The 56,267-nt window shown below is 41.6% G+C and overlaps 1 protein-coding gene across 4 annotated transcripts; it reads right to left on the bottom strand.

The window, feature by feature from the left end:
- Positions 1-8,660: 8,660 nt before the first annotated feature.
- Positions 8,661-49,481, bottom strand: LOC139370755 (phosphatidate phosphatase LPIN2-like). Of its 4 annotated transcripts, none has more exons than XM_071110446.1 (19): positions 49,400-49,481; positions 41,554-41,754; positions 39,183-39,278; positions 36,885-37,135; positions 36,542-36,652; positions 29,441-29,549; positions 28,313-29,318; positions 27,991-28,087; positions 22,719-22,906; positions 20,658-20,751; positions 20,467-20,536; positions 18,798-18,896; positions 18,413-18,504; positions 18,064-18,211; positions 17,803-17,951; positions 13,294-13,380; positions 12,683-12,950; positions 11,149-11,252; positions 8,661-10,855 (listed from the first exon to the last, which is right to left on the bottom strand). In XM_071110446.1, the coding sequence occupies exons 2-19, from the start codon at positions 41,743-41,745 to the stop codon at positions 10,708-10,710; spliced, it is 3,309 nt and encodes a 1,102-aa protein (XP_070966547.1). In that variant the 5' UTR covers positions 41,746-41,754; positions 49,400-49,481; the 3' UTR covers positions 8,661-10,707. The 4 variants fall into 4 exon arrangements, with proteins under 4 accessions (XP_070966547.1, XP_070966546.1, XP_070966545.1 ...); XM_071110445.1 differs by having other exon boundaries at positions 27,991-28,117; positions 49,400-49,469; XM_071110444.1 differs by lacking the exon at positions 49,400-49,481 and adding an exon at positions 44,881-45,251.
- Between the last annotated feature and the right edge of the window lie 6,786 nt (positions 49,482-56,267).

Below are 56,267 nucleotides of genomic sequence, written 5' to 3'. Positions count from 1 at the left end.
GTAGTTTGAAAGAAGAGTGAACGGGCGCAATGAAGGTAGGCTATAGCAGTTATTTATTCAGACCCATAACCGCTCAATCTTCGTAAGGGAAGCGAAAGCGTTCTGCATCTGATTCTAGTCCTACATTACTCAAGGACGTCAATAGAATGATGAAGATAATGACAACGAAACCGTTGAAAGCAAGGATGGAAGGAGGCAACAGGGGAAATATTATGAAAGGTATACAGTATATGCGTCAGCCTACTAATTATACAAATATGCCCTATAATATTTCAACATGTAAATCAAATTCACTAGCCTATACTTGTAACTTTCCAGGCCGCATGTGCTGCACCAGAATCGCATGTCTCTTCCGCTTTATCATGGTTTGAACGATGTGCGTAATTCTAGTACATATAATACAGTATAATACAGTACAGCAATACAGTTCACACTCAAAAAGATTAGCTTACTGGAGCTAGTTTTATTTATTTATCCAAGAGAGCATATAGTTAGCTACATCTATGGCCTTTTACGTTATGTTTTTCTGTCGTGCTTAATGTGCATTAGCCTATATCAAATACAGTATTGTATTGTATAACGGCACTATCATTTGGACTTAGACTCATTAAATGTTAATGTAGAGCTCATAAAATGTATTTATACTGAACAAAAGTGCAAACGCAACATGCAACAAAATATTTGACTGAGTTACAGTTCTTATAAGCAAATTAGTCAATTGATATAAATTCATTAGGCCCCAATCTATGATTTTCACATGTTGAGGCAGGGGCGCAGCCATGGGTGGGCTTGTGAGGGCATAGGACCATCCACTTGGGGACCCACCCATTGCAGAGCCAGGCCCAGCCAATCAACATATGCTTTTTTTCCACACAAAAGGGCTTTATTGCAGACCGAAATACTCCTCAGTTTCATCAGCTGCTGATCTCAGACTATCCCGCAGGTGAAGAAACTGGATGTGGAGGCCCTAGGCTGGCGTGGTTACACGTGGTCTGCGGTTGTGAGGCTGGTTGGATGTACTACCAAATTCTCTAAAATGACATTGGAGGAGACAATGGTAGATAAATAAACATTAAATTCTCTGGCAACAGCTCTGGTGGACATTCTTGCTGTCAGCATGCCAATTTCACTCTCCCTCAAAACATCTGTGGCATTGTGTTGTGTGACAAAACTGCACATTTTAGTGGCCTTTTATTGTTGCCAGCACAAGGTGCACCTGTTTAATGATCATGCCGTTTAAATCAGCTTCTTGATATGTCACACCTGTCAGGTGGATGAATTATCTTGGAAAAGGACAAATGCTCACTAACAGGAATGCAAACAAATTTGCGCACAATATTTGAGAGAAATAAGCTTTTTGTGCATATGGATCATTTCTTGGATCTTTTATATCAGCTCATGAAACATGTGACCAACGCTTTACATGTTGTGTTTGTACTTTTGTTCAGTATAATATATGGCTAATCAGGCTCAGGTAGCAACCGGTTTGAATATTCATGCTAAACAAAGCTTTAATCAAAGCCAGACATATTTACAGTGTATGCTTATGTAACGGATGTGAAACGGCTAGCTAGTTAGCGGTGGTGCTCGCTAAATAGCGTTTCAATCGGTGACGTCCTGCAAGAGGAAGGCATTGATGCTATGGACTGGCCCGCCCAGTTCCCCAGACCTGAATCCAATTGAGCACATCTGGGACATGTCTCGCTCCATCTACCAACGCACGTTGCACCACAGACTGTCCAGGAGTTGGCGGATGCTTTAGTCCAGGTCTGGGAGGAGATCCCTCAGGAGACCATCCGCCACCTCATCAGGAGCATGCCCAGGTGTTGTAGGGAGGTCATACAGGCACTTGGAGGCCACACACACTACTGAGCCTCATTTTGACTTGTTTTAAGGACATTACATCAAAGTTGGATCAGACTGTAGTGTGGTTTTCCACTTTAATTTTGAGTGCGACTCCAAATCCAGACCACCATGGGTTGATAAATTTGATTTCCATATTTCATTCGTTCAGATCTAGGATGTGTTATTTTAGTGTTCCCTTTATTTTTTGGAGCAGTGTATTTCTCTCAAGACATGCCTCCAGTGTTTTATAGTTGCATTCTTCCTTCCCATTCTTGTATCCATCCTGCAGCCCTCCTGCCAAAGATATGTCATGTAGTGTGACTAAGGCATTCAGATAGTAAAGTTATCCTTTTTCAGCTCTTTGTCAGTTGATATTCAAATATTGCAAAAAATATGAGCACATTCAAGTTCTTTCCAAAGTTTACTGAAGTGGCCAGCTTGCTGTAGACAATGACAGGCCTCCTGGGCCATATACAGCGTTCCTCACTGAGTTCCCTGAATTCCTATCGGACCTTGTAGTCATAGCAGATAATATTCTAATATTTGGTGACTTTAATATTCACATGGAAAAGTCCACAGACCCACTCCAAAAGGCTTTCGGAGCCATCATCGACTCAGTGGGTTTTGTCCAACATGTCTCTGGACCCACTCACTGTCAGTCATACGCTGGACCTAGTTTTGTCCCATGGAATAAATGTTGTGGATCTTAATGTTTTTCCTCATAATCCTGGACTATCAGACCACCATTTTATTACGTTTGCAATTGCAACAAATAATCTGCTCAGACCCCAACCAAGGATCATCAAAAGTCGTGCTATAAATTCACAGACAACACAAAGATTCCTTGATGTCCTTCCAGATTCCCTCTGTCTACCCAAGGACGCCAGAGGACAAAAATCAGTTAACCACCTAACTGAGGAACTCAATTTAACCTTGCGCAATACCCTAGATGCAGTTGCACCCCTAAAAACTAAAAACATTTCTCATAAGAAACTAGCTCCCTGGTACACAGAAAATACCCGAGCTCTGAAGCAAGCTTCCAGAAAATTGGAACGGAAATGGTGCCACACCAAACTGGAAATCTTCCAACTAGCTTGGAAAGATAGTACTGTGCAGTACCGAAGAGCCCTTACTGCTGCTCGATCATCTTATTCTTCTAACTTAATTGAGGAAAATAAGAACAATCCGAAATTCCTTTTTGATACTGTCGCAAAGCTAACTAAAACGCAGCATTCCCCAAGAGAGGATGCCTTTCACTTTAGCAGTGATAAATTCATGAACTTCTTTGAGGAAAAGATTATGATTATTAGAAAGCAAATTACAGACTCCTCCTTAAATCTGCGTATTCCTTCAAAGCTCAGTTGTCCTGAGTCTCCACAACTTTGCCAGGACCTAGGATCAAGAGAGACGCTCAAGTGTTTTAGTACTATATCTCTTGACACAATGATGAAAATAATCATGGCCTCTAAACCTTCAAGCTGCATATTGGACCCTATTCCAACTAAACTACTGAAAGAGCTGCTTCCTGTGCTTGGCCCTCCTATGTTGAACATAATAAACGGCTCTCTATCCACCGGATGTGTACCAAACTCACTAAAAGTGGCAGTAATAAAGCCTCTCTTGAAAAAGCCAAACCTTGACCCAGAAAATATAAAAAACTATCGGCCTATATCGAATCTTCCATTCCTCTCAAAATTTTTAGAAAAGGCTGTTGCGCAACAACTCACTGCCTTCCTGAAGACAAACAATGTATACGAAATGCTTCAGTCTGGTTTTAGACCCCATCATAGCACTGAGACGGCACTTGTGAAGGTGGTAAATTACATTTTAATGGCATCGGACCGAGGCTCTGCATCTGTCCTCGTGCTCCTAGACCTTAGTGCTGCTTTTGATACCATCGATCACCACATTCTTTTGGAGAGATTGGAAACCCAAATTGGTCTACACGGACAAGTTCTGGCCTGGTTTACATCTTATCTGTCGGAAAGATATCAGTTTGTCTCTGTGAATGGTTTGTCCTCTGACAAATCAACTGTAAATTTTGGTGTTCCTCAAGGTTCCGTTTTAGGACCACTATTGTTTTCACTATATATTTTACCTCTTGGGGATGTTATTCGAAAACATAATGTTAACTTTCACTGCTATGCGGATGACACACAGCTGTACATTTCAATGAAACATGGTGAAGCCCCAAAATTGCCCTTGCTAGAAGCATGTGTTTCAGACATAAGGAAGTGGATGACTGCAAACTTTCTACTTTTAAACTCGAACAAAACAGAGATGCTTGTTCTAGGTCCCAAGAAACAAAGAAATCTTCTGTTGAATCTGACAATTAATCTTAATGGCTGTACAGTCGTCTCAAATAAAACTGTGAAGGACCTCGGCGTTACTCTGGACCCTGATCTCTCTTTTGAAGAACATATCCAGACCATTTCAAGGACAGCTTTTTTCCATCTACGTAACATTGCAAAAATCAGAAACTTTCTGTCCAAAAATGATGCAGAAAAATTAACCCATGCTTTTGTCACTTCTAGGTTAGACTACTGCAATGCTCTACTTTCCGGCTCCCCGGATAAAGCACTAAATAAACTTCAGTTAGTGCTAAATACGGCTGCTAGAATCCTGACTAGAACCAAAAAATTTGATCATATTACTCCAGTGCTAGCCTCTCTACACTGGCTTCCTGTCAAAGCAAGGGCTGATTTCAAGGTTTTACTGCTAACCTACAAAGCATTACATGACCTCGCTCCTACCTATCTCTCTGATTTGGGCCTGCCGTACATACCTACACGTACGCTACGGTCACAAGACGCAGGCCTCCTAATTGTCCCTAGAATTTCTAAGCAAACAGCTGGAGGCAGGGCTTTCTCCTATAGAGCTCCATTTTTATGGAACGGTCTGCCTACCCATGTCAGAGACGCAAACTCGGTCTCAACCTTCAAGTCTCTACTGAAGACTCATCTCTTCAGTGGGTCATATGATTGAGTGTAGTCTGGCCCAGGAGTGGGAAGGTGAACGGAAAGGCTCTGGAGCAACGAACCGCCCTTGCTGTCTCTGCCTGGCCGGTTCCCCTCTTTCCACTGGGATTCTCTGCCTCTAACCCTATTACAGGGGCTGAGTCACTGGCTTACTGGGGCTCTCTCATGCCGTCCCTGGAGGGGGTGCGTCACCTGAGTGGGTTGATTCACTGGTGTGGTCATCCTGTCTGGGTTGGCTCCCCCCCTTGGGTTGTGCCGTGGCGGAGGTCTTTGTGGGCTATACTCAGCCTTGTCTCAGGATGGTAAGTTGGTGGTTGAAGATATCCCTCTAGTGGTGTGGGGGCTGTGCTTTGGCAAAGTGGGTGGGGTTATATCCTTCCTGTTTGGCCCTGTCCGGGGGTGTCCTCGGATGGGGCCACAGTGTCTCCTGACCCATCCTGTCTCAGCCTCCAGTATTTATGCTGCAGTAGTTTACGTGTCGGGGGGCTAGGGTCAGTTTGTTATATCTGGAGTACTTCTCCTGTCCTATTCGGTGTCCTGTGTGAATCTAAGTGTGCGTTCTCTAATTCTCTCCTTCTCTCTTTCTTTCTCTCTCTCGGAGGACCTGAGCCCTAGGACCATGCCCCAGGACTACCTGACATGATGACTCCTTGCTGTCCCCAGTCCACCTGGCCGTGCTGCTGCTCCAGTTTCAACTGTTCTGCCTTATTATTATTTGACCATGCTGGTCATTTATGAACATTTGAACATCTTGGCCATGTTCTGTTATAATCTCCACCCGGCACAGCCAGAAGAGGACTGGCCACCCCACATAGCCTGGTTCCTCTCTAGGTTTCTTCCTAGGTTTTGGCCTTTCTAGAGAGTTTTTCCTAGCCACCGTGCTTCTACACCTGCATTGCTTGCTGTTTGGGGTTTTAGGCTGGGTTTCTGTACAGCACTTTGAGATATCAGCTGATGTACGAAGGGCTATATAAATACATTTGATTTGATTTGATTTGACAATTGAGCGATTTTGACCCATTCACCTAAGATTAAGTATGCTGTCATTATAATATTGGTATAAGCTTAAAAGTGGTTAATTTTCCATTTTTGGGGAAGATTGGTGAGTCTAACATGAAATCTCAACTCTAGCACTAACCTGAGTTTTGTCTAAATGCTGTTTCAAGCCATTTGATTATGGGTTTTAGTACTGTAATATTTCACTAGTGTACCTTCCATCAGGGTGCAGGACAGTCTTTGCTAGTGAAAACTAAGAGGAGCCTAGCTTTGTTTCTGCCGCCGGAAGGCTACTGAGTGAGAACAGCTGCATTCTGGTCTACTAGGCCCTGTGCACCACCAACTCCCCTGAAATACTACCACCATACCCTACTCCCAATTCAGTAGTTGTCATCAGTGAGGTGTAGTGAATTTGTCCTCCATGACTAGGAAAAGCCCAGAAGATCCTACATGCACCAGGAGTGTTCATTACAGAAAACATTTAAGAACCAAAACAGAGAAAAACAATAGTTTATATTGGACAAATTCAGGTAGGTCCCTTCCCATTTCGTTCCGCTTGCTTCCGTTTAATAAACGTTTTGCAACAGACGCGGTATAATGAACACACTCCTGATTTGTATCTTAATATTGTGTTCATTGTTTTCACATCCCTTTAAATAAAGAAAGTTTAAGACCATACAATTAGGAGTAAAATTACTATGCATGTGTGGGCTACTATAAGGACAGACAGTTTTAAAAATATGGCTCAGTTGATACAAGAAAGACTTATATGACAAAGGACAACTTGCTTATTTTACCATTCATTTTGGCCCAGTCAACCCCTTGCCTTCCCACTGCATATTGTCAGTGTGCTGCTGTAACTCAAAATTAAGGTTTGTAGCTTTTCTCCCTCTACGGTGATTTCACCTTCAAACAAGTTGTTTGAGGGTAACCGCTAAGCGAAACGATCTTAATGCTTTCCCGTTGTAAACATTAGTGGTGTCCAGTCACAAGTGTTTCAGAAGTCTCCCATGCAACTATTCAGTAGTAGTTCCTTGTTGTTCTAGTTTTGTTATCATAAACACAGTTATACAAATTAAGGTATAAACCATAATCAAGGGGTATATAGCGTTTGGGAAGAAAAAAATAACTTTTTGCAAACAGTGGCTTGAACTACTTGCACAATAACACAATTTGGACTGATGCCCAGATATCACTGATGTTACATGACCTGATGGGCAGCAAAATTGCATCCCTCCTCTCCTGGGTCCTTCCAAAAGTTAGTCTGTATTGCCCTCTTTGTGACTCATGTATAGGGTCCCGTCTTTTGAAGAATTATGTCACATGACCTGGATTTTAAACAATTTTAAGCCTTTTCCAGAAATGAGAATTAGACCAAAAATGAAAGCAATTGTATGGTGCTGGACTGTCTGACGTAAAAAGAAACGTGACAGCTTAATGAAGAAGGTAGACTCAGCGGTATGATGTAGAAAGTAAACAGCTGAGTGGGTCAATTTCCGCAACTACTAAGAGCTTTTACACGAGGCTCAACTCTTTTGGTCTTTTATCTACCATTCACATGCGCATATACTGTGTGTGAGTGTAGTCTTGCATCTCGCTTGTCCAAACTTCTGTGCCGCTGTTCGTGCAACATCACTTTGCTGAGCCTAAACTACCGTTCAAAAGTTTGGGGTTCACTTAGAAATGTCCTTGTTTTTGAAAGAAAAGCAAACATTTTTGTCCATAAAAAATATCAAATTGATCAGAAACAGTGTAGACATGGTTAATGTTGTAAATTACTTTTGTAGCTGGAACGGCTAATTTGTAACGGAATATCTACATAGGCATACAGAGGCCCATTATCAACAACCATCATTCCTGTGTTCCAATGGCACGTTGTGTTAGCTAATTACAAGCAAACATATTGATAAAAGTTACCTTGTCCGAGAGAGATTTGCAAGGTTATCAAAACATCACACCAGGGTAATCCTACACGAAACACAGACTTTATATGAAGTAGTTAAAAAAACACCATACTGAACCGTGAAAAAACGATTGGAACCACATTCGGATTTTACGGCTAGGTTTTATGGAATTATAATTTATACGGTTGTACGAAGGTATTCCTAATGTTTTGTACACTCGGTGTATGACATTTTATTTTGAATTGAATATATCTTACGGAGTTGTTGACAAAGTACAGAGCAGTAAATAGACATGTATTTGTAGGATTTATCTGGACCCCAGGAAGAGTAGCTGCTGCATATGCAGTAGCTAATGGGGATCCTAATAAACTAATCAACTCGTCATTTACACGTTTGAGAATGTGCTTAGAACTACAGATTCATCTTTCATGTTCACAACTAATCAGTTACACACTTGCAAATGATGTTAACTACAAAACTATTCTGTACACTCAAATCATTGTCAATGATTTAACTTGATAAACAACACTCAAATATCCATTTCTTAGATTCTTCCCAGACCTCAAAAGAATAAACAAAAATCTAATTTCCAACTCTGTTGACTGCCTCATTTATGGTTCAATATTAGGTCTACTATTAGCCTACTTGCATAGTAGAATTTGGGTTAGCCTGACTGTGAAAGACCAAGATTGTGACAGACTAAGATTGATGATTTTAGGTCATTGAGAGTACATGGCACTGTTTGTCATAGAATTTTTCACACAGGGCGTGTTTCCTTCGCTTGGCGGGACGCTTAGGATAAAAAAATTAAAAAAATAAAATGTTGAGTGTACCCACTTCCAGGCACCACGACACCTCTGTTGCAGTAGGCTACTTTTTAAAAACGGCAAAGCACGTTCCAACCCAACTCAGACAAAATAAGACAAAAAGAAACATGGTGTTTTACAGTATTTCCTTTATATTAAGATAATTTGATAAAAACTTACAGCAACGACAGGGCTTTTCGGGTCCAATGCAATTTCTCTAGTCTCCACACAGAGCCCATGGTATTACTTTGGATGACATTAAACAATATATTTAGAAATATCAATACATATAAAAAGCTTATGAATCATATAAACAAGAAGGCACCGTGTCAAACCAGACCATGGCCATTTCAATTCTCCAACCGGTTCTATTTACTCAACCCTGGAATGTGTCCGATTCTGAACCACCCGATTCACGTATGGCCTAGTATAAAACCGCATCGAAACCATATATAAATATCTATATGGCTCAGCTCGAAAACATGAAGTGTAGTAACCTTAAAGAGAGTGGTGTGATCCGAGCCTACTGTTAACTAGTAGCAACACACATTCTGCTAAGATCTCGCCCATAACGCACCTCTGCGTGACAAAAGCTAATGAGGGGCAATAGCTTTAACCCAGACTTTAGAATCAACCCCTAACATACTATGCCATTGCACCTGTCCTGAAACAACCCCTAGCCCCTACTCCCTCGTCTCTTGTGTAAAGCTGAAACACTTTTTCCAGGGTGCAAGAAGCCTGATGCACCACCCTGACCACTGCGGGGGCAGGGGCTAGGCATTGCTTCTGGTTGGGTCCCGTTTCTGGTTGGGGCCTGTGTGTATCCAACTGCTACCAAATCCTTGATGCAAGAGCTCCAAAATACATAGCAAAGTCAACTATAAACTATATCAAAAAGCTTGCTTCCAGTCAAAAGCAGCAGTTCAAGTCATTTTGGTCTCAGACGGACGGGCTTACTCATCACGCTAGGCTACAACTCAGCACATTGTCTCCGCTACAATATACTCTTTGGGGTCAACATGCACACACACTTCTATTGCTTTTTTAGAGTTTTTACACTAATCTCATTTTAGCACTGTAAAAAGAAAATGGTTTTGTCCTTTACTCATCTAATGTAAAACTCAAAGTACGGTTACTTGGTCATGCTGACATTCAATGTTCCACCATCACATGGGAAGAGTGTCCTGCAGTCGATCATTATAGTCAATGGACTACTTTTAAAGTACAGAAAAAAAAGGGAGGAATTTGGGTGAACTATCCCTTTAAAGCAGACTACTGAGTCGTCACTGCAATGGACTACAGCGAGTACAGGCAAAGAGAAAGATGGACAATTCCAGATCAGTCCCACTAGAACACAAAGCATAAATACTCACGTTGTTTGGCATTGTTTTTTGGGGGGCTTTGTTTTCAAATCAAGCTGAAGGCTTACTTACCTTTTCTACGCTAAAAAGCGGTTTTGCGCTCAATGGTACAATGAGCTAATAAATATGTTTTTCAAAACAATATATAGGATGGAATTGTATGCATACACCAAATTAAGTAGAAAGTTCAGGCAAAAAAGTGATAAAACAAACTTAAAACTAAGGGTATTTTTGTCCAGTTGCGTCCAGTACGTGGATGTTATAAATTGTATTGTATACTAGTATGCAGTTTTGCTAACTGTGTTTTAAAATGGCAAAGCTCTTTTTGGAACTCTTGAGACGCACAAATGTACCTTGCTCCAGTATCGTTTGGATAATGGCAATATGGCACGGCCAATGCAGTGACTTTTTGCAATCAATATTCCACAATATGAAGCATACAGTGTTGCGTAAAATGAACAGTCATCAATGCATATTTGGTCTCAATTTGGCTCTGTGCATGTCTGTGTGTGTTTGTGTGTGTGTGTGTGTGTCTCCCAGTAATTTTTTGAAATCCATACACTTTAGCTTTATCTTCTCTATTGCATTAGATTAATGACACAGGAGAATATAGAGTATATTAAATGAGAACCTTTCACATCTAGAATATTCCAGGCAATGAACACTTAGTAAAGCCATTTATGAATTCAGAAACGGATCGACAGAGAGAGAGAGAGAGAGAAGGAAAAGGAGCAAAGGGGAGGAAAGAAGTGAGTGTGTGCATGCGCACTAGTGTCTAGTCCAGAGACGACTTGTCCAGTGGTGTGTGTGTGTGTCTCTAGTCCAGAGAGGACATGTCCAGTGGTGGTAGGGGCTCTCTCCAGTAGGAGAAGTGGCTGTACTCAGGGCAGTGGAAGGAGGATGAAGTCCCATCCTTGGAGATCTCAGGGAAGAAGTGCTCCACCAGCTCACCGAGGTGTGTGTACCTGTGACACACACACACAGAGCATAATGTGCTGGAGCTATCGCAGCTCTATGGATTCAGTTTTACTTATAATGAGTCAACTGATACTTTATATTCAGCGAATTGGAACCGACATGACACAGCATGCTCTAAACCAGAACATGCAGTTATTATGAGCAATCTTTTTTTAAAGAATGTAATTAAATTGGGACTGGGAAAATTGTACTGCATGTGTCGAGTGTGCACTTATCCAAAGTGCACTTATGAGGAGTTGACTGACCACGGTCACTCTTCTCGGTTGGGTGGTACACTTACGATGACTTGTTCCCTTTGGTCTTCTCTTGAATGAGCTCTCCTTTGGGGTTCACAGTGAAGATCCTGGTGTCAGGGACACCCACCTTCTTATAGGCATAGGCATCCTGAAATAACAACACTCAACTCAAACTTTATCTCAAATATATTAGAAACACCTCAATCCATCACCCAGGGAATGGATTTAGAAACATAGGTCAAACAAATAGAAAATGAGTCAGAGGTGTGTGTCCCCCCGAACTGACACACAGTAAGCAGCTAATATCAACCAGGGTTTGACATTAAAAAAAAAGAAAGTTTGAGTTTTTACTTGTCCGAAAGATCAAGTCACTTTACCAAAAATAGAAAAATGGTCTGTAACACCATGGGCCAAAAAAAGTGACTGACAATTGTGTTGTATGTTGAAAGGAACCCCTAAATAAAAAAATAAACAAATAATTTATTATTATTATTGCCATACAGAGAATCAGACAAAAATTGCATTCAAGTCTGTCTCAAAATACAACACTGCCACTTTAAGACAAACCTTTCACAGATGTCTCTCAATTCAGGTTTTAGGGGAGATCTATTGATAGCATGGGAGCCATTTGTCAATTAGGCTATTCTAAGAACATTCTATAACGTTGTCAAAATTACATGGCCAATATCGAATTGAGGGGAATCCATGTTTTCCAACGCTGTCAGATGTTTTTCTCAACTCCCGATATTGAGCACTTGAGAGACTGTTTTACAACCGAAGTAGGCTATGTTGCATTGGTTTTATGAACGCACCCGTTCAGCTGCGTGTGCCATTTGCGGTTATTCACAAGTGCTTTTTTTTAGGGCATAGGACATAATGACATTAACACAAGCAAATAGCTGAACAGCCAACTACCCAAATACATTTGCCAGACTACACGATATGTTTTGAATTGGCCATCTAGTTCGTCTGTTGTGTGTTATTATTTCATAGGCTAACTACTGCTGAAATGTCCCCAGCTCTCCTCCAGCAACAGCCCCCTTGCACTGGCACACGCGCGATACAATAATTATACTCCAATGCACTCTGCAGAGAATAAGAGAACGGTGTTCAATTGATCGGAGTGATTGTTTGATATTGTAATTTTTTAAAACTTGTTGGACAAGCAGAATATAGATTTAAGTTGTCCGAATTTTGTATATATATTTTTTTACTTGTCCCGGAAAAGCAGTAATGTCGAGCCCTGTCAACATACTAGGCTCACCAATACTGACAATGCATGGTCTAACGTGCACGTTGTTTCCCGCCATTGGTTCATTTTGGTACAGCCCATCCCCTTATTTGCCTATCAGCTGATTACCAGCTGTGGTCAAAGACACGTGGGTCTGGAAAGATGATTCTCTTCCTTAATAGTGAATTCGTACAAGATAAAAAAGCCAAAATGAGTATGACATCCTGGCATTTAAAGCACACAACATTTTCACAATTTGAAATACTATAAAACTCCCTAATTTCTCAGAGGACGCAAGTTGGGGAACGGGACAAGGCCTGTGTTAGTACTGTACGTGTGTGGCTTACATTGGTCCTGTTACCGAAGGCTGCGTAGAAGGGCTGCCTCTGGGGGTTGAACAGATCTCGGATGTCGGTAAGGCAGGCGACCTTAAACACCTCAGGCTTTTTCTCCACCACCTCTCTGTGCAGGGCAGAGAAGAAACTGCTGGGGGCCAGCAGCACAGGGCCCTTGGGGAGGACGGTGCCTTTGTCGTTCACCCACTGCAGGTAGCCCTTGGTGATATCGGCCATGCCGATGGCCCGCGCCGAACAGTACAGGAACTTGTAGCCGTTCCTAGGAGGGAGAGAGAAAGAGTGAGAAAGAGCAAGGGGAGAGAGAGTGCAGGAGAGAAATATAGAATAATCTTGTCAGTTATCAACAGCTTCTAATGAGAAGCTCAGCATTGCATATTCAGACCAGGATGTGTCACAATGTCACCCCTTTTGGGCACATACAAGTGTTTCGGCACCAATGCGTGCACAGTAAAAGTTAAATGGAGGGGATCATGAGGCTGCTTCATGTTCATTATGTATCAAACAGAAGACATGTCCAATAAGAAATGCTCATTCTCGTCTCAAAAAGTTTTGCTGCAGTGTGCCCTACTGAACATGACCCTGGTGTGAGCGTAGGCACTTACTGGTGGATTTTGTGGTAGAGTCGGGCGATGCCCTGGTGCGTCCAGTCTTTCCCCAGCTGAGGTAGGATATGCCCAAGCGCATCAGACCTATGACGAGTAAGGAGAGAGTAAGTACATCACTGAACACACACATATACACTGGGGTTCGAAATTATTGACACCTTGTTAAAGATGAGCAAAAATGACCATATAAAATAAATATATTGTATACTAAAAAAAAAGTGGAAAATTATAGTATTTTATACTAATCCAATTGCTCATCATTAAGGATCATCCTGAATGAATTGTGAAAAATGTACGTTATATTTTTGTCATTTAGCAGACGCTCTTATCCAGAAGCAATTAGGGTTAAGTGCCTTGCTCAAGGGAATAAAGATATTTCACCTCGTCGACTTGGGGATTCAAACCAACAACCTTGCGATTACTGGGCCAACGCTCTTAACCGCTAGTACGACCTTTAAACAGGTTAACATTCACAAGGCTGCAGGACTAGTACACTGAGCATGACCAGCTGGCAAGTGTCTTCACTTATATTTTCAACCTCTCTGACCCAGTCAGTAATACCTACAAGTTTCAAGCAGACCACCATAGTTGCTGTGCCCAAGAACGCCAAGGTAACCTGTCTAAATGACTATCGCTCAATAGCACTCACATCTGTAGCCATGAAATGCTTTGAAAGGCTGGTCATGGCTCACATCAACACCATTATCCCAGAAACCCTGGACCCACTCCAATTTGCAAATCGCCCAAACAGATCAATAGATGATGCAAACTCTATTGCATGCCACACTGCCCTTCCCCACCTGGCCAAAAGGAACACCTATGTGAGAATGCTGTTCATAGACTACAGCTCAGCGTTCACCACCATAGTGCCCTCAAATCTCATGACTAAGCTAAGGACCCTGGGACAAAACACCTCCCTCTGCAACTGGATCCTGGACTTCCTGACGGGCCTATAGGGAGGTGGTGGTCAGAGACCTGGCAGTGTGGTGCCAGGACAACAACCACTCTCTCAATGTGGGCAAGACAAAGAAGCTTAATGTGGACTACAGGAAAGGGAGGGCCAAACACGCCCCTATTCACACTAATGGGGCTGTAGTGGAGCAAGTCGAGAGCTTCAAGTTCCTTGGTGTCCACAAAGCTAAAGGACCTATCATGATCCAAACTCACCAGCACAGTCGTGAATAGGGCACGACAACACCTCTTCCCCCTCAGGAGATATATATCTATCTCATATATAGATATATAAATACACACAAAAGTAAGTGGACACCCCTTAAAATGAGTTGATTTGGCTATTTCAGCCACACCGTTGCTGACGGGTGTATAAAAATCGAGCACACAGCCATGCAATCTCCATAGACAAACAGACATTGGCAGTAGAATGGCCTAACTGAAGAGCTCAGTGACTTTTAACATGCCACCGTCATAATGATGCCACCTTTCCAACAAGTCAGTTTGTCAAATGTCTGCCCTGCTAGAGCTGCCTGTAAGTGCTGTTATTGTGAAGTGGAAAACACAGCTCAGCCACGAAGTGGTACACCACACAAGCTCACAGAACGGGACCGCCGAGTGCTGAAGTGCGTAGCACGTAAAACTCGCCTGTCCTCAGTTGTAACACTCACTATAAAGTTCCAAACTGCCTTTGGAAGCAACATCAGCACAATAATTGTTATTTGGGAGCTTCATGAAATGGGTTTCCATGGCCGAGCAGCCGCACACAAGCCTAAGATGACCATGTGCAATGCCAAGCGTCGTCTGGAGTGGTGTAAAGCTCGCTGCCATTGGACTCGGGAGCAGTGGAAACAAGTTCTTTGGAGTGATAAATCACGGTTCCCATCTGGCAGTTAGACGGACGAATCTGGAGAATGCTACCTGTCCCAATGCATAGTGCCAACCGTAAAGTTTGGTGGAGGAGGAATAATGGTCCGGGCTAGGCTTCTTAGTTCCAATAAAGGGAAATCTTCACACTAGAGCATATAATTCAATTTTAGACAATTCTGTGCTTCCAACTTTGTGGCAACAGTTTGAGAAAGGCCCTTTCACTGTTTCAGCATGACAAAGCGAGGTCCATACAGAAATGGTCTGTCAAGATTGGTGTGGAAGAACTTGACTGGCCTGCACAGAGCCCTGACCTCAACCCCACCGAACACCTTTGGGATGAATTGGAACACCGACTGTGAGCCAGGCATAATTGCCCAACATCAGTGCCCTCACTAACGCTTGTGGCTGAATGGAAGCAAGTCCCCACAGCAATGTTCTACTTCTAACATCTAGTAGAAAGCCTTCCTAGAAGAGTGGAGGCTGTTATAGCAGCAAAGGGGGGGACCAACTCCATATTAATGCCCATGATTTTGGAATGAGATATTCGAGGAGCAGGTGTCCACATGTTTTTGGTCATGTAGTGTACTTATACTATAACACACAAACTCATCATCACATACACAGCTGCTACAGTCTATTTATCCATCCTGTTGCCTAGTCACTTTACCCCTATGTACACTACCGTTCAAAAGTTTGGGGTCACTTAGAAATGTCCTTGTTTTTGAAAGAAAAGCACATTTCTTTGTCCATTAAAATAACATGAAATTGATCAGAAATACAGTGTAGACATTGTTAATGTTGTAAATGACTAATTGTAGCTGGAAATTTCTAAGTGAGCCCAAACTTTTGAACGGTAGTGTACATACCTACCTCAATTTTGTCATACCCCTGCACATCGACTTGGTACCCCATGTATGTATAGCAAAGCTATCATTGCATATTTATTCCTTGTGTTACAATTTTTTTCTTCCTATTATTATTATTATTATAATAATAATAATAAATTGTATTAGTTATTCTTTATTGTCGGAAAGGTAAGCATTTCAATGTTAGTCTAGACCTGTTACCATTTAGAAAGTTAGAAGATCAAAGATCCTACCCCCAAGACATGCTAACTCCCACCATTACCAATAACAGGGGAAGATAGCATGTCTTGGGGGTAGGATCTTTAACTTTCTCACTCATCATTATTCACAATTTATTGAGGATTATCCGAAATCATGGTAGCATCCACAATGTAGAAGTGTTTAGAAACATATATTCTTATTTACAATAACAGTGACTCCAAAATGACACAACTCATTAATAGCATTAATTTCTATTGGGTACAAAATACTCCAAAACACAGCCAAAAGAAACTGGAAATGCATCCAACAAGTTTGTAGTCACAAGCTTGATGTGTTCATTGCGTGCTAGGAAAATGGGACCAAATATTAAACTTTTGACTCTTATTTTTTTTAATTTTACCCCCTTTTTCGTGGTATCAAATTGTTAGTAGTTACTATCTAGTCTCATCACTACAACTCCCATACGGGCTCGGGAGAGACGAAAGTCGAAAGCCATGCGTCCTCCGAAACACAAACCAACCAAGCTGCACTGATTCTTAACACAGCGCGCATCCAACCTGGAAGCCAGCTGCACCAATGTGTCGGAGGAAACACCAGACACCTAGCGACCTGGTCAGCGTGCACTGCACCCGGCCCGCCACAGGAGTCTCTAGTGCGGAATGAGACAAGGATATCCCAAATACTTTGGTTCCCTAAAATGGGGGGCTATGTACAGAAAGTCCTGTAATTTCTAAACGGTTGACCTGATATGGATGAAAATACCCTCAAATTAAAGCTGACAGAGAGCACTTTGTATCATTTCAAATGTGCTGGAGTACAGAGGCAAAACAACAAGTTGGTTTTTGGGGGTATATGTACTTTTCCTCCACTACATTACAAAAGAAAATATATACTTTTTACTCCCATACATTTTCACTGACACCCAAAAGTACTTGTTACATTTCGAATGCTCAGGCAGGACATCAATATGGTCCAATTCACACACCTATCAATATAACGCGTTGTCATCCCTTCTGCCTCTGATCTGGCGAATCACTAAAACACAAATACTGCGTTTAAGTTATGTCAGTGCTGGAGTGTGCCCCTAGCTGTCCGCCGTAAATAAAACATTTAAATTGTGCTATCTGGTTTGCTTAATATAAGGAATTTAATGTATAGCATTTACTTTTTAAGCATGACAATTCAATAATTTCCCCACCACTGTACTTGAGTGCATTTAAAACCAGATACTTTTAAAAATGTACTCAAGTATTTTACTGGCTGACTTGAGTCATACTAGCTCACTTGAGTCATTTTATACTTTATCAGAATCTTTAGGAGTTTCAATATTTTTGACCGCTACCTTGCCTGAGAACAGTTTGTTTTAATTGTTAAAACAAAACCTCTTTCTCTGAGCAATTGATTAGAATAAAATACATTTCCCAATTCTTTTGGAGCATACAATATAGATCAGTTAATTATTTATTTTATACAGTCATTACTGTTCATCTTTATCATGGGTGTTAATAATTTCAGACCCCACTGTATTTGGGTACACACGCACATCATACTGTGCTCCGATCGTGATAAACCACCCCTAAAGGCATTCAGTAGTACTTGGAGAAAACATTCTGCTCACTTGGTGATGGTGCCGTCGATGTCTGAGATGACAACGCGGTCGTCCCAGTTCCACAGGTAGATGGCAGCCTCGCAGCGACAGGTGCCCTGGTACTGAGTGGTCACGCTGAACACAACCTTGTTGGCCCCTTCCCGTAGGTTCAACCGCTCCTGGCCACAACACAATCACGAGGTTAAGATGGCTTACTGAGGGGGCAGGGAAATTACCACATGGTCGGGATCATGAGGTAGTGGTCGTGTGTGTGTGTCACTGGTGACGTACTATCTGATCGGAAGTGAGGCGTAGGGACTTCCGGTACATCTGGCTGAAACACTGGGCGGTGGTCATGGTCTCGGAGGTCTCTGATGATAGGCTGCCATCTCGGCCCAGGCCCGCCTCCTCGTCGCTTGTCAGGTCATCGAGAGTGGCCCTGGACAGTCACACATACAGTCACACTATTTTAGCACGCGGTCTTATTTCTCACTATATGGTAGATAGCTAATGGAATAGACAAGCAATTCTGCTAAAAGAAACCACAAAAGGCCAAATTCAAATTTTTCATGGAACTCTTTTAGGCAAAACGTGCATTTGAGTTACGCATGGGGAACAATGTGCGCCTGTGATCACTCACAGTATCGTTGTTGAGTGACCGGAAACAGAGGCTGAGGCTTCTTCAGTCTCTGCTTGTGCCTTCTCTTGATCCTGCTTGGAATTCTCTCCAGGCTGTAGTAAAAATATTGTTATAAATTAAAAGCTAAGCAGCGGTTTACCCATTATCCTTCAATAAGAAGACATTCCAATCCAACTAAAATGTCAAATTAATTGTGTGCTGGTGCTAGACTGGGACAAACTGCATGTGCGACGGCTGGGGGTCCCCAGAAGTCCTGGGTCGTGTTCATTAGGCCATAACATTTTGCAACAGAAAACAATTTCAGATAGTACCTCACAGTTTTCTTCAGTTTCGTGTCTACTGAACACAGCCCTAGCCTGGATTGAAAAACACTGCGATAGGCTACCTGGTTTGGGTTAGTGTCCATGTCCTTCCTCCTCCAGGAGAACCACCAGCGGCCAGACTTTTTGGGCATCTTATCCTTCACCAGCTGGTCAATGGCACTCTACAGACAAACAGACAGCACAAGGTTAAAGGTCATATATTACACCTGCCACCACTTTCCCTGCCTTCCAATTATCATTCCTTATCCTTGGGTGCGTTCAGTATGACAGAACGGTGTGCAAAATGTAGTTCAATGGAAACGGTACTGTTTTGAAGGACCAGTTGAAGAACGTTGTAATTATGGTGGTCTAGAGGGCATTTGTGTACGGTGTGCCGCACGAGTTTACTACATTTTACATTTGAATCATTTAGCAGACGCTCTTATCCAGAGCGACTTACAGTAGTGAGTGCATACATTTTCGTACTGGTCCCCCGTGGGAATCGAACCCTCAACCCTGGCATTGCAAGAGCCATGCACTACCAACTGAGTCACACGGGACTATTTCAAATGGTCACACACATATTGATCGTGCCACAACTTAGGGCCACCCCTTGCCACACCCACCAAACGGGAGCAAACGTACCTCAAAAGCTGTTGAAAACGCTGCACAACGTTTTGAGGAAACGTGTCATTCAGTACAAACCGTCAAGCAAAAGTTGAATCAAACTGAACGCACCCTTGAAGTGTGCCCTGGCATACTACTCACCATACTAGAGGTCGACTGATTCACTTATTTTAACTTAACATAATAGATCAAAATCAACTTAGCCTCAAATAAATAAATGTTCAATTTGGTTTAAATAATGCAAAAACAAAGTGTTGGAGAAGAAAGTAAAAGTGCAATATGTGCCATGTTTAAGTTCCTTGCTCAGAACATAAGAACATATGAAAGCTGGTGGTTCCTATTAACATGAGTTCAATATTCCCAGTTAAGAAGTTTTAGGTTGTAGTTATTATAGGACTATTTCTCTCTATACCATTTGTATTTCATAGACCTTTGACGATTGGATGTTCTTATTGGCACTATAGTTTTGCCAGCCTAATCTCGGGAGTTGATAGGCTTGAAGTCATAAACAGCGCTGTGCTTCAAGCATTGCGAAAAGCTGCGGGCAAACAGAGGAAAGTGAGGTTTGAAAGAATGCTTACGAGCCTGCTGCTGCCTACCACCGCTCAGTCAGACTGCTCTATCAAATCATAGACTTTCTTACAATATAATAAACACAGAACTACGAGCCTCAGGTCATTAATATGGTCAAATCCGTAAACTATCATTTCGAAAACAAAACGTTTATACTTTCAGTGAAATACGGAACCTTCCATGTTATGTCATAATTATGTAAAATTCAGACAAATTAATTACAGTCTTTGTTAGGAAGAAATGGTCTTCACACAGTTTGCAACGAGTCAGGCGACCCAAACTGCTGCATATACCCTGACTCTGTTTACACTGAACGCAAGCAAAAGTGACAATTTCAGGCCCTGCATTGATTATATGCAACACAGGACAAGCTAGTTAAACTAGTAAATATCATCAACCATGTTAAGATTGATTGTTTTTTCATAAGATAAGCTACCGATTGTTATGAAAACTTGAAATCGGCCCTTCCGTTTAATCGGTCGACCTCTACCTCATACATTCAAAAGTATTACAAAGGAGTAGGTATAGACTGGTGAGAGATCGGTGATATACCTTTGGTAGATTCTTTTGAAAGACTTGCATTGACAGGACCATAGGGGCAGCTACTGCCCAGTTATAGTACCTAAAAGAGCACCAAAAACACCTAATTAGTCAACTGACAGAGACCTATACAAAACATACAGCACCACAGCAGAACCACAAGATCAGATGTATTGTATATCATTACCATATATGGAACTTACTTTGAGTTGATGCAGATAACCAGATTTGGATCTTCGATAAGTCCAGGGTTGCTCACCAAATCTTGGTAGTTCACAACTTGCTCCATAAACTTATCTGGAACAAAGGGAAATGGCAATAGAGAGAGAATGTCTCATCAATACAAATTGGGTAAAAGAAGAAAATAACATAGGTTACCACATTATTCATGGGCTGTACATTTCGTCACAACATTGTTTTGAACGTTTTATGACTGAAGGCCAACTGAACATTCTATTCAATACATCTTTCAATAGGTGCTGATAAAGATCTGGTCTAAAGTGCATTACTGTCGCTTGAAAACCTGACGCCATATCTAAAAGGTAAATTATTACTAGCAAAACCTTGTGGCATCACTGTCCCCAGATAGAATTTAGTTGCAGTATAACATTTGGTTAGATGGAGACCAGACTTTAGCTAGCTAAAGTTAGCATTTGTAGCTTTTTTTGACAAGCTTTGATGGCTAATGACAACATTGCCAACAGTCTAAAGTAAACTTGATGACATGATGGCAAAGCTGTTTCCTACAAAATATTTGCCTACTTTAGCAATGTCATTGTATTTCCAAACCATTAGTGTAATTTAGGCGAAACAGTCATAGCTCCCATTCAAAGTCATTAGCCCTCATTCTACTTTTTGATATCAAATGTGGCTCGAGGGTCTGTAGAACCTTGATAACAATGGCAATGACACAACTGAGTGACAGAGGTGCAACCCATGACTACAATGGCATTGATGAATACTCATTTGTTTTTCTTGAAGGGCATTCTAGAGTGTGCATTATTTCCCATTACAAACCAGATTGTTTAAATCCTGGATGCTGATTGGTTGATATGCAGGAGTCGTGGGACAACAACTGCCACAAAATACCATGACGTGTTAATGTCATAATTCCACTGTCCCGCAGCCCAGGAAGGAAAATTCCGAAACTTTATTGCCCTTGGGGAAAAAGCATCTACACATACATTTTCCCATGCTACTATTTGGTTTGAAACAGACCTACCTGCCTGGCTCTAAGTTAACTAGCTACAAGCATTTCGCTACACTCGCATTAACATCTGCTAACCATGTGTTTGTGACAAATAAAACTTGATATGCCAATGATATGTTTAAAAATAGCAACGAACCATGGACAGCTCTTCCACTCGTTTGCCATCAACGTAAACATCACTATTAACATCAACTGGCTTGGTTAGCTCGGACTCACCAACTGTAATAGTTGATGCCTATGCAGGCCTATTTGATATTTATTAAATAATTTATTGAAGTACTTGTAGCTCATCATCATTGAACCTCTGCTAGCTAGCTGCATGCCAATGATTTGTTTAGCATAGCAACGCCGAATGAATAGAATGAACAACTGGGTCAAAACAACAGAAAATAATTAACGGTCAGGCCGCTTGGGTAGCAACTTCAGAATGTAAAAGTGAATCTACTCGTTAACATAATGTTTTTAATGAAAATATTTTGTAATAATTTAAGCAATAAGGCCCTCAAACTCGGGGATTATCGTGTGATACCTCCCGACTAAGGGCTGTTCTTAGGCCCCGGGTTCTCAGGCCTTATTGCTTAAATAATGCATGGCAATATTCAATCGCTATGAAGTACATTCTTTTGAAAGCAAAAGTCAAAATGAATATATTATTGGCATTGTTGAATTAAATTTTCATAGTAGCAAGCTAGAAGGACTGACGTTTTGGTGAGATAAGCTAGCAAGTCTGTTTGGTTACAAAGGCAACTATTGTAGCTATCTAATAAACCTGCTCGCTACTTCAGTGGATGTTGAACACATTTCTAGCAGCAAATGTGCTAAATTATAGCTGTGCAATAAGTGGGATAATCAATTCAGGGCCCTATGCCTTCTGTGGAAAATGCAATTCTGCTAGTGCTTCGTGGCACACACTTTCACATCATGCATTATTTTCCACAGGACAAAGTGAAGGAAATGTGCCCTTCCATGAGACATGCACAGCTGTCTCATGGAAGGAAAATATACATACAGTACTTCCAATAACTCCCTCACACTCTTTGTCACACACACACACCTTTGTTGATTTGGCTGGTGTGGCCGGTGCGGCCGCACAGGGACATGCTGACTTCCATGTGGTCGGAGGTGGAGTCCGACAGGTACTCTGTTCCGCTGTCCATGGCCCCGCTGCCCACCGACTGGGGAGACTGGTTACCAGACCCAGACCCTTGCTCAGCACCCGGCCGCGAGCTCCCTTCTGTCTCACTAAATGGAGAGTAGAGGGAAAATCGTCTACCTCTATGCCTTTGAGTTTACTTTGCCTGAGTTAAAAATGTAAGTGACCCCAAAACCTGCTTCCAAATAATAATTCATAATCCAACGCTACCATTTCATAATTACAATGGGTGAAAATACTAGTTCCAAGCTGTTGCATTTATCATTGGCCGTTTTCTTAAAGCTTCTCAGAGTAGGAGTGTTGATCAAGAATCGGGGTCCCCCTAGTTCATGTATTTATTATGGATCCCCATTCTATCTGGGGTCCAGCTAAATGAAGGCAGTTTATAAAATGTTTATAACATTACAATACATTCACAGGTTTCACAACACACTGTGTGCCTTCAGGCCCCTACCACATATCTACAGTACTAAATAAGTGTATGTATAGTGCGTATGTTATCGTGTGTGTGTGTGCGCCAATGTTTCTTGCTTCACAGTCCCTGCTGTTCCATAAGGTATTTTTAAAATCTAATTTTACTGATTGTGTCAGTTACTTAAATGTGGAATAGAGTTCCATGTAGTACTGTGTGCCTCCCATAGTCTGTTCTGGACTTGGGGACTGTGAAGAGAACCTCTTGTGGCATGTCTTATGGGGTATGCATCGGTGTCCGAGCTGTGTGCCAGTAGTTTAGACAGACAAGCTCGGTGCATTCAACATGTCAATACCTCTCATAAATACAAGCAGTGATGAAGTCAATCTCTCCTCCACTTTCAGCCAGGAGAGATTGACATGCATATTATTAATATTAGCTCTCTGTGTACATCCAAGGGCCAGCCGTGCTGCCCTGCTCTGAGCCAAAATCCTTTTTTTGTGGCACCTGACCACACGACTTAACAGTAGACAAGGTGCAACAAAACCAGGGCCTGTAGGACCTGCCTTGTTGAAGTGTTGTTAAGAAGGCAGAGCATCACTTTATTATAGACAGACTTCTCCCCATCTTAGTTACTACTGCATCAATATGTTTTGACCATGACAGTTTACAATCTAGGGTTACTCCAAGCAGTTTAGTCATCTCAACTTGCTCAATTTCCACATAATTTATTACAAGATTTAGTTGAGGTTTAGGGTTTAGTGAGTGTTTTGTTCCAAATACAATGCTTTTAGTTTTAGAAATATTTAGGGCTAACTTATTGCTTGCCACCCACTCTAAAACTAACTGCAGCTCTTTGTTGAGTGTTGCAGTCATTTCAGTCGCTGTAGTAGCTGTGTATAGTGTTGAGTCATGCGCATACATAGACACCCTGGCTTTACTCAAAGTCAGTGGCATGTCGTTAGTAACAATTTTTTTAAAGCAAGGGGCCTAAACACCTACCCTGGGGAATTCCTGATTTTCCACATTATAGCAGGGGATGTAAGTTTTTCCATGTGATCTTGTTCATTATGATCGAAAAGTTCAAATGGACCATAGATCAGCACTCCTACTCTGAGAAACTTTATGAAAACTGTCCCAGGAATTGACTGTAAATAGAATGAGTGACAGATCCGATTGGTATTTAACAATGGGATCAATAAGACTTTGAGAGGTTCTGATTTCTTGACTTAAGAAATCATGAAATATACTTATTTCGCTAAGGGAGAAAAGGTAATGTATAACGTTTACATTATGTCAGGATATGTTATTGTTAGCCATCAGGGATCCTATGGGAGGAGAAGAGAAACAGTCTGGTACCAATCACAATGACCGCCTGAGTTGGGGAGGAGTGAGGAATTTGGGCAGCGGTCAGGTAAGATGAAGTGAAGAAGAATATATAAATATATATATATATATATATATATATATATTGGCTGTTCAGATGTGTAAGGAGGGGCTCAGCGTAGGAGAAAGGGTTAAATATCAGGGCTTGTATGAATATGTTCTTTGTCTGTTCAACCCTTTGGGGTGAATAAACTTGGTTGGAGCTTTTATAGTCAATTTCTTACTCTGATATTTAGAACTTTGAAAAACACTGATATCTTATGCCGAGTCCCTAGCAGTGTGACCTGCCTTATGAGGACAAAGTCAAGCCTAAGATAAGATAACATTTCTCATGATTAGTTTAGGGCACATATGTCAGAGTCAAGGCCCGCGGGCCACATCCGGCCCGCAAGAAGGTTTTTTACGGCCCCTGGGATGATCTTGATTTATTATTAGAACCGGCCCGCAGCAAGCCGGCAGCCCGCAGATCTTTTACACGCACCAATACTACATTTCCCACAATGCAAAGGTGACGCACCGAGCAGTAGGCTGCTTCATTTCAATATTTATTGGCACAGCAGTCGTCAGCATCACAGTAAAATTAACTTTCAGATACCCATCAAAAATGGCAAAACGGAAGGTGGATACTGAGAACCGGGGGTTTCAAACAAGGTGGGAGTCGGAGTATATGTTCACGAAGGTAGCTGGAAAACCTGTGTGTCTTCTGTGTGGAGAAAGTGTGGCGGTACTGAAAGAGTATAATCTGAGACGACATTATGAAACGAAACACGCGGACAAAAACAAGAATATGGACATGGAACAAAGGCTACAAAAGGCAGAGGAATTAAAACGAGGCCTCAAATCTCGACAGGCTCTGTTCAAAAAAGCCAAATCACAAGGCCAGGCTGCTGTCAAGGCCAGTTTTATTTTGGCAGAAGAGATCGCTAAATCAGCCCGGCCATTTACGGAGGGGGATTTCATCAAAAACTGCATGATTAAAGTTTGTGACGAAGTTTGCCCAGAAAAAAGGCAACTCTTTTTAAATGTGAGTCTGAGCAGAAACACCATTGCCGAGAGAGTAGACCAGTTGTCCATCAATCTAAAAGAGCAGCTTGTGAAAAAGGGAAAAGATTTTATTGCATATTCCTTGGCTGTGGATGAGAGCACCGACATTTCTGACATTGCCCAGTTGTCAATTTTCATCCGCGGAGTGGACTCCAACCTAAGCGTGACAGAGGAGTTTTTGGCTTTACGTCCTATGCATGGCACAACTACGGGGCATGATTTGTATGAAGAGGTGTCAAGATGTGTAAATGAGATGGAGCTGCCTTGGGAAAAACTCGTGGGTTTGACAACCGACGGAGCACCTGCGATGTGTGGACACAGGAGCGGACTGGTGGCGAAGATACGGGAAAAGATGCAAGAGGAAAACGCGACAGGTGAGCTGACAGCTTATCATTGTATCATACACCAGGAAGCGTTGTGCGGTAAAGCCTTGAAAATGGAGCATGTAATGAGCATCATCACGCGCACAGTTAACTTTATCAGAGCCAAAGGTTTGAATCACCGCCAGTTCAAGGCATTTCTGACGGAGTTAGAAACGGAGCATGGTGATTTGCCTTATCACACAGAGGTGCGATGGCTAAGCCAGGGAAAGGTGCTTCAAAGATGTTTCGAGCTTCGTGAGGAGATTTGTCTGTTCTTGGACAGCAAAGGGAAAGACACAACACAACTCCGAGACGAAATGTTTCTGTGTGAAATGGCTTTTCTGTGTGACATTACGAGTCATCTGAATGCAATAAACTTGCAGCTGCAGGGTCGGGATCGTGTCATCTCTGATATGTACAGTACAGTGAAGGCATTTAAAACCAAACTGACTCTGTGGGAGACGCAGATGCGGAAAGAAAATTTGAGCCACTTTCCCAGCTGCCAGACCATGAAAGAGAAGCTCTCTACCAGTGCGTTCCCGAGCACACAGTTGGCTGATAAAATAGGTATGCTTGCCGCTGACTTTCGACGCCGATTTGCTGACTTTGAAGCACAAAAAAGCAGGTTGGAACTGCTCGGTAACCCATTTGCTGTTGACGTGGAAAGCTCACCACCAAACCTCCAAATGGAGTTGATTGACCTCCAATGCAATGATGCACTGAGGGCAAAATATGCGGCAGTGGGTGCTGCGGAGTTCGCCCGTTTCCTCCCCGGCACAATGCCCCAGCTGCGCATCCAGGCTGCTCAAACGTTGTCTATGTTTGGCAGCACATACCTGTGTGAACAACTGTTTTCTTTGATGAACCTGAACAAAACATCACACAGAAGTCGACTTACTGCTGAACACCTCCACTCAATTCTGAGGATTTCTTCAGCTCAGAGCCTTACCCCGAACATTGATGAACTTGTGGAAAAGATGGGACACCACCAAGTATCACCCTCAACCTCAAACAAGTGAACATTACTGTGCAATCACATATTTAGAGTTTTTACTCAGTTCAAGTTTAAAAGTTAAAATTTAATATTTGTTTTCACTGCATGTTACTTCTCCTTAAACAAAGTGTTGTTTTTGATTAATAGATTTTTGCACTTTATTTTTTTGTATTTCAATCCAATTATATTTTAAAAATATTTCAGTTGAGTGGATGATAGAAAATTGCTATTATTGTTTTTTCTTTGAAGTAAATTTAGCCCACTTTTGCTAAAATAGAAAATATAGTCTACTGATGGTGCCTTGAATACCGGTTTCTTTCATTTAATGTTCATGTTATGGGGATATTTATATAAAGGAAATTTGTCTTTTGTGTCTGTTGAAAATTAAAGATTACTGACAGAGCCATAAGAAAATATTGCTTTATTTATCTGATCATATTGTAATATATTTGTTAGGTTTTCAGTAGGTTCAATTAGGTTCACTAGACTATATGCGTCATTTAAAAATTTTTCAATGAACATTCGAACAGTCCGGCCCTCGTCTTGTAGCTGATTTTTTTATTTGGCCCTCCGTCCATTTGACTTTGACACCCCTGGTTTAGGGAATGCATCCTTCTACATTATCCACACAGAGTTCATCGATGCGTGTCGTCATTGACACTGAGTAAGTGTGGATTGCGGAAGGCATGCCAACTAGGAACTTGGGTCAGAGTGGGGGAAAGGTGACATATTTTGGGCTGCATATTATGAAATCTATTGCCTGTTGACCTCCATTAATATTTAACCACGGGAGACACCAACACTTAATGTAATTTTTTTTTATAAAGTGGTATGAAAAACTGTGGATTAAGAGCAATGTCCGTTCTAACTTTAAGTAGATCTATAGTGGAATCTGGGCTCCTACTTATCATGTATGAACACTGATTACATTGAGGGAGGGGGGAAAGAAAGAAATCAGAGCAGGGAGCCCTTTACCCTTTAGGCGGGAAGTAGAGAGCTGCCACCTCTGGGTCAAGGTTAGACAGGTCGTCCAGGTAGATGTCAGAGGGTCCTAGGTGCTGACTGCGTTTACCTGTGTTCACAAAGCACAGCAGCACAGAGACTGAGCACAGAGAACCACCACACAATTCAAAGTCAGGTCAAAAACAACACAAATCCTCTTGAATCTATTAACATAATGCTTATACCCGTCAAATCCCCGCAGATCTAAGGGATAAGTGCCTAGGGTTTAGGGAGTGAGACTAGGTGTTCATTTGGAATTGAGTATGGGTAGATCTGTTTCTCCCAGAGTTCTCACCTTTCTTCTTGTCTCGGTGCTCTGCTTTGCCCGTTGTGACTGCTGAGCCAGAATGCTCCTCCCCCAGAGCCTCAGTGGCTCCCATGTCTGTCACTCCAATACTCTCCGCAGCCTGATTGGTCAGGGAGCCCTCTGTGGCTCTGTCCGGCATAACAGATTTTATCTCCATCTCCTCCCCTCCCTCAGTGCAGGGCTTGATCCCGCTGTTGCCCTCACTCACGATAACTCCTTCTGCAAACCCCTGTCCATTGGTTTCTGGTAAGGCACTGTGCTGGTCTGGGTGTTCTATCCTATCGAGAGACTCTGTGAAAATGTTGGGACCTGCTGCATTGGCTAAGCTAGCAGCGTCAGGTAAGCTAGCAGTGTTTGCTAAAGTATCTATCCTGTTGCTAGCTAGCCTGTCTGTGCTGGTTGTGCCAGCTTTGCTACCCTTTTTGGGTGGGATGGGTGTGTCTATGCAGTCGTTTTCAATTAGGCTAACTGTGTTAGCTACACATTCAACATCGCCTATGCTTCCTTCGCTAGCTAGGCTATCAGTATTTCCTCCATTAGCAATGCTAACTATGTTAGCCAGGGAGGATCTTGCCTCTTTCAGCTCCAGGTTGGATGCAGACTCCTTGGCTCCCTCCTCCCCTGCCTGCAGGGTCTCTACTTGGGGCTGCGTTTTTGTATGCCCTGGAGCCTGGGAAGAGTCTATGCTAGCCATCGCTAATGATGCTAAAGTCAGTGGCTCTGCGGTGGGGTGATATGGGCTGGAGCTTCTCTTAGAGGTTCTCTCCAGGTCTATGGGGGAAGTCTCCGTGTGTGGGACCGCTGGTCCGGTACGGGGCTTGGGCCTGACCACCACCGTTACGCTACTGTTCGCTCGGCCACAGCTGAAACCGGGCTCCTGGCCCATGTCGAAGGAGTCCTGCCACTGGATGGTGCGGAAGTGGGAGCTGTCCGAGCAGTGGATGCCAGGGGAGACGCGCTGCACCTCCACCATCCCCCTCTCCGCCAAACACATCTAGCGGGAGCAGGGAAAACAAAGCAGTGTGGTTATGAATTTCTTCAGTACAAACTTTCTACATCAACTTATGACACCTGTACGCCCTGTTACGGCACCTGTACTACCCTGTTATATCCTACCTTTGGAAAGCCACCCCAGTTCCACTGCATCTGAGGCCCTGAGGACTCCTGAGGCTTCACCAGCAGCTCAGAGTCACTCTTGGGGGAGGATGGACGACTGTAGAACACACTAGAGACACAGAGAGGCTTCATTAATAGAACGCGAGATTGAAACAGAAGAGACAAAGAAACTGTTCTTCAGAGAGAGAGAGCGAGAGAAACTAAAAAAGAGTGAGAGGGAGACAAAAGATAAAGAGCGAGAGAAAGAGAGCAAAGCTCTAAAAAGGCCATGCATACTAGAGGTCGACCGATTATGATTTTTCAACGTCGATACCGGTAATTGGAGGACCAAAAAAAACGATACCGATAAAAAATATATTATTTTTTTTAAAATCTGCCAATTTTTATTTATTTGTAATAATGACAAAATAAGTGTTAATTCAGTATTGTTATTAACTTAATACGTCAATAAAATCAATTTAGCCTCAGATATATAATGAAACATTTTCAATTTGGTTTAAATAATGCAAAAACAGTGTTGGAGAAGAAAGTAAAAGTGCAATATGTGCCATGTAAAAAAGCTAACGTTTAAGTTCCTTGCTCAGAACATGAGAACATATGAAAGCTGGTGGTTCCTTTTAACATGAGACTTCAACATTCCCAGGTAAGAAGTTTTAAGTTGTAGTTATTATAGGAATTATGGGACTCTCTCTCTAAACCATTTGTATTTCATATACCTTTGACTATTGGATGTTCTTATAGGCACTATAGTATTGCCAGTGTAACAGTATAGCTTCCGTCCCTCTCCTCGCCCCTACCTGGGCTCGAACCAGGAACACATTGACAACAGCCACCCTCGAAGCATTGTTACCCATCGCTCCACAAAAGCCACGGCCCTTGCAGAGCAAGTCTCAGAGCGAGTGACGTCACCGATTGAAATGCTATTAGCGCGCACCCCGCTAACTAGCTAGCCATTTCACATCGGTTACACCAGGCTAATCTCGGGAGTTGATAGACTTGAAGTCATAAACAGCGTAATGCTTGAAGCATTGCGAAGAGCTGCTGGCAAAACGCACGAAAGTGCTGTTTGAATTAATGCGTACGAGCCTGCTGCTGCCTACCATCGCTCAGCCAGACTGCTCTATCAAATCATAGACTTAATTATAACATAATACACAGAAATACGAGCCTTAGGTCATTAATATGGTCGAATCCGGAAACTCATTTAAAAAACAAAACATTTATTATTTCAGTGAAATACGGAACCGTTCCGTATTTTATCTAACGGGTGGCATCCATAAGTCTAAATATTGCTGTTACATTGCACACCTTTAATGTGTCACAATTAAGTAAAACTCTGGCAAATTAGTTCGCAACGAGCCAGGCGGCCCAAACTGTTGCATATACCCAGACTGCGTGCAATGAACGCAAGAGAAGTGACAATTTCTCCTGGTTAATATTGCCTGTTAACCTGGATTTCTTTTAGCTAAATATGCAGGTTTAAAAATATGTACTTCTGTGTATTGATTTTAAGAAGGGCATTGATGTTTATGGTTAGGTTCAGTGCAACGATTGTGCTTTTTTCGCAAATGCGCTTTTGTTAAATCATCCCGTTTGGCGAAGTTGGCCGTCTTTGTTAGGAAGAAATAGTCTTCACACAGTTCGCAACGAGCCAGGCAGCCCAACCTGCTGCATATACCCTAACTCTGTTGCAAGAGAAGAGACACAATTCTCCTTGTTAAAATAAATTCATGTTAGCAGGCAATATTAACTAAATATGCAGGTTTAAAAATATATACTTGTGTATTGATTTTAAGAAAGGCATTGATGTTTATGGTTAGGTACACGATGGAGCAATGACAATCCTTTTTTGCGAATGCGCACCGCATTGATTATATGCAACGCAGGACACTCTAAATAACTACACATAGTTGATATTAGTAGTTTAACTAGTGATTATGATTGATTGTTTTTTTTTATAAAAGATATGTTTAATGCTAGCTAGCAACTTACCTTGGCTTCTACTGCATTCGCGTAACAGGCAGGCTCCTTGTGGAGTGCAATGAGAGGCAGGTGGTTAGAGCGTTGGAGTAGTTAACCGTAAGGTTGCAAGATTGAATCCCCGAGCTGACAAGGTAAAAATCTGTCATTCTGCCCCTGAACAAGGCAGTTGACCCACCGTTCCTAGGCAGTCATTGAAAATAAGAATGTGTTCTTAACTGACTTGCCTAGTTAAATAAAGGTGTAAAAAAATAATAAAATTGTCCAAATCGGTGTCCAAAAATACCGATTTCCGATTGTTATGAAAACTTGAAAAATCGGCCCTAATTAAATCGGCCATTCCGATTAAAATCGGTCGACCTCTAATGCATACATAAGCTAAATAAACATAATTGACACCGGCAAGCGCAGTTCGCAGGTATTTTTTTTTCTATTGAATTATCATCATAGAATTCCCACGCACCTCCAACAAGTAACCTCAGATGTGTGCTTTTCCTATTTTAAGAGAGCGGGAGAAAGACAGTAGGGAAAAAAGTGACAAGAACAGAGAGAGTTCAACAACTTGACAGAAAATGAGGGGGACAGACGCAGAGAAAGGGCGAAAGAGAAAGAAAATTTGCTTTCTTGGACACAGATGCCTAAATTAGAAATTTCTGAGATTACTGTATTTCTGACGTCTCAAACGCTAACTCCGGAGGTCGCACAGAGCACTTGCCCGATAGTGGCTCCCCTCTAAGCAGCGCAGTGCAAAAATAATTGTCTCGTTAAGCCGAACATTCATATTGTAAAAATACTAATAGCAGAGCAATGTTCTTCAAACAGCTGAAATGTATTGGCATTTTTCATTATATTTGAGACTTGTTTATTGAGTTGCATTCTGAAATTGTTGCCGCATCTTTAACACTAGAACTGCTGGGCCTCGAGGGACCCCCTTTCCAGCTAATGAGCAGTCAGCCATTCTGACTGCAACATTCTCAGTGTAATTAATACATGTCATATATGCTATCGCTAAAATAATAATTTGGTTGTACTCATGGTGTTAACAGAATACTTAAAAAAAAAACATTTATTAGTTGTCGTCGCTGTAGGCTATATTTAAAAACAAAAACATTCAACTGTTCAATCAATTCTTTGTTCAACTGTTCTTTGTCATCAAAACTGAGGCAACGCATGATCTCTCTTGAAGCCATCCCGTGACATGGTTTCTCCAAAGAAAGGTATCCCATACATGTCTGACCAGAAGCCTTCCATATTTTAGGTACACACTCTTTCCACCGAATGCTTCACGGACATGCAGGATTGAAATGAATGCTTCCAGCTCATCAGACAGATCCCAGGCAGTGTCTCCTTGCTCCCTGTGTGCCTCAGCCAGTCCCTGTGCTGTAGCATGTCCATGTCAAATAAACAATGAAAGCAGGTGAGTGCGTTGCCGATGGTTGTTGATTTCTTGAGATGTAGGGCCTGCTGCTCTCTGTGATTACATTTTGTGCTGATAATAATTGACCCGTAGCATTGTCACCAGCTTGTTCTCGGGGCAACGGGGGGGGGGGGGGGGGGGGGGACCGTTAAAAGAATGACATTCCCTCCTAAAACTGGTTATAACTCCAGGTCTTTAAAAATGGCAGAGTAATAAAATAAATTTATTGACAGTCAAAAAGTTTTTACTTTCGTTTATTTGGTAAATATTTTCTTAACTCTTCTTGAACTGCACCGTTGGTTAAGTAAGCAAGCATTTCACGGTAAGGTCTACAGTCGTGGCCAAAAGTTGAGAATGACACAAATATTAATTTCCACAAAGTTTGCTGCTTCACTGTCTTTAGATATTTTTGACAGGTGTTACAATGGAATACTGAAGTATAATTACAAGCATTTCATAAGTGTCAAAGGCTTTTATTGACGATTACATGAAGTTGATGCAAAGACTCAATATTTGCATACTGTAAATTAACTTCTGGGCCACATCCTGACTGATGGCGGCCCATTCTTGTATAATCAATGCTTGGAGTTTGTCAGAATTTGTGGGTTTTTGTTTGTCCACCGGCCTCTTGAGGATTGACCACAAGTTGTCAATGGCATTATGGTCTGGGGAGTTTCCTGGCCATGGACCCAAAATATTGATGTTTTGTTCCCCGAGCCACTTAGTTATCACTTTCGCCTTATGGCAAGGTGCTCCATCATGCTGGAAAAGGCATTGTTCGTCACCAAACTGTTCCTGGATGGTTGCGACAAGTTGCTCTCTGAGGATGTGTTGGTACCATTCTTTTAACAAGGCTGTGTTCTTTGACAAAATTGTGAGTGAGCCCACTCCCTTGGCTGAGAAGCAACCCAACACATGAATGGTTTCAAGATGCTTTACTGTCGGCATGACAAGACTGATGGTAGCGCTCACCTTCTCCGGACAAGCTTTTTTCCGGATGCCGCAAACAAAAGGTAAGGGGATTCATCAGAGAAAATGACTTTACCCCAGTCCTCAGCAGTCCAATCCCTGTACCTTTTGCAGAATATCAGTCTGTCCCTGATGTTTTTCCTGGAGAGAAGTGGCTTCTTTGCTGCCCTTCATGACACCAGGCCATCTTCCAAAAGTATTTGCCTCACTGTGCGTGCAGATGCACTCACACCTGCCTGCTGCCATTCCTGAGCAAGCTCTGTACTGGTGGTGCCCCGATCCCTCAGCTGAATCAACTTTAGGAGACGGTCCTGGCGCTTGCTGGACTTTCTTGTGTGCCCTGAAGCCTTCTTCACAACAATTGAACCGCTCTCCTTGAAGTTCATGATGATCGATAAATGGTTGATTTAGGTGCAATCTTACTGGCAACAATATCCTTGCCTGTGAAGCCCTTTTTGTGCAAAGCAACGATGACGGCACGTGTTTCCTTACAGGTAACCATGGTTGACAGAGGAAGAACAATGATTCCAAGCACCACCGTCCTTTGAAGCTTCCAGTCTGTTATTCAAACTCAAATCAGCATGACAGAGTGATCTCCAGCCTTGTCCTTGTCAACACTCACACTTGTGTTAAAGAGAATCACTGACATGTCGTCAGCTGTACCATTAGGTGGCAGGGCTGAAATGCAGTGGAAATGTTTTTGGAGGATTCAGTTAATTTGCATGGCAAAGAGGGACTTTGAAATTAATTGCAATTCATCTGATCACTCTTCATAACATTCTGGAGTATATGTAAATTGCCATCATACAAACTGAGGCAGCAGACTTTGTGAAAATTAATATTTGTGTCATTCTCAACTTTTGGCCACGACTGTACACTTGTTGTATTCGGCGCATGTGACAAATAAAGTTTGATATGAGTGCTTTAGCAGTTCTAGTGTTAAAAAGGGTGTTGTCCCCCCTTGGCTGCTTTGAGCCACCGTCCAAGCAAGAAGCTTGCAGCAAGAAGCTGATCAACAGGGGAATTATCAACATTTCAGTCGCAATTTTGCATTTACCTCCTGCAGTATAATGAAGCATAGTTTGATCTCAAGAAACTTTAAAAATGCTGAAACTGTACTTTTAATACTTGCATGAGTGTTAAAAGTTCATGTTTGATATGCTAACGTTACTAGCTAGCCTTGTGTTGTAAGTTATTGTCCTGCTGAATGGTGAATTAATCTCCCAGTGTCTGGGGTAAAGCAGACTGAAGCAGGTTTTCCACTAGGATTTTGCAATGTGCTTAGCTCCGTCTCGTTTCTTTTTATCCTAAAAGTGTCTGTTTTTGCCGAAGCCAAGCATACCCATACCATGCAGCCTCCACCATGCTTTAAAATAAAGAGGCAGTTAACTCAGTGATGGCTTAGATATGTCCCAAACATCAGGCTTTGAAATTCAGACAAAACTTGTATTACTTTGCTGTGTTTTTTTTGCAGTATTACTTTAGTGCCCTGTTGTATACAGGATACATGTTTGGGAATATTTGTATTCTTCTTTTCACCTCTGTCATTATTGTGGAGTAACTACAGGGTGGTTGATCCATCCCCAGTTCTCCCTTCACAGCAATTGAACTCTGAAGCGGTTTTAAAAACACCATCGGCCTCATGGTGACATCCTTGAGCAGTTACCTTCCTGTCCAGAGTGTGCAAAGATGTCATCAAGGCAAAGGGTGGCTACTTTGTAGAATCTCAAATATTATTTGATTTGTTTAACACTTTTTTTGGTTACTACATGATTCCATGTGTTATTTCATAGTGTTGATGTCTTCACTATTATTCTACAACGTGGGAAATAGTACAAATTAAGAAAAACCCTTGAATGAGGTGGTGTCCAAAGTACTGTATGTATGAGGGTCATATGAAGGGGTAGTGATAAAGAAATCATGTCAACCCCTATTGTTTTTGTATAACGATCCCTATTATTAGTGTTATTATTGTATAACGACAAAGTGAAACATTTCTTCACAAAAAATATTGTTCTCACAGTGTTATTTAACACTGTACCGGAAATGGAGGTTTCGGGTGGATTATTATTTTAATCTGTGTCCAGGAAACAGCCCCTTAGAGCAGTGGTTCCCAAGCAGTGGCTTCCAACCTTTTTTAAAACCGTAGCACACCTCGATGGAATAAAAATAAAAGGGTCACACCTAAATTGTCCCTATTCATTTATTTAGTGGTAATGACCTCCCATCTCATCCATTCTGCAAGTAATACATTTTCTTTGACAAATGTTTTTTTTTTTTTACAAATTATATCGGATTTATTTGAACGGTTAGCATAGTTCCTTACTTATGACGATTAATTTGTGTGGACTCTTAAAAGCGTCCTGCGAAACTGCGCTAGAAAGAACACAGTGCAGACTCCGCCCTCAGAAGCCCCGCCCTCCTAAAGCTGTAACACCGGGGCTTGCATTATTTTCCTCAATTTAGTACCACTCTTCAAACGAGCCAAAATGTCTTATACCTCGGTAAAAAAGGTTCAGTTTTGAACAGTTTGGCCGCCTGAGTGCACCGGACTGAAAACAACGATATAGACGTAACCATGTGCGCCATTCAATGGATTATCTGAGAGGCACTGGTGCTCCCAAGTCAAAATTACATGTGCAATCCAAAGGTCACGTTTCTAAGTGAGAGGTCAAAATAATAAATCACACCGGTGGAAAACCAATACATAAGGCTTAGAGGGTAAGTTGTCTGACCTGCTCTCTGAGGGGGACCACTCTCCCTCTGAGTGAGGGTGTACGTCCCTGGTCTGCACGGCCCCCAACTCTTCATACGGTTGCTCAGACAGCGAGAAGTACACCGACTTACTGTTAGGGAGACAAAAGAGCCAGCCACAGGATATATCAGAACATAAAATCCAATCGTTCAAAGCCATATACCGAATGCTATATCTAACAATAGGACATGGGTTAAATGTATTTGTCTTTTTCACCTTACACTTGTGGTGTGTTTGATTTAGTTTGGCCAGCACTATGAATCCAATAGAATAGTCATTCTTAACCAATAGAATTCATGTTTTCAACAGGAGTTGACATTGACCTGGCGAGCATGGATGTGGTGAGCTCTTCTTTGGAAGGGCTCTCCTGTTCAGTCTGCTCCCGCTCTCTCTCCCTCTCATCGGACGAGGAGCTGCCGTCATCTCTTAGGTGGGAGTCGGAGCGTATGCGTTTGCGCCGCCGCTTTTTCCTGCGTGTGCTACCGGAAGTGGGGGGGCCTTCGAAGGTCTCCTCTGCCCCCTCCGGGAGCTCGATGAGGATGGGTGACGTACAGAGGTGGGCTGGCACTCTGGACTGGGGGTGAAGGGGAGAAAATTAAGGCACAACTAAAATACTAATGAGTTGTGTTAATGTACTAGGCTACACATGAGTAAGTGTGTCTAAACTTTTGACTGGTACTTCATACACCCCCCCCCCGATCAGTATTACAAAATATACCATTTATACCATATACCGGGGTATCGCCCAAGCCTAGTTGGTATGCCCATCTGGGAATTGAACACCAGTCCCGAGCATGACAGGCGGGGAACAACTCCAAACAGACCTTCTCTCCCCATCTCAGGCAACCCGGATGCCGTCGTACACTGTTTTGTCTATTAAAAGAGAGGGCCTTCTCCAGTTACGCCAATCTTCCTAAGAAGTCACCGACAGAGTTCAGACTCTTGTACGCTGACACCGGTCACACAAACTGGTCCGAGTCAAGGCAGCCGGAGCGTTTCCACCCCAGGCAAACAAGACAGCACTTGTGAGAATCTTGAATTTCCATTGTGAAACCACATGCCCTAGGGCATGGTCGGACATTCAACTCTGTCTGGTTAGCCTTTTTGAGCTCTTACCACTGGCCAACTTATTCAAGCAAGGAAGCATTAGCTACACAAACAAAGCAGAAAGTAGTTAGTTTTTATGTTTGCTTAAAGTAAATACCAAGACATTTAGGGGACAAGTACTCTCTCCCCACTAACAGACACCCAAGTCGGAACCAAATCTAGTAGTCCGTGTGTTTGAAATGTTAGTAAATTGAGGAAATGAACGCAAGCCCCAGCATTACAGGCAGGCAGGCGGGGCTTCCCAGGGCTGGCCCTGAATTCATTGGCCCTTCGGGTGTGTTTAATTTATTTATTTATTTTCAGGTGAATTTGATTGGTTGTTGACTCCCCATAGTATGTTGTGCTGAGTGACTGACTGAAAGGGAAGAAATCAGACATCGAATCTCTCTTTAAGCATGGTCAAGTTAATAATTTGGCTGTGACACAAAGATACAGTCGTCCTACTGAACTGAAGGACAGGAAGGAAACTGCTCAGGGATGTCACCATGAGCCCATTGGTGACTTTAGTTCAATGGCTGTGATGGGACATTACTGTGACTCCACAAGAAAATGATATTATTATTATTATTATTATTATTATTATTATTATTATTATTATTATAATAATAATAATAATAATAATAATAAAATACAGAATACAAATATTCCAAAACATACATCCTGTATTTAACAAGGCACTAAAGTAATAATACAAAATAATATAATTTTTAGCCTTATGTTTAGGGCAAATCCAACTCAACACTTCACTGAGTAACTTCCTCCTTTTCAAGCATGGTGGTATCTGCATCATGGTATGGGTATGCTTGACATTGGCAAAGACCGGGGAGTTTTTCAGGATAAAATAAATGGGATGGAACTAAGCACAAGCAAAATTCTTGAGGAAAACCTTCCCCAGTCTGCTTTACACCAGACACTGGGAGAGGAATTCACCTTTCAGCAGGACAATAACCTACAACACAAGTCCAAATCTACACTGGAGTGATTTACCAAGAAGACAGGGAATGTTCTTGAGTGGCCTACTTCCAGTTGACTTAAAAATCATCTTGAAAATCTATGGCAAGACTTGAAAACTGCTCTAACGATGATCGTAACAATTAACCTAATAAGACAAACAGCTGTAATTGCTGCCAAAGGTGTTTCTAACATGTATTGACTATGGGGGTGAACACTTATCTAATCAAGGTATATTGGCGTTTTATTTTTCATTCATCTTTAACAAATGTTAGATAATTATTCTTCCACAATGACATTACAGTATTTGGTGTAGACCATTGACCAAATATGACAAGTAAATACATTATAATCCCACTTTGTGACAATAAAATGTGAAGAGTTCCAAGGGGGGGTGTGAATGATTATGATAGGCATTGTACATTGTCAATAAGCCAAAGAATAAACATAACAGGCTACATCACCTATCCGATTAGCTTAACACGTCTCCAAAAAGAGGTTAACCTCCACTAATGAACAGACCTATAGGATCAAATATATATGTTTTTTTAAACGGGACAAACCTCAAAGTCCTCATTTTCCTCCACAAAAAAAGCTTCTCCGTTGTCCCCCAGCTTCATTTGCAGGTAAACTGGCTCCCCGTTGATCTCAATGTCCACCTGCAACACAGTCACAGTCAATGTGTGTGTGTGTGTGTGTGTATGTTTAAGAGAGAGCGTGAAAAAGGGTGTCGATCATCTGTATGTGTATTTATCCGCTTACATACAGTGCCTTCAGAAAGTATTCATACCCCTTGACGAGCTTCACATTTAGTTGTGTTACAGCCTGAATTCAACATTTATTAAAATGTATGTCTCTCACCCATCTACACATACCATCCCATAAAGACAAAGTGAAAACATGTTTTTAGAAATGGTAGAAAATGTATTGAAAATGAAATAGGGAAATATCTCATTTACATGAGTATTCACACACCCGAGTCAACATGTTACATAAAAAATAAAAATAAATAAAAATATGTTTTATAAATCACCTTTGGCAGCGATTACAGCTGTGAGTCTTTCTGGCTAAGTCTCTAAGGGCTTGTGTAACAGTATAAGTTTAGACCGTCCCCTCGCCCATACCCGGGCGCGAACCAGCGACTCTCTGCACACATCAACAACATTCACCCACGAAGCATCGTTACCCATTGCTCCACAAAAGCCGCAGCCCTTGCAGAGCAAGGGGAACCACTACAATCAAGGTCTCAGAGCAAGTGACGTCACCGATTGAAACGCTATTTAGCGCGCACCGCTAACTAAGCTAGCCGTTTCACATCCGTTACACTTGGCACACCTGGATTGTACAATATTTGCACATTATTAGTTTTAATACATTCTTCAAGCTCTGTGAAGTTGATTGTTGATCATTGCTAGACCACCATTTTCAAGTCTTGCCATAGATTTTCAAGCCGATTTAAGTCCAAACTGTAACTAGGCCTCTCAGGGACATTCAATGTCGTCTTGGTAAGCAACTCCAGTGTATATTTGACCTTGTGTTTCAGGTTCTTGTCCTGTTTAAGGGTGAATTTGCCTCCCAGTGTCTGTTGGAAAGCAGACTGAACCAGATTTTCCTCTAGGATTTTGCCTGTGCTTAGCTCGATTCTGATGACAAGCATACCCATAACATGATGTAGTCATGGATTTGCCCCAAACATAAAGCTTTGTATTCAGGCCAAAGTCCATTATTTGCCACAGTTTTGCAGCTTTACTTTAGTGCCTTATTAGAAACAGGATGCATGTTTTGGAGTATTTCTATTCTTCTGCACAGGCTTCCATATTTTCACTCTGTCATTTAGGTTAATATTGTGGAGTAACTACAATGTTGTTGATCCATCCTCAGTTCTCTCCTGTCACAGCCATTAAACTCTAAGTCAGTCACTATTGGCCGCATGGTGAAACTCCTGAGGGGTTTCCTTCCACTCCGGCAACTGAGTTAGGAAGGACACCTGTATCTTTGTACTGACTGGGTGTATTGACACACCATCCAAAGTGTAATTAATAACTTCACCATGCTTAAAGGGATATTCAACGTCCAACAGTCCCCACTGTTCCATAAGGTGAATTTTTTACCTGCTATTTTAAATCTGATTCTACTGCTTGCATCAGTTACCTGATGTGGAATAGAGTTCCATGTAGTCATGGCTCTATGTAGTACTGTGTGCCTCCCATGGTCTGTTCTGGACTTGGGGACTGTGAAGAGACCTCTGGTGGCATGTCTTGTGGGGTATGCATGGGTGTCCGAGCTGTGTGCTAGTATTTTAAACAGACAGCTCGGTACCTTCAGCTTGTCAACACCTCTTACAAAAACAAGTAATGAGGAAGTCAATCCCTCTTCTACTTTGAGCCACGAGAGACTGACATGCATGTCATTAAAGTTAGCTCTCTGTGTACTTTTAAGGGCCAGCCGTGCTGCCCTGTTCTGAGCCAACAGCAATTTGCCCAAGTCCCTCTTTGAGGCACCTGCTCAACTGAAGGACCTTACAGATAGTGTGCATTGTATGCATGTCATTCAAAAAAATTACATTAAACACTATTATTGCACACAGAGTCCATGTAACTTATGTGACTTGTTAAGCACATTTTTTTGAAACTCCTGAACTGATTTAGGCTTGCCATAAAAAAGAGATTGAATACTTGACAGATTTTCATTTATTAATTTGTAAAAAATGTCTAAAAACATGATTCCACTTTGACATTATGGGAGTATTGTGTGTAGGCTACTGACAAAACACATCTCAATTTAATCCATTTTGAATTCAGGCAGTAACACAAGAAAATGTGGAAAAAGTCAAGGGGTGCGAACACTTTCTGAAGGCACTGTACATACACCCATCAGGTGTAGGCTACACCACACACTCCAGTCTTCTCCTTTTCCGTACTCTCCATTACTCACCACTTTTTCTTTGGAGCGCAGCACCCCCAGCTTGCCGAAGCGCACGTGGAATGGGGAGCACTGGAGGCTGCCGTCGGGCTGGCGCACCACGATGACATCGATGCCCCCCGTGAGCGTGGCTGGGTTCAGGCCCCGGTACAGCTCCTTCACCGTCACAAACACCGACTCTGCCAGCTGCCCCACGTAGTTCATGGTCTGGGACTGGAGGTGGAGGGAGAGATAGAGCAGGAGAGAGGGGAGTGTGGGTGGGGGGAGGGGGGAGAGAAAATGGGTCAAGGGGCAATTCTTGTCCAACGTTTACGCAATTCTCTACCAATCAATGTTCTTGAATTGAGAAGACATGAGGCCTAATCCAGGCTCCGACTGCAAAATGTGTAACATGTTTTGAGACCTCATGAAAGGCAAAACAATATAAATGCAATTTGTCGTCATTCAATAACGAGGTAGGCTACACTTCTCTCTTCCTCCCTATAAGCTAAACTCCCATGGGCTACTGCCATATTGCTTTCACCTGATGTTTCTTCCCATGTGCTTTTACCTGGTTAAATCAAAACAAATTATTGAGCTGGACTACCATACAATCAACTTTTTACAATACCTAGGATAATATAGCCTAGTAGGCTATCCAAGTTTGTTGGCAGAATACAACATACATTTACCTTACCAGGATCATGTCCACTCTAAAATCTTGTCACGCTAAACCGAAATGCCAAGCAGCTAGCCTAAGTGTTTTAAACAAGCTTTCGTGACCCTTGGAATATGCGAGAGTGTTGATTAATTATTATAGGTTAAAGATCCACTGCTCTGAGAAAGAGCAAGGTCCATCATTACACACCCAACAAAACAATCTGGTGATGTCATTTCCTTTAACTACTCATGATGATGCATTGACCCACCTTATATGGAGTTCCTATTTATGGGGTTTCAAAATTCTTTCTACGCTGTTTTGTCACATAGATAGGTCTGAGGTTGTAACAGCGTAATAGGCTCTAGGCCTACAGAAAACAAATCAATATTGAGAGATGTTTTGGTACTCCTGATAGGCTACTTGCCTGAAATTCCCTGTAAAACAGCTTACCTAGGCCTAATTAGAAAAGATGGGATTACATAAATTATTTATGACAACATGTAATCAGACTTAGTGACTTCAGAAAGTATTCATACCCCTTGACTTATTCCACATTTTGTTGTGCTACAGCCTGAATTCAGTATTAAATGTATATATATTTTTTGTCTCACCCATCTACACTCAATACCCCATAATGACAAAGTGAAAACATGTTTTTAGAAATGTTTGCAAATTTATTGAAAATGAATACAGAAATGTAATTTACATAAGTATTCACACCACTGAGTCAATATGTTGTAGAAGCACCTTTGGGAGCGATTGCAGTCTTTCTGGGTCAGTCTCTAAGAGCTTTCCACACCTGGATTGTGCAACATTTGCCCATTATTCTTCAAGCTCTGTCAAATTGGTTGTTGATCATTGCTCGACAACCATTTTCAGGTCTTGCCATAGACTTTCAAGTAGATTTAAGTCAAAACTGTAAGTAGGCCACTCAAGAACATTCACTGTCTTCTTGGTAAGCAACTCAAGTGTAGATTTGGCTTTGTGTTTTAGGTTATTGTCCTGCTGAAAGGTTAATTTAATCTCCCAGTGTCTGGTGGAAAGCAGACTAAAGCAGGTTTTCCTCTAGGCTTCTGCCTGTGCTTAGCACCATTTATTTTATTTTTTTATCCTGAAAAACTCCCCAGACCTTACGATTAACAAGCATACCAATAGCATGATGCAGCCACCACTATGCTTGAGAATATGGAGAGGGGTACTCAGTAATGTGTTATATTGGATTGCCCCAAACATATCACTTTGCATTCAGGACAAAAAAGTAAATAGTTTTGTCACATTTCTTGCAGTATTCTTGCAAACAGGATGCATGTTTCAGAATATATTTACTCTGTGGCGGCTTCCTTTTTTTCACTGTCATTAGGTTAGTTTTGTGGAGTAACTAAAATGTTGATCCTTCCTCAGTTCTCCTATTACAGCCAACAAACTAAGTCACCATTGGCATCATGGTGAAAGGTTTCCTTCCTCTCTGGCAACCATTTAAGAAGGTCGCCTGCATCTTTGTACTGACCGGGTGTTTTTATACACCATCCAAAGTATAATAACTTCACCATGCTCAAAGGGATTTTCAATGTCTGTCTATTTTTTTTACCCATCTACCAATAGGTGCCCTTTGTGAGGCATTGGAAAACTTCCCTTGTGGTTGTGGTTGAATCGGTGTTTGAAATTCACTGCTCGACTGAGGGACCTTGGAGATATTGTTTTTTGTGTATTGTATGTCATAAAAAAAATTATAAACACTATTATTGCACACAGAGTGAGTCCATGCAACTTATTATCTGACTTGTTAAGCACATTGTTACTCCTACACTTATTTAGGCTTGCCATAACAAAGGGGTTGAATGCTTATTGACAAGCAAGTTCAGCTTTTCATTTTTTATGAATTTGTAAAAATGTCAAACATATTTCTACTTTTATATTACGGGGTATTGTGTGTAGGCCAGTGACACAAAAATCTACATTTCATCCATTTTAAATTCAGGCTGTAACACAACAAAATGTGGAAAAAGTCAAGGGGTGTGAATACTTTCTGAAGGCACTGTAGCTTAGGCTACATTTTGAGTTGTGTCCAAGAGTGTCCTTTAGTCAAATCCATACTGGCAAACAGATGAGTAACATTGTAGAGAAAGGCAGGAGGTCCAAAAAAAGCATGTTCAGCATACACGCATTGACAAACCACAACATAATCATTAAATGTAGAGTCTATGATTCACAGTTAAACAAATCCCATAGCCTAGGCCCAAGGCTAATAAAATGTTAGCTTCTGCATTCTGTAGTAACCTCTATTGGAAGCGACCACATATTTAACAAGACTGAATTATGATCAAGCTACTACTTTTGAATGAAAACCACATATAACATTTGAAGACTCTCCACAAAAACTAGGCACTATAACAAAACTAGGCCCAAATAACAAACAAAACAGGAGAACCGAGCATTAATCGAGGCAAATTGGGCTGTTCTACTTTTATTTTGACGGGCCAGTGATGACAATAGGACTTCGAAAGGTGAAGGAGTAGCCTATCAGAATGTAGAAGACCAATAAAACAGGCTAAGGCTAATCATGGAGTCAGTGTACTGTCACAACAAAATGTTGAATGTGGATTAAAAGTGACTTAAGAGGAAAGACAACAAGACCAAAAGTAAAATCTTGAGAAACATGGCCTCCCCAAAAGGATATGGCTAACAGTTTCAGGCCTTACCAACAGAGAGAAGTGAAGTTGTACTTTCCCCACAAGGCCTTGTTCCCTGGACCCCCCTTCCGCCATCAGTCACCCAAACTTCCTTCATCCCCCAGAATTCTTTATGCTCCCCAGAATCGGTCCACTGGCCCTCCAGTTAGCCCTACACTAGGCTACATTTTGGACACTTAGGCTAGAAGACTCCAAAGCCACCTTAGTAGAACCGCGGATACTTTGAAAAGAAAAAGTCATTTTCAGCCCCTACAAAGTCCCGTCCCGTGGAGGGTTTTCTAATTGGCATATACTAGCCTAGCGTTAATAGTCTCTAGGCCCATGTGTTCTGAGCTGGAATGCAATATAGAAGTCTATGTGAGAGACCCAGTATATTCACTCACATCACCGCTCCCTCGATCACGAACACACACACACACACACATTAAGGCACGTATACACAATTCACACTTCCCCTCTCACTGCACATGACAGCCAGGCCAGCAGTTTCTGAAAAGCTTGGCTGATCTATTCACGAACACTCCGCTCTGCCCAACACGCAGTGACCAGTCACCCGGCGCACTCTGGGATTGACTGCTACTCTCTGGCCATTCGAAAAGAGACTCTAGCAACCATGACGCGCAACATCAACACTAGAATAAATGCTACCATTTATCAACAACAATTTCTTTCGGGGACTTGAAAGCGGTACTTTTGGGAACTTGAAGGGATATCCTTACATGAATAGAAAACAAAAAGGGTGAGTTGGTGCACAACGCACAAGGGGATGAGGGAGGAAGTACAGTGTGGGTAGAGGTACACACAGTGCAATTGACCAAATAGCCTAACCATGCGGGTTCTAGAAGAGACAAGTAGAGCAGGGCCGCTGGAAAGCTCCTGGGCTACAGCGATGATGGTGTGATTGTTTTCTTCTCTTTGCTCTGTCAGGCAATTCAAGTTGCGGTTGATATTATTTATTTTTAGCGATACATTACTTTGTAATAGAATCTGCGAGGTCAGCAGTAATGGAGGCTGGACATAAAGCCCACAACGGACAATTTTGTGTGGAGAAAAAATGGAGGGAGTGCAAACTGAGTACAGTGGTGAGGGGAAAACTCCTGGCATTCGATATATTTCTGGAAAGCCAAGAGTAGGCCTATTATGTCATTGATATGTCTAAACATGATTAAGCTAGATGAACTGTAGTAACACTGCAATTAAGTTACTCAGATGTCTAGGAAAAATGGCCAGTATGCGAATGACTTGTGACTTTGGTGCTGATCCTTTTAAGCATTGGACAAAGCTTGCCATTACTACTTTTCCCGACGTGTCAGACTACAACTTTCATTTTGATAGGCATGCATTGTAGCCAAGGAGAACCATTCCCTCAAAGTGGTAGAGATAATTTTAAAGGCAAACATGGCCAAAGGCAAAGAGACTCATCCCATCTGTTAGAAGCAAAAGATACATCATTGGTTAGAAGCCAACTAATTAATCACTACTTGTTTTTGTAAGAAGTGTTGACAAGCTGAATGTACCGAGCTGTCTGTTTAAACTACTAGCACACAGCTCAGACACCCATGCATACCCCACAATACATGCCACCAGAGGTCTCTTCACAGTTCCCAAGTCCAGAACAGACTATGGGAGGCGCCCAGTACTACTTAGAGCCATGACTACATGGAACTCTATTCCACATCAGGTAACTGATGCAAGCAGTAGAATCAGATATTAAAAATAAAAAAACTGGTAAAAATGCACCTTATGGAACAGCTGAGCCTGTGAAGAGACACACAAAAAGGTAGACACACATACAAGCTCACGTACTCCACACACATCTACATTGTAATATTGTTGTATGGTGGTATTATACAATTTGTATTGTAAATATGTAGTGGTGTAATAATGTTGTATCTTTTGTTTCATATGCAAGTGCCTTGTGTGTTTGGACCACAGGTCGAGTAGCTGATGCCTCAGCAGCAGCTAATGGGTGTCCCTAATAAATACATTGTGTACCTCCAATGTCTTTTTTTATTTCACCTTTATTTAACCAGGTAGGCCAGTTGAGAACAAGTTCTCATTTACAACTGTGAGCTGACCAAGACAAAGCAAAGCAGTGCGACAAAAAAAAGAGTTACACATGGGATAAATAATCGTACAGTCAATAACACAATCGAAAAATCTGTATACAGTGTGCAAATGAAGTAAGGAATAATAAATAATATGCCATAAATAGGCCATAGTAGCGAAGTAATTACAGTTTTGGCAAATAACACTGAGTGATAGATGTACAGATGATGATGTGCAAGTAGAGATACTGGTGTGCAAAAGAGCAGAAAAACAAACAAATATGGGATGAGGTAGGTAGTTAGATGGGCTATTTGCAGATGGGCTGTGTACAGCTGCAGCGATCGGTAAGCTGCAATTTCAGTGATTTTTGCAATTTGTTCCAGTCATTGGTAGCAGAGAACTGGAAGGAAAGGCGGCCAAAGTAAGTGTTGGCTTTGGGGATGACCAGTGAAATATACCTGCTGGAGCGCGTGCTACGGATGGTGTCAGAATGGTGTCGTCTGTGTAGAGGTGGATCAAAGAATCACCCGCAGCAAGAGCGACATCATTGATATATACAGAGAGAAAAGTCAGCCTGAGAATTGAACCATGTGGCACCCCCATAGAGGCTACCAGAGGTACAGACAACAGGCCCTCCAATTTGATACACTGAACTCTGAGAAGTAGTTAGTGAACCAGGCGAGGCAGTCATTAGAGAAACCAAGGATGTTGAGTCTGCCGATAAGAATGTGGTGATTGACAGTGAAAAGCCTTGGCCAGGTCGATGAAGACGGCTGGTGGTTATGATATTGTTTAGGACCTTGAGCATGGCTGAGGGGCACCCGTGACCAGCTCGGAAACCGGATTGCATAGCGGAGAAGGTACGGTGGGATTTGAAATGGTCGGTGATCTGTTTGTTCACTTGGCTTTTCAAGACTTTAGAAAAGCAGGATGGATATAGGTCTGTAACAGTTAGGATCTAGAGCGTCTCCCCCTCTGAAGAGGGGGATGACCACGGCCGCTTTCCAATCTTTAGGAATCTCAGACGATACGAAAGAGGTTGAACAGACTAGTAATAATGGTTGCAACAATGGCAGCGGATAATTTTAGGAAGAAAGAATTCAGATTGTCTAGCCCCAGCTGATTTGTAGGGATCCAGATTTTGCAGCTCTATTAGAACAATCAGCTGTATGGATTTTGGTGAAGGATAAGCAGGGGGGGGGGGTGCAGAGCTGTTGGCTGGGGTTGGGGTCGCCAGATAGAAAGCATGGCCAGCTGTCGAGAAATGCTTATTGAAATTCTCGATTAGCGTGGATTTATCAGTGGTGACAGTGTTTCCTAGCCTCAGTGCAGTGGGCAGCTGGGAGGTGGTGCTCTTATTCTCCATGGACTTCAGTGTCCCATTACTTTTTGGAATTAGTGCTGCAGGATGCAAATTTCTGTTTGAAAAAGCTAGCCTTTGCTTTCGTAACTGATTGTGTATTTATTTTTTGAAAGGGGCATGCTTATTTAAGATGGTGAGGAAAGCACTTTTAAAGAACAACCAGGCATCCTCTACTGACGGGAGGTCAATATCCTCCCAGGATACCCGGGCCAGGTCGATTAGAAAGGCCTGCTTGCCTTTGTGCTACATCATTGGTTAGAAGCCACCTACTCACAGTGTGTACCTCTGACGTATGTGCTACTAGCATGCATCTGACGTGGAAAATAAAGACCATCATGCATGACCTGTAAAAAAGGTGGAGGTGGCATTTGCCAGGATAAGAGTACGAAAACGTATGCACTCACTACGGTAAGTTGCTCTGGATAAGGGAGTCTGCTAAATGACTATGTACATTTGATTCCAATATCCTAGCAACAATGACTTTGCGATAGTTTATTACATTTAGAGATGGGCCAACATTCAAACAAACCATAGTTTGGATCAAACAAACGACTAAAATGGGCATATTCAGTATTTTGATTAGATTCATTCGTCTCCAGGGGTTTTTAATAGAAGTTAACCTTGAAAGCACTACGCAATTTACTTTGGACACTGCGCCAATAAGACGCTACTTCGAGTGTTGAACCATTTCAAGCCAGACTTGAACACTGACGCCAGTCAATTGGTTTGTCACATTGTTTCAGCGAGACTAAACGCGCAGTTCCATGTTATGATGACCAAAACCCTTTATGTTCAAAATAGTTTACGTTCCGTACTTATCTATAGTTTTCACAACCAAGTGCGTAGCTAAAAGCAGTTGGTGGTGGGTTAGCAGCTAGCCAGCCATCATAGTTGTCAGGGAATTAATATTCTGGACATCAACAACACGATCAACCAAACTCTCCCGTTCCTTGCGACGTGGCTGGCTGACATGGCTACTATTAGGTTCGCTTCACAAAAATAAACGTATTAACACTATTTAAAATAAAAATATGATTATTTCGCACATGATCTTTCTATCCATTTACATGTCATGTTTAATTAACGATACAGTAACGATTGTTTATTTGATCTTACCTACAAACGGAGTTTCCACAAAATGATGCTTCCTAATCCAGGCGCGTGCGCACACTATTCTCTATGGAACAAGTCAGCGTTTGAGTGGTAAACTGAAAGTAGCCGGAAGTCGACTAAATAAAATCGAGGTTAGAGGAGGTACGTATGCACCAGGAGTCGGAAGTTGGCCAAATTGCCAACAGCCTGCTAAATTTGATGGTGGCGGGAAAGATCGCGGAAACTCAAGCGGATTGTGAATCTAATGGCGGTAGAATCAAGGACAATTAGTGTATTGTCCAAAATTCTTATTGAAGAATCAATTTGAGCTATCCAAACTGGTGGAGAAAGTGATGGGTATTGTGAAGGCTGTGAGGAAAACGAGAGGTGGGCTTGATTTGATTTGATTTGTTTTGTTGTACTTCTGCGGATCAGAAGGAACTTGTGTTGCTTATATATATATATATATATATATATATATATATATATATATATTATATTTATTATTATTAACAACAAATCAATACAGGAAGTACATGTGGGAACACAAGTATATATGAATAATATACAATGGACAATTGGGCTAGAGGGTTCAATATCACATTACACAAGGACTTTAAGGGACATACATACACTTATAATTCTAACAGCTTTTTTGTTAGTAGAGTATTTAATTGTCTTAAAATACAGTTCAATTTATTTTTGTAAGGTAAGAAAATGTGTTTTTTTGTTTGTAAATTTACATTTGTGAATATGAAATTTGGCCAAAAGAATAATGAAATTAATTACATAAAAATGTTTCAGCTTATTTCTATCGTAGGTAAAGAATCCAAGCAGTACATCTCTACACAATAGTGTAAGATCTTCATAAATGTGTTCAATTATAAATCTACTGATGTCTTGCCACAGTTTTCTTACATGAATACAATGCCAAAAAAGATGCTACACTGTTTCTGGGTGGTCATTACAAAAGGAGCAGTTTTAGTTGATGTTTTCCTTAAACTTATTCATATAGTGGTTGGCAGGATAATATTTATGAATAATTTTAAAGGAAACTTCCTTAATTTTGTTAACAAGTAGGTACAGTGGGGCAAAAAAGGTATTTAGTCAGCCACCCATTGTGCAAGTTCTCCCACTTAAAAAGATGAGAGAGGCCTGTAATTTTCATCATAGGTACACTTCAACTATGACAGACAAAATGAGAAAAAAAATCAAGAAAATCACATTGTAGGATTTTTAATGAATTTATTTGCAAATTCTGGTGGAAAATAAGTATTTGGTCACCTACAAACAAGCTAGATTTCTGGCTCTCACAGACCTGTAACTTCTTCTTTAAGAGGCTCCTCTGTCCTCCACTTGTTACCTGTATTAATGGCACCTGTTTGAACTTGTTATCAGTATAAAAGACACCTGTCCACAACCTCAAACAGTCACACTCCAAACTCCACTATGGCATAGACCAAAGAGCTGTCAAAGGACACCAGAAACAAAATTGTAGACCTGCACCTTGGCTGGGAAGACTGAATCTGCAATAGGTAAGCAGCTTGGTTTGAAGAAATCAACTGTGGGAGCAATTATTAGGAAATGGAAGACATACAAGACCACTGATAATATCCCTCGATCTGGGGCTCCACGCAAGATCTCACCCCGTGGGGTCAAAATGATCACAAGAACGGCGAGCAAAAATCCCAGAACCACACGGGGGGACCTAGTGAATGACCTGCAGAGAGCTGGGACCAAAGTAACAAAGCCTACCATCAGTAACACACTACGCTGCCAGGGACTCAAATCCTGCAGTGCCAGACGTGTCCCCCTGCTTAAGCCAGTACATGTCCAGGCCCGTCTGAAGTTTGCTAGAGAGCATTTGGATGATCCAGAAGAAGATTGGGAGAATGTCATATGGTCAGATGAAACCAAAATATAACTTTTTGTAAAAACTCAACTCGTCGTGTTTGGAGGACAAAGAATGAGTTGCATCCAAAGAACACCATACCTACTGTGAAGCATGGGGGTGGAAACATCATGCTTCAGGGCTGTTTTTCTACAAAGGGACCAGGATGACTGATCCGTGTAAAGTAAAGAATGAATGGGGCCATGTATCGTGAGATTTTGAGTGAAAACCTCCTTCCATCAGCAAGGGCATTGAAGATGAAACGTGGCTGGGTCTTTCAGCATGACAATGATCCCAAACACACCGCCCGGGCAACGAAGGAGTGGCTTCGTAAGAAGCATTTCAAGGTCCTGGAGTGGCCTAGCCAGTCTCCAGATCTCAACCCCATAGAAAATCTTTGGAGGGAGTAGAAAGTCCGTGTTGCCCAGCAACAGCCCCAAAACATCACTGCTCTAGAGGAGATCTGCATGGAGTAATGGGCCAAAATACCAGCAACAGTGTGTGAAAACCTTGTGAAGACTTACAGAAAACATTTGACCTCTGTCATTGCCAACAAAGGGTATATAACAAAGTATTTAGGTAAACTTTTGTTATTGACCAAATACTTATTTTCCACCATAATTTGCAAATAAATTCATAAAAAATCCTACAATGTTATTTTCTGGATTTTTTTTCTCATTTTGTCCGTCATAGTTGAAGTGTACCTATGATGAAAATTACAGGCCTCTCATCTTTTTAAGTGGGAGAACTTGCACAATTGGTGGCAGACTAAATACTTTTTTGCCCCACTGTATGTGTGTGGCAACATCCAAACTTTTTTCCAACAGATATTATCAATAAATCCATTCCAATAAGGCATGACATAAGGTATATAGATACAACATTCTGCTGAAACAAGGTTCGTATCGCTCTGTTGTTGAATGGACCAAAAGAGAAACAAATCTTTCCTGCTGATGAGTCAACAGGTTCAAAAGAAGGTAGGCTCTGAGGGTCAGGTCTTGACACGTTCCTGAATAATAAAGCAACACCTGAGGGAATGGCATCTAAAACAATTGCAAAATCTTTAGGTGTTACAGGGACCTTGTAAAGTGATAAGAATTCCTTATAACTGAGTAAAAGACCCTCTGCATTTACCAGTTGGCTCACCAATAGGATATTATTTCGGAACCAATATTCTAAAAAAACAAAGAAGTATTTTTATACAATATATCCCGATTATTCCATATATAATATCTGTGTGGAGAAAAATTATTCTTATAAATTAAGGACCATGTCAAGAAAACTTTCTGCTTTTCATCGGCAGGTTTCACTGGAACTTTGTCAATATTATAATTGCAAACCAACATGAAGTTAAGGCCACCAAAGGTAGAGAAGACACGATGAGGAATACAATTCCACATAGAAGTGGGTCTTCTTAGGAATTGTTTTATCCAATTTATCTTAAGTATTATTTAAGGTAGTAAAGTCCAGAAAATTCAGCCCACCATTCTCATAAGTTTTCATTACAACAGTTTTCCTAATGTAATGGGTACGGTTTCTCCACAGAAAGTTGAAAAGCATCATGTCTATCTTCTTGCTTATTTTACTGTCAAGATATCAAGATAGAGCGCCATATGTTAGTCTAGAGATACCTTCAGCCTTGGTTATTAGGACTCTTCCTTTTAAAGATAAGGCCCTCTGTAGCCATTGGTTTAGCTTCTTCTGTGTTTTTTTAATAAGAGGGTTAAAATTTAGTAAGCCTTTAGACTTCTGATCCTTTGTAATGGTTATGCCTAAATATGTAAGTTCTTCTTTTACTGGAATACCATAATATGAAGGTGTCACACAATCTTTGACAGCCATTAATGTTAAGATATAGACCAGATGCTTTGGAAAAGGATTGTGTCACATTGATCGATATTGGAATTTGGTTAGCATTTTTCAGAAAAACTGTAGTATCGCCCTCCAGCTGGCTTATAATAATTTATTTACCAGCTATGGAAATACCTTGTACAGGACTATTATTTAAAGAATTTGTAAGACGTTGGGTGATTAATACAAACAGGTACAGAGAGATAGGACAACCTTGCCTAATAAGGAACTTGTGTTGCTTCTCACCCAATTTGATACGTTTGACGTGGTGTGTGTGTCTCTTCGGAACAGGCAGTGGTGGAAAAAGTACCCAATCGTCATACTTGAGTAAAAGTAAAGATACCTTAATAGAGAACGATACAAGTAAAAGTCACCCTGTAAAATTCAACTTGAGTAAAAGTATTTTGTTTCAAATATACTTACGTATCAAAAGTAAAAGTATAAATACTTTTTTTATTCCTTATATTAAGCTAACCAGATGGCACCATTTTCTTTTTTTTTTTTTTTATATTTACGAATAGCCAGAGGCACACCAACATAATTTACAAACGAAGCATGTGTGTTTAGTGAGTAAGCCAGATCAGAAGCAGTATGGATGACCAGGGATGTTCTGTTGATAAGTGTGTGAATGGGACCACTTTCCTGTCCTGCTTAGCATTCAAAATGTAACGAGTACTTTTGGATGTCGAGGAAAATGTATGGAGTAAAAAGTACATTATTGTCTTTAGGAATGTAGTAAATTAAAAGTTGTCAAAAATATAAAATAGTAAAGTACAGATACCCCCCCCCAAAAAATGTCAGTATAAATACTTTAAAGTACTACTTAAGTACTGGGAAGTCGATGTTGAAGAGATTAAAAATATTTCTGGAGTGATTGATGCACATCGGATGAATTGTGTGGTGAATTATGAAAAAGTGAAGAGTTCATCTGTTCTTTTGTTTTTTGATATGGAGTCTCTCCCTATTCAAGTGCAGTTGGGGTATATAAACTACAGAGTCAGAGCATGCAGTGTGATCACTGTAAAGCTTTTGGTCATGTTTCAAGTGTTGGCAGAAGGGAGAAACCAATATGTCCAAGTTGTGGAAAAGATTATATCATGTGTTATGAAAATGTGACATGCTGCAATTGTGGTGGGAACCAGGAAGCCACGTCTTTTGAATGCCTGACAAGGGTGAAAGAAAATGAGGTGGCCAAAGTTAGGCAGCAGATGTTAATAGGGGTTGAGGGTTTGAATGGTGCTCTTAAAGAGTTCATGGTGGTAGATGGGCCTTCACTGCAGGCTGCAGGGGTTGCCTTTCACCAGCAGGAACCAGCAGGATATTTTAAAGGTTAAGAAGGTGGACTTTATAGCTATGGTGATTAATGGCACTGCCAAAGTGGAGAGACGGTCCAGGAAAATAGATGTTATATTGTGGATGCGGCGGAGCGGTTCCTGGGACTGAAAGATTTCTCAGCAGAGGAGTTACATGGAATGTTTTGTTGTAGTCAATTTACAATTTTATTTGGCTGGATTAAGTTAGTTTCACAATCAAATCAAATTGTATTTGTCACATGCGCCGCGCAGACAGGTGAAATGCAACAGGTGAAATGCTTAACCAACAATGCAGTTGTAAGACAAAAGTGTTAAGTATTTACTAAAATAAACTGAAGTAAAAAATAAATACAATAAGAGCAAAAATAACAAATAATCAAGGAGCAACAATAAAATAACAGTAGCAAGGCTATATACAGTCGGTACCGGTACAGAGTCAATGTGCGGGGGCACCAGTTAGTCGAGGTAATTTTTAAATAAAGGTAGGGGTAAAGAGACTATGCATAGATAATAAACAGAGTTGCAGCAGGGTAAAAATGGGGGATGGTGTGGGGACAATGCAAATAGTCCGGGTAGTCATTTGAGTAACTGTTCAAGAGCCTTATGGCTTGGGCGTAGAAGCTGTTAAGAAGCATTTCTGATCTAGACTTGGCGCTCCGGGACCGCTTGCCGTGCGTTAGTAGAGAGAACAGTCTATGACTAGGGTGGCTGAAGTCCTTGGTCATTTTTAGGGCCTTCCACTGACACTGCCTGGTATAGAGGTCCTGGACGGCAGGAAGCTTTGCCCCAGTGATGTACAGGGCCGTACGCACTACCCTCTGTAGTGCCTTGCGGTCGGAGGCTGAGCAGTTGCCATAGCAGGCGGTGATGCAACCAGTCAGATGCTCTCGATGGTGCAGCTGTACAGTGCCTTGCGAAAGTATTCGGCCCCCTTGAACTTTGCAACCTTTTGCCACATTTCAGGCTTCAAACATAAAGATATAAAACTGTATTTTTTGTGAAGAATCAACAACAAGTGGGACACAATCATGAAGTGGAACGACATTTATTGGATAGTTCAAACTTCTTTAACAAATCAAAAACTGAAAAATTGGGTGTGCAAAATTATTCAGCCCCTTTACTTTCAGTGCAGCAAACTCTCTCCAGAAGTTCAGTGAGGATCTCTGAATGATCCAATGTTGACCTAAATGACTAATGATGATAAATACAATCCACCTGTGTGTAATCAAGTCTCCGTATAAATGCACCTGCACTGTGATAGTCTCAGAGGTCAGTTAAAAGCGCAGAGAGCATCATGAAGAACAAGGAACACACCAGGCAGGTCCGAGATACTGTTGTGAAGAAGTTTAAAGCCGGATTTGGATACAAAAAGATTTCCCAAGCTTTAAACATCCCAAGGAGCACTGTGCAAGCGATAATATTGAAATGGAAGGAGTATCAGACCACTGCAAATCTACCAAGACCTGGCCGTCCCTCTAAACTTTCAGCTCATACAAGGAGAAGACTGATCAGAGATGCAGCCAAGAGGCCCATGATCACTCTGGATGAACTGCAGAGATCTACAGCTGAGGTGGGAGACTCTGTCCATAGGACAACAATCAGTCGTATATTGCACAAATCTGGCCTTTATGGAAGAGTGGCAAGAAGAAAGCCATTTCTTAAAGATATCCATAAAAAGTGTAGTTTAAAGTTTGCCACAAGCCACCTGGGAGACACACCAAACATTTTTATTTCTTTCTTTCTTTATTTTTATTTCACCTTTATTTAACCAGGTAGGCAAGTTGAGAACAAGTTCTCATTTACAATTGCGACCTGGCCAAGATAAAGCAAAGCAGTT

This window comes from Oncorhynchus clarkii, chromosome 17 (assembly GCF_045791955.1).
Source record: "Oncorhynchus clarkii lewisi isolate Uvic-CL-2024 chromosome 17, UVic_Ocla_1.0, whole genome shotgun sequence".
Classification (NCBI taxonomy): domain Eukaryota; kingdom Metazoa; phylum Chordata; class Actinopteri; order Salmoniformes; family Salmonidae; genus Oncorhynchus; species Oncorhynchus clarkii.
The sequence above is the reverse complement of the archived record's forward strand: the minus strand, read 5'-3'. Positions and strand labels throughout refer to the sequence as shown.

Bases quoted from the DNA above. Each gene is read 5' to 3' on its own strand.
- LOC139370755 (XM_071110442.1), bottom strand. From the start codon at position 44,946: ATGGCGGAAGGGGGGTCCAGGGAACAAGGCCTTGTGGGGAAAGTACAA. The intron at 39,279-41,553 runs GTGAGTAATGGA...ACTGTGTTGCAG, and splicing joins TGCGCTCCAAAGAAAAAGTG to GTGGACATTGAGATCAACGG. The intron at 18,897-20,466 runs GTATATCACCGA...GTTTGTCTGTAG, and splicing joins TTCAAAAGAATCTACCAAAG to AGTGCCATTGACCAGCTGGT.